General features: G+C 46.8%; 1 protein-coding gene and 2 non-coding genes across 3 annotated transcripts; 1 reads left to right on the top strand and 2 right to left on the bottom strand.

Moving 5' to 3' along the window:
* Positions 1-27053: 27053 nt before the first annotated feature.
* PSMA3 (proteasome 20S subunit alpha 3) lies at positions 27054-48239 on the bottom strand. The gene is made up of 11 exons (XM_060263162.1): positions 48044-48239; positions 43532-43614; positions 40900-41023; positions 40499-40600; positions 39022-39095; positions 36031-36103; positions 33905-33970; positions 32043-32089; positions 30107-30174; positions 28531-28595; positions 27054-27233 (listed from the first exon to the last, which is right to left on the bottom strand). The coding sequence occupies exons 1-11, from the start codon at positions 48062-48064 to the stop codon at positions 27189-27191; spliced, it is 768 nt and encodes a 255-aa protein (XP_060119145.1). The 5' UTR covers positions 48065-48239; the 3' UTR covers positions 27054-27188.
* Positions 40137-40208, bottom strand: TRNAA-GGC (transfer RNA alanine (anticodon GGC)). Its single transcript has one exon. It is a non-coding gene; the product is annotated as a tRNA-Ala (tRNA).
* Positions 48240-48363: 124 nt separating the features above from the next.
* TRNAK-CUU (transfer RNA lysine (anticodon CUU)) lies at positions 48364-48436 on the top strand. Its single transcript has one exon. It is a non-coding gene; the product is annotated as a tRNA-Lys (tRNA).
* Positions 48437-71400: the final 22964 nt, after the last annotated feature.

Genomic DNA, 71400 nt, shown 5'->3' with positions numbered 1-71400 from the left:
CCGATTACTGATGAACAAAAGCTCGCTTCTAAATCTAAAAGCTCGATTCTAAAATGTAGAATCCTAGAATTGGAAGGGGCCATATAGGCCATCTCTAGTCCAACCCCCTGCTCCCTGCAGGATCAGCCTGAAGCATCTCCAACGGATAATCATCCAGCCACGTTTTATTTATTATTTTGTCGCATTTATATCCCGCCTTCCCCTGACGAGCTCAGGGCAGCTAACGACAGGTAAAAATAACATAGATTTAAAAAAATATATACAACAAAACCATAAATGCGTAATTTGTAATCTGCAAAGGTCCAAGATGTATTTCGGTTTTGCTACTTATTATTTAGCGCTGCATCCATTGGTGTTTTCAGTTATTATTTAGCGCTCTGATGATCCATATACTGGTTTCAGTTTGGCTGTCGATGCCGTGGGATGGTAGGCACCTCCCCTTAGTTTTTAAAAGCGAATCTGAACAATTCAAGACTGCCAGTGAAGGGGAGTAAGAGCCCCGTGGCGCAGAGTGGTAAAGCTGCAGTACTGTAGTCTGAACTCTCTGCTCATGGCCTGAGTTCAATCCTGGTGGAAGCTGGGTTCAGGTAGCCGGCTCGAGGTTGACTGAGCCTTCCATCCTTCCGAGGTTGGTCAAAGGAGTCCCCAGCTGGCTGGGGGGAAAGCGTAGATGACTGGGGAAGGCAATGGCAAACCATAAAAAGTCTGCTGTGAAAACGTTGTGAAAGCAACGTTACCCCAGAGTTGGAAATGACTGGTGCTTGCACAGGGGACTACCTTTACCTTTTTAATGAAGGGGCGCTCACTAGAAGCTGGTAGCCCAGCCAAATTTAAAAGTGGCCCTTGCTGCCACATTTGTGGACCCTTGCAAATACCTACTGAATGAGACGCTCTGACTGTCATTCCCTTACTGGGGGGCTCAGTCTTTCTTGTGGAGGAAGAATACTCGAAAGAGCATAAGTTTCCAGGGAGGGAGAGGATCCTATTGCAGGTGGAACTTTTACCAGCCAAGATCCAAGTGGGTTTTGTTTCCTGTAGCAAAAGATACATGTATTTTTCTATGGGTGACTGACAGCTCTCCCACTTTCCCTGTTATAGTTCTGTGACTTTCATATCTCTGCTACTCTGTTGTAAAGGTGGCTCTCTCTGTGGTTTTCAGAAAGAATCAGAGTTGCTGAATTGGAAGGGGCCATGCAGGCCATCTAGTCCAGCCCCCTGCTCAATGCAGGATCAGACTACAACATTCCTTACAGGTGTTTGTTCACAGCCAGTTTGCCCTCTTATCAACAAACTGCATGTATTTCAGCCCATAATACCTGATCCCCTCGTCTGATGAAGTGTGCTTAGAGAGCACACAAAAACTTACGTTCTGAATAAAACTTGGTTGGTCTTAAAGGTGCAGCTTGACTTCGGGTTTGTCCAGACGTTGCTTAAAGACTGTCAGTGAGGAGCTCTTCACCTTCCTAGGTAGCCAATTCCACTGCTGAACAATATTTTTCCTAATATCCAGCCGGTACCTTCCCATCCTTAATTTAAACCCATTGTTGCAAGTCCTCTCCTCTGCTGCCAACAGGAACAGCTCCCTGCCCTCCTCCAAGTGACAGACCTCCAAATACTTCCAGAGAGCAATCCTGTCCCCCCCCCCAAACCTTCTCTTTTCCAGACTGAACCTTCCCAGAGGGCTTTCCTCAGAGGGCTTGGTCTCCAGGCCCCTGCTCATCCCCGTGGCCCTCCTCTGCACCTGCTCCACTCTGTCCACATCCTTCTTGAAGTGAGGTCTCCAGAACTGCACCCAGTGCTTCAGGAGCATCACACTGATGTGGTGGTAGAAAGTGCCATCAAGTCACAGCTGACTCAGGGTGACCCCCTGGGGTTTTCAAAACAGGTAGTTCACAGATGTTCACAGGTAGTTTGCTTTTGCCTGCCTCCACAACACAACCCTGATATTCCTTGGAGGTCTACTATCTAACCCTAGTTTGGTAGGGAAATGTTTTATTCTCTTCCCTTTTCTGGTGCCAGCGTTGTATTTAGCACATCCCAGTCAACAGATCTTTGTACATGGCAGCAAGCTGCATGGAAATGTCTTCACACAGGGATGTATGCGTGTTCTGCTGTTGGATTGGGCATTGTTGGAGGGGTAGAAAAGCTAGATTGAAGTCCAGTAGAACCTGAGAGACCCACAAGATTTTTTGAGGTATAAGCTTTCAAGAGTCAAAGCTCCTGTCTGATACAAGTTGGAATGCAGACATCTTGAGTTCTTCTTTCCCAGTCAGAATCATAGAGTTGGAAGGGGACCTCCAGGGTCATCTAGTCCAACCCCCTACACAATGCAGAAAACTCACAAATACCTCCCCCTAAATTCACAGGATCCGCATTGCTGTCAGATGGCCATCCAGCCTCTGTTTAAAAACCTCCCAAGGAAGGAGAGCCCACCACCTCCCGAGGAAGCCTGTTCCACTGAGGAACTGCTCTAACAGTCAAGAAGTTCTTCCTAATGTTGAGTCGGAAACTTTTGATTTAATTTCAACCCCTTGGTTCTGGTCCTACCTTCTGGGGCCACAGAAAACAATTCCACACCATCCTCTAGATAACAGCGCTTCAAGTACTTGAAGATGGTGATCCTATCACCTCTCAGCCTCCTCTTCAGGCTGTACATGCCCAGCTCCTTCAGCCTCTCCTCATAGGACTTGGTCTCCATATCCCTCACCATTGTTGCAAAGAAGGAATTCAGGAGGCAGAGGTACAGTGCAAAACATTATCAGTTTGATTGGAGCCAGGGAGAAATGCTTATCATGTGTACTGACATAAGACTCCTTTGTCCCTGTTCAGCCTGGGGTTGGGAGATCTATTGTTCTGAATTTGTGAATAAGTTCAAGTTGGAGGGAGTAGGGAAAGGAGGCTGAGTTAAAACAAAACAACAACAACAGAAACCTCCAAGATGATGTGCTGGGGCCTTAATTCATAACCCCACTCAACCGAGGTTTTGCTTGTTTCAGCAGCAAGTTTATAATCTGGCGTTGAGCGTCATGCAGCAACCAGTTGACCTGCCCTCCAAAGCACTGAGCAGTCTATGGAAGCAGCGATGCAGCACCTTGTGACGAAGTCTGTGACATCAGAAGAGGCTTATGGGAACAGTTGAGAAACTGGGCGATGGATCTTGGGAGAGAGAGAAAGAACCTGTATATGGAATGCACCGTGAGAGTCCAAGGGCCCCTGAGCTGATCCCCGTTGATGCAGCCTGTGCATTGGTTGCCAAACCCAAGCGAGGTGGTGAGAAAGGTACGTACGAGGCATGTCCTTCTTTGTTGAGCACTAGTCAGAAGGAATAGAGATGTGCAGACATTGATAAAAAAATGCCAAGAAGTCTTGTCCCTCATGGAGGAGCAGATATTGTAACACAAGGGTCCCCGATCCGTGGACCGGTACCAATCTGTGTCCTGTTAGCAACCGGGCCGTGAGTTGTATAATTATTTCATTATATATTACACTGTAGTAGTAGTAGCAGCAGCCCCGTGGCACAGAGTGGTAAAGCTGCAGTACTGCAGTCCTAAGCTCTGCTCACGACCTGAGTTCGATCCCAGCGGAAGCTGGTTCAGGTAGCCGGCTCATGGTTGACTCAGCCTTCCGTCCTTCCGAGGTCAGTCAAATGAGTACCCAGCTTGCTGGGGGGAAAGTGTAGATGACTAGGGAAGGCAATGGCAAACCACCCTGTAAAAAAGTCTGCTGTGAAAACGTCGTGATGCGACATCACCCCTGAGTTGAAAATGACTGGTGCTTGCACAGGGGACTCCCTTTACCTTTTAGTAGCAGTAATAATACATTGGATTTATATCCTGCCCTATACTCTCAGAGTGGCTCACAATCTCCTTTACCTTCCTCCCCCACAACAGACAACCCTGTGAGGTGGGAGGGGCTGAGAGAGCTCTCCCAGAAGCTGCCCTTTCAAGGACTATTCTGTGAGAGCAATGGCCAACCCAAGGCCCATTCCAGCCGCTGCAAGTGGAGGAGTGGGGAATCAAACCCGGTTCTCCCAGATAAGAGTCCATGCACTTAAACACCACACCAAACTAATAGAAATAAAATGCAAAATTCTATCATCCAGAAACCATTCCCTCTCTCCCCGCCGCCCCGGTCCTTGGAAAAATTGTCCTCTACAAAACTGGTGCCAAAAAGGTTGGGGACCGCTGCTGTAACATGTAAGAAATGTTGGTTTGCATGTAGCTGTTCCTTTTTGTCTTTATTAATTATTTATTTGTTCATTTCGTGCACTTGGACAATTAATATTTATAAAGTTCAGAAGAAAGAGAGACAAAAAAGGGAAAAGATGTCCCTTAAACAGTGGCATTTCTGGCTTCAGGAAACATCTGAACACTGTATAATGAGAGGCTGTCAGTTTGCCAAAATTTGATAGGTTGTAGAATCACAAGGTTGGAAGGGGCCATAGAGGCCATCTGGTCCAGCCCTCAGCTCTATGCAGAATCAGCCTAAAGCATCAGTGGGTCTGTTGATCAGCAAAAAAAAATCCTAATTCAGAGTAGGAGTAGCACATCGTTAATTTTATGGGAAGGGCGGGATATAAGTCATAGAATAAATAAATAATTTGTTACTGCAAATTAAAATGTCATAGTTTTCCCCACTCAAACCTGTTCTTTTTTTTGGGGGGGGGGAGAGAATAGCGATCATCCATTTTGATATCTTTGAATGCTGTAAGGATTATTTATTTATTTCGTTAGACTTCTATCCCGCCCATTCTACGAATACTCAAGGCAGCTAACAACATAAGATAATAACGTTAAAACAATAGAACAGTCAGATAAAATCGCAATGGTGCCACTTCCATCTATTCAGGCAAGATCAAATAGTGTTTTCCTTTCTCCAAAGCGGTCAGATCCTAGGCAGATGGCACTAATGCGAGATAGATCCAGGTGAGGTGGCAGCCCTCTCCCATTTAAATGTCACATGCCATCCTAAACAATTCAGTCTTGCAGGCCCTGCGGAACACTAGTTATAACTTCGGATTCCCCACTCCTCCACTCGCACCTGCTGAGATGGCCTTGGGTCAGCCATAGCTTTCATAGAAGCTGTCCTTGAAAGGGCAGCTGCTGTAAAAGCACTCTCAGCCCCGCCTACCTCACAGGGTGTTTGTTGTGGGGGTGGGGGGGAAGGTAGAGGAGATTCTGACCGCTCTGAGACTTTGAGATTCAGAGTATAGGGCAGGATATAAATCCAAATCTTCTAGCTATGCTGTGTTGTTTGATAGAGTATCTGTACAGGAGGTTTTACATGCTTTTAAGATGGAGGTGCAATGGAATTGTAAAGTTGTGGCAACAGTTCTAAGGGGCGGGGTGAAGCCACAGGGCAGGAAAACGAAAGTAGCATCCTAGTCAGCTTCTGTAACCATGAAAGCAATAAATACAAAACGGTCAAGAGATTTTTTTTTCTCTCTATGACTGCAAGCCTGTTGTGTTACGTTGTTGTAGTGTCAGGACTGGGTGGTGTTGAGTGACCTACCTGGCAACCGAACAGCGCAGTTGTCAGGTTTTTTCTGTAGCAGCCTGCCAGCGTTGTCGGGTGATTCCTTTGCATGACTGTGCTGGGAGAGTCTGTGGTGCTTTCAGGCGTGAGCAACATGCACAGCAAGCCTCTTCCCTTCAGGCCCTTGAGCAAGTCAGGCTTTTGAAGTATCGAGGCTCTGAGCAGCTCGTGTACGCGGGGGAAGAAGAGGGGAAGTAAACAGCAGCGCTCGGGAAAGAATAAAAACAAAGAAGAAACTAGCCTTAAACTGTAGTTCTGATCTCTTTATAGAAAAATATTTCTTTCCCACACATTCTGCAAGACAATGGGGGGGTGTCTTCCTGATAACCCTAGGCCATTCTGTCACATGGGGGCCACCACAGAGAAGGCACATCAACAAGCAGTTGCTGATTTTTACCTGTCCACAGCGGAGTAACAAAGCTTCGGTCAAATGAGTGCATTTCATTTCCTTACAAGCCTTATTTCTTGACCATGGGCTGAGAATTTGAATTGTGAGCTTGGAACCTGGATTGCGGCTTTCTACACGATAATCTTCCTTGCGAAGTACTGTTTGGAAAGTAACTTGTATTCTGTTTTCACTTTTTTTTTTTTAAATCACCTTGACATTTTTTTAATTAAACATACCACACTGTTTCCTGCTTCAGATTTTTTGTTTTGCCAGCAAGTTACAGCCAACTTGCAGTGATTCCTTAGAGCAGGGGTGGCCGACGGTAGCTCTTCAGATTTTTTTTTTTTTTTTTGCCTACAACTCCCATCAGCCCCAGCCATCGGCCATGCTGGCTGGGGCTGATGGGAGTTGTAGGCAAAAAAAAACCATCTGGAGAGCTACCATTGGCCACCCCTGCCTTAGAGCTTTCAAGGCAAGAGGCATTCAGGGGTGGGTTTGCCATTGCCTGCCCCTGCAAAATGACCCTGCTATTCCTTGGTGGTCTCCCATTCAAGTTTCCGAGATCTGACACAGTGGGGGCAAGCCTGGGCTATCCGGGTCAGGGTTCCAGTTTTACTACTGAAGCAATAATGCAGGGTGCATCTGTAGAGTAGTGCTGTGTTATTCACAGTTGGAAGGGCTGCGAAAAGCACGTGTACGGCATAGCCAAAAAGCAGCTTGGAGAAACGTCGGCTGAGGGGTGACATGATAGAGGTTTGCAAGATTATGCATGCGATGGAGAAGGTAAAGAGGGAAGTCCTTTTCTCCCTTTCTCACAATACGAGAAATCATGGGCATTCAATGAAATCGCTGAGCAGTCGGATTAAACCTGATAAAAGGAAGTACTTCTTCACCCAAAGGGTGATTAACACATGGAATTCCCTGCCACAGTATGTGGCGGCTACAAGCATAGCCATCTTCAAGAGGGAATTGGATAAGCATATGGAGCAGAGGTACATCAGTGGCGTATTGCTGGAACTCTGTCTGGGGGAAGTGATGCTCTGTATTCTTGGTGCTTTGGAGGGGCAAAAGTGTGAGAACTTCTAGTGTCCTGGTCCCACTGATGGACCTCCTGATGGCACCTGGGTTTTGGCCACTGTGTGACACAGAGTGTTGGACTGGAGGGGCCATTGGCCTGATCCAACATGGCTTCTATTATGTTTTTATAATCCCAGAGATGATGGATCAACCCTGATTGCCTGTGGATAGTGATAGCTGCAGCTGAGGTCTAGGACTTGCTGCCCAGTTTTAATTAGCGTCTTGTTGGTTTTGGGCCTAGTAAGAGAGCAGCTGGGAACAGTTACTGTAAGGATACTTAAATCTGCTTCACCAGTTAGACTGTTTGCCATGTCAGGCTAGAGGTGCAGAACCAAATGTTGAAAATGACTATTACTGGTCTAGAAAAACAGGGGGAGACATGCGCATTGTTAATTGCCATCAAGTTGCTTCCCCAACTTATGTTGCTCCTATGAATTAACGTCCTCCCAAAAGTCCTGTTCTTTAACAGCTATTCTGACTTGCAAACTGAGTCCGCCCATCTCCTGTTGAGTCATCTTCTTTTCTCGTTACTGTCAACTTTTTCTAGCTAGATTGTCTTCTCCAGAGACCAGGGCTTTTTTTTGTAGCAGGAACTCCTTTGCATATTAGACCACACCCCTCATGTAGCCAATCCTGGAGCTTACAGGGCTCTTAGTGCAGGGCCTGCTGTAAGCTCCGAGAGGATTGGCTACATCAGGGGGTGTGGCCTAATGTGCAAAGGATTTCTTGCTACAAAAAAAGCCCTGCCATAGACCCTTCTCATGATAAAACAAGTGTGATAGTCTCAGCTGAGTCATTTTAGTTTCTAGGGAGAGTTCAGGCTTGATTTTTGTCTCAAGCATACTATTTGTGTTTTTGGTGGTCCATGGTATTCATAAAATTCTCCTACAACACTACATTTCAAATCAATCCCATTTTCTTCCTGCCACCTTTCTTCACTGACCAACTTTCATACCTATACAAAGTAATGGGGGGATATTATGGCACAAATGAACTTGATTTTGGTCACCGGCAACTCATCCTTACCCTTAAAATTCTTTTCTAGTTCCTTCATGTGACTGCCCTTCCCAATCTCCATCTGATTTCTTGGGTGCACTCGCCTTTTTGGTTGATGATGAAACCAAGGAGTAGAAATTCTTGAGCAATTTCAATTTCTTCATCTTCAGATACGTTGAAATGGATGTTAACAGTCGGTGCATATAGCTAGAGGGTGAGCAGATTAGCATACAGCATAATGAAGGTGGTGGTTTAACAGATGCAAGGAATAAGCTAAGTTTATACAGTCACCATTTGTTAGGATTTAATTCATCCAAATCCATCTTCATTATGTTGTATGCTAATTGACTTTCTTTCTCCTTCTCCCTCTCTCCCCCTCCCCTCTTTCTTTGTTTTGAGTTCTGGCAGTCACATTTGTTTTATTTTATTTCCATTTCAATGTATCTGAAGAAGTGTGTGTGCACATGAAAGCTGATACCTTCAAAAAAACACTTCGTCTTGTTGATATTCAGATGTGATCCTGCTTTGGCACTTCCTGCTTTATCCTTCATTGGAAGTTGTTTTATCTTTACCGTTTTCTGTACGGTAGTGTGGTGTCGTTGCGTGTCTCAAACGGTCGATGTTCTTTCCACGAGTTTTCACTCCCAAGATTTATTTTTTAAAAATTAAATATTTGCTATTTGCGGGGTGTCATTTCCTTAAGCCAGTTTGGTGTAGTGGTTTAAGTGCACGGACTCTTATGTGGGAGAACCTGGTTTGATTCCCCACCTGCTGATGTGATCTTGGGTCAACCACAGGTTCTCTCAAGGCTGTTCTGCTCAGGAGCGGATTCTTTCAGAGCTCTCTCAGCCCCACCTACCTCACAGGGTGTCTGTTGTGGGGAGAGGAAGGGAAAGGATTGTAAGCTGCTTTGAAGACTCCTTTGGTTAGCGAAGGGTGCGGTTATAAATCCAGTCTCTCCTCTCACCTCCTTTTACTCTGAAGCATTCCCATGCAGCATTTTGAAACCAGCACTTTCTTTCATCATGAGAAGGAAAGAAGGCTGATAGATCTCTCAGTACACAACGCAGCACAAACGTGGCCACCCCATACGGAGAGGAAAGGAAGGAAAACCGAAGGCGCTGGGTCAAGTAAATCGAAGGCTCAGAGGTTATAAGCTCAGAGATAAAGTATGTTTTGTGGCCATGTTTCTTCATTGGGGTGTGTAGGTGGAATAAAAAGAACTCTGCGAACACTGAGATTTATGGAGACGGAACTTCCTCCTACATGCACCTCTCCATATGCAAGACGTACTGTGCAATCCTTATGGAGAGTTGAAGCCTATTTCAGAAGGCTTAGATAGGAGTAACTCAGCATAGTGGGTGAAGGACGCTAGATTCTGAGTCTAGGCTGAACTGTCAGGCTAACATGTTCTTAGCCATGGTCATATAGCCAGAAAATGAGTTGATGTCGCTGCTGGTTTTCTTTCTCAGTGGCTGAAACAGGTCTACCTTCTTGTGCCCTTTGTTGATCCTGCTTTTTTCAATGTCTCGTGTGTCAAGAAGCAGCTCTCTGTGTTCGGAACTCGTGAAGTCCATCAGTGTTAAATGTAGCTGTAAGTAATGGTGAACCTAGTGGATCTCATTCAGAATAATGCGGATCTGGTGCGGGCAAAATTTTCAGAACTTTGCGCTGGATGTTGAAAAGAAATTCTCAACCAGCCTGGTGTGGCAGCTAGAGTGGTGGGCTTGGCTCAGAGAGACCTGGGCTCACATCCCCATTCTGCCACATAAGCTTTCTGGGTCACTTTGGGTCATGCGCACGCTACCTCACAGGGTTGTTGTAAGGATAATGTGAAGGAGAGGTGAATCATGTAAGTCAGAGGTGTCAAACATGCTGCCCAGGGGCCAAATCAGGCTCCCAGAGGGCTCCTATCAGGTCCCTGAGCAACTGGCTGTCATCTGCTTCCTTCTCCCTCTCGCTTCCTTCTGCATCACAGCTTGTTTTGCAAGGCTCACTCAATCACTCAGGAGCTGTAGAGCAAAGCTTCTATTTTCTCCATTGGCTGAGACTCCTCCCTTGGGGAGGAAAGAGGAACAGATAGCTTGCTTTGCCAGGCTCAATCGCACAGCAGAGCTACTGAGGCAAGCCTCTCTTCCTTCTATTGGCTGCAGCTCCTCCCCTCCTGGTCCCCTGGGGAAGGAAGGAAATAGCCAGAGCTTCCTTCGCCCAGTTCCCTTGATTGCACGGGAGAGATACAAAGAAAGCAGGGAGGGACGGTGGCTCAGTGGTAGAGCATCTGCTTGGGAAGCAGAAGGTCCCAGGTTCAATCCCCGGCATCTCCAAAAAAGGGTCCAGGCAAAGAGGTGTGAAAAACCTCAGCTGGAGAGCCGCTGTCAGTCTGAGAAGACAATACTGACTTCGATGGACCGAGGATCTGATTCAGTAGAAGGCAGCTTCATATGTTCAAAGCACCTTTAAGACCAATGAGTGCTAATGTTTTAATCATGTTTTATTTTATGATTTTTTGAAAATCATTGTTTGTGTCCTTTATAGAGTTTATCTCTCTGCTGCCTGGTGTTACATTTTATGACACACCTGACCCAGGCCCGCAACGTCACATTTATGTCAGATCCGGCCCTCATAACAAATGAATTTGACACCCCTGATGTAAGCTGCTTCGGCATCCCTATCGGGGAGAAAAGCAGAGCATAAAGGAAGTTAAAGGGGGGGGGAAACCCGAAGAAATCCAAGCAGCACTTCCCGGTGCTGTGAGACGTTCCCACAGTAAGGAAGACGTCAGCAAACTTTCTCTTCCGAGCAAGTTGCCTCCGCCCCAAATCCATAACCACTCTCGCCAGGTTTCCTAAGTTCCTGGAATGGTACAGTTGCTTGGGGCAGTGCTGTTCGAGTGGTATTTGGACTGGCAAAATCGGCAGAGAATATTACCCACATCGGCATCCTCTCGTCTCCCTCCCCACCCCTTTCACAATAAGACGCTGGAGGAGTGGGTAGCATTGGCACAAGATGGATCCGTGACCTACGCTGGCGTGGGAACCGTGCTGTTCCCTGACATACAGACCCACCCTTAGTCATTCCACCGAAGGCTTTTATAGAACTCCTTGTTCCCTGCGGATCAGTCGGGGGCTCTTGTAACCAGCATTTCGTCTTTCAGCACTGCAGCAACCCTCCGAATGGCCCTTAACGACAAGTGATACCCTGCTGTAAGCGAGGCTTATTTACAATAAGAAACGTCACCAGTTGTTGTGCTCTGAGAGGTTAAGAGCTTGCTCTGCTGGCAGTTCCTCCACGGTTGTGAAGTCTTCGGGATGCGTTCGCGTTTCCAGCTCTGCTCAGCGAGTTCTGCTGCGCAGGCAAACCAGCCTTCCGGGCGGCTCGCGTGATTTACTCACCCCCTCTTGCAAGCAGATGGTTGCGCAAGAAGCGTCTTGAGCTGAAGTTTCTTTCATCGAGCTTTGCTGCACCAAACATGCAATTTGGGCTTTTGCTTTCTCTTTGGCATTTCAGGAGGAAACCTTAACTTTGCCGTGTTGTTGGAAGTCAAGGCAGGCTTCGGTTTTTATCTTGTTTTTATAGCCGATTTGTGTTGGAACAAAAATGGATTGGAAAGGCCAGGAGAAGCAAATTATTGTTTGGGGTTTTCCATCCCAGCTGCTTTCCAGAGTCCGCTTGCCATGGCCAGTTGTATGCAGGGTTACTTGGTTTGCAGTGTTCTTGTGCATGTGTAAGCTCAGCTTGTGGGTTCTGTGGGGCAGAACTTCGAATGAATCTTGCAATAATCCAGAGACTAAAACCAGGGCTTTTTTTGAGCAGGAATGCACAGAAACGCAGTTCCCGCTGGCTTGGCACCAGGAGTGTGGCCTAATATACAAACGAGTTCCTGCTGGGCTTTTCCTGCAAAGAAGCCCTGTGCAAAACAATGGTCGTGTCAGGGGTGTGGCCTGATAGGCAAATGAGTTCCTGCTGGGCTTTCCCTGCAAAGAACCCCTGTGCCAAACAATGGTGGTGTCAGGGGTGTGGCCTGATAGGCAAATGAGTTCCTGCTGGGCTTTTCCTGCAAAGAACCCCTGTGCCAAACAATGGTGGTGTCAGGGGTGTGGCCTGATAGGCAAATGAGTTCCTGCTGGGCTTTTCCTGCAAAGAAGCCCTGTGCCAAACAATGGTGATGTCGGGGTGTTGCCTAATATGCAAATGAGTTCCTGCTGGGCTTTTTCCTGCAGAAAAAACATTTTCATTTGTCCACTTAGCATCATGTAATGTAACAAAAATCAATGAACTTGGTGGCGCAACAGAACAGTGAACTTTTAAAGCCCAAACAGTTAGCTTGCCACCCCCAAATTCCCTCTCCTTCCTCTTGTTGGTAGCCCAGGAAGTATCCAGCTGAACAATCTGTGCACCAGCTTTGAAGACAAGAGTCCCAAATGAGCACAGTCAGGGTTTTTTTTTTAAACAGGAACACAGTTCCGGCTGGCTTGGTGTCAGGGTGTGTGGCCAAACATGCAAATGAATCCCTGCTGGTTTTTTCCCTACAAAAAGTCCTATGTGAAACAATGGTGACACCAGGGGGTGTGGCCTAATATGCAAACGAGTTCCTGCGGGGCTCTTTCTACCAAAAAAGCCCTGAGCAGAGCTCTTAATTCTGAAGCTTTCAATTTAGCACAGAAGCCTCCCTCCTTTAACAGTTTCCATCCACAAATCATTGTTACCTTCAGGGCTTTTTTTGTACCAGGAACTCCTTTGCATATTAGGCCACACAACCCCTGAGCTCACAGTAGGCCCTGTTAGAAGAGCTCCTGAAAGCTCTGGGAGGACTGGCTACATCAGGGGTATGTGGCAATGCTCCCTCTAAACTTGAGTCCTGTGAGCAAAAGTTCTACTTCATGAGCTATCGATATTAAAGTTGTGGGCAGATGATTTGGCTGCTTCATCAATGAGTTTGCTCTGGGGCTGTCCTTCCTGAGCTGAGACAAAAAGGTGTGAGCTGGAGGCTAAAAAAGGTGATGATGATATTGGATTTATATCCTGCCCTTCACTCCGAATCTCAGAGTCTCAGAGCGGCTTTATCTTCCTCCCCCACAACAGACACCCTGTGAGGTGGGTGGGGCTGAGAGAGCTCTCACAGCAGCCGCCCTTCCAAGGACAGAGTCTCAGAGTGGCCTACAATCGCCTTTCCCTTCCTCCCCCCACAACAGACACCCTGTGAGGTGGGTGGGGCTGGAGAGGGCTCTCTCAGCAGCTGACCTTTCAAGGACAGAGTCTCAGAGCGGCCTACAATCTCCTTTCCCTTCCTCCCCCACAACAGACACCCTGTGAGGTGGGTGGGGCTGAGAGGGCTCTCACAGCAGCTGCCCTTTGAAGGACAGAGTCTCAGAGCGGCCTACAATCTCCTTTCCCTTCCTCCCCCACAACAGACACCCTGTGAGGTGGGTGGGGCTGAGAGAGCTCTCACAGCACCTGCCCTTTCAAGGACAACTCCTGGGAGAGCTATGGATGATTCAAGGCCATTCCAGCAGGTGCAAGTGGAGGAGTGGGGAATCAAACCCAGTTCTCCCAGATAAGAGTCCGCGCACTTCACCACTACACCAAACTGGCTCACTAGCTAGCTCACACTAACTCAGCATAAAGGGAACACTGGTCTGTGGCCTGATATGCAAAGGAGTTCCTACTACACCTTAAAACAAGGCGTTACGAGCCCATGGCTAAGGTTTCAGCTTTCCTGTAGAGCAGTCTTGCCTTCCCTCCTCTGCTTCCCATGCATTCTGCATCTCGAGGCTCCACCCCTTCCTGGCTCGTTCCATTCCTAGCTAGGGGTTTTTACATGCTAATACATTGTTTATGGGAGATTTCAGAAGTGAAGGAGATGTAGCCCTGGTTAGCAATTGAATGGGAGACTGCCGAGGAAGTCCAGAATCGCTGTGCAGAGGCAGACAATGGCAAACCACCTCTGTTCGGCTCTCGCCTCGAAAACCCTACTGGCTTGCCTTAAGTCACTTGCAGCTTGGTGGCCCTTTATGCCACGGCCAGTTGTATGCAGACTTACCTCGCTCTATGCCCTAATAAATGTGCAGACTTAATATCTCGGCATGCTTTAACTCTGTGATGTTTAGGAAGTAAAACAGTTAATTTTTCATGTAGTACAATGTCAGGCTCTTATGGTTCTGTCACCTCCCTACGTCTTTGCAGGAGTTGGATGCTTAGTCTGTACCTTGCAGTGCAAAAGCGAAGCTTGCGATTTCCTCTATATCTGTGTGAGCTGATGTACTTGCATCTTTTCACCAACAGACATGACCAATGGCAATAATGTGTAGATTCTAGGGGAAGAAACCAGCATTTCTCCAAGACTGGAATCTTCATGAGCCTCTGCTTGCGGCAGTGAATAAGAACGAAGCACCATCTAAATCCTGCGTGTCGTGAGCCAGGATCATTTCCCTTGAGTCGTCATCGCAAAACCTGTCTGACAGGAGGCTTCCATTGCGTCTTGGTACTGGATGTAATCAAGATGAAGAGCGATGAGCCAGGTTAATACCTTGGATGCTGGATGCTTGGGGGAATGAAGTCCTATCGGTCTGTTTACCTACATTATATACCATACGGCATTTGGTTTAGTCTGCATTTTTAGTTTTATGTCGGGGGTGGTCTCGGGACTGCAAGATTCCAGTTCTAAGAGCCAGGGGTGCCTAATGTAATGCTAGGATTCCTTTTTAAAAGGGAATGGAACGCTTTCCACGTGAAGAAAAGTTAAAGAGGTTAGGGGGTCCTTAGCTTGGAGAAATGATGATTGAGGGTTTACAAAATTATGCATGGAGTGGAAAAGGTAGAGGAAGAAGTACTAGAACTTGTGGCCGTCCATGAAATGAATGAGCAGTACGTTTAGACCAGATAAAAGAATTGGGCCAGGAAGTCCTAATTCTGTGAGTCCCCAAAGAAAGTGCCCCTATCTTTAGCTTGGAGAAACGTCGACTGCAGGGTGACATGATAGAGGTTTACAAGATAATTCATGGGATGGAGAAAGTAGAGAAAGAAGTCCTTTTCTCCCTTTCTCACAATACAAGAACTCGTGGGCATTCAATGAAATTGCTGAGCAGACAGGTTAAAATGGATAAAAGGAAGTACTTCTTCACCCAAAGGGTGATTAACATGTGGAATTCACTGCCACAGGAGGTGGTGGCGGCCACAAGCATAGCCACCTTCAAGAGGGGTTTAGATAAAAATATGGAACACAGGTCCATCAGTGGCTATTAGCCACAGTGTATATGTGTATATAACATTTTTTGCCACTGTGTGACACAGAGTGTTGGACTTGATGGGCCGTTGGCCTGATCCAACATGGCTTCTCTTACGTTCTTATCCTTGATTATTTCCGATGGAGGGAAGGCATTGAAAAGTTGTACAGTCCCTTTAAATGTGCTGGCCAGGACTCCCTTCGGAGTTCAGTCGCACTTGTTGCAACCTTGCTCCTGGCTCCACCCCCAAGGTCCCCAGATATTTCCTGAGTCAGACTTTGCAACCCCACTTTTCACAGCAAAAATGTAACAAACGTATACACAGCTGCAAGTGACTCATGGCGACATCCGCCATGCTGGTTTTGAAATCATGCTGGGGACTTTTAAGGAAAGTGATATGAAATAGGCTTAAATAAGCAGGACTGGGTCAGTAGGCACTGGCTTGTGTGAGTTTTCATGCATTCGTTCACTCTTTGGATGTGCTGCAGACAGTGCTGTTTCCTTGCATCCTCGTACAACTTTATTTTATTTTTTATTTTCATTAGGTTTATATGCCGCCCACTCTACAGTAGGTAGCAGACTGTGCACTTTATCAGACTTTAGAATAATTTAATTGTACATAGTGTGCAAGGATTGAAACCCCCCAATTCACATTTTATCTAGAATAAAGTTCCAGTACAACAACAAGGCTGTGGAGGTCTGCTTTGTGCCTTTTTCCAGGCACAAAACTTGCAGTGAAATAGGCTTCCTAAAGAGGGTGGTGAGCTCCCCCTCCCTGGCAGTCTTCAAGCAGCTGCTGGACAAACCCTTGTCGGAGATGCTCCAGGCGAGGGGTGTCAAATTCATTTGTTATGAAGGCAGGATCTGACATAAGAGAAGCCATGTTGGATCAGGCCAATGGCCCATCCAGTCCAACACTCTGTGTCACACAGTGGCCAAAAACCCCTAGGTGCCATCAAGTCCATCAGTGGGGCCAGGACACTAGAAGTCCTCCCACTGTTGCTCCTCCCAAGCACCAAGAATACAGAGCGTCACTTGCCTCAGACAGAGAGTCCCAACAATACATTGGAACATAAATGAGATGTTGTTGGGCCAGGCCATGTGTGTCATAAAATATAATGCCAGGTAGTGGAGATATAAACTTTATAAAGGACAGAAACAAAGATTTTTTTAAAAAAAACAACTTTAAAATATGTTTAAAAGATTAGCACGCTTGAAATATTTTATTTAACAGACGTTTTACTCTGAATTGTTCCTTCAAAATCTGGAGATTGCTGTAGCAATCTTGAGTATGCTGTTCAGGTGTGGATCTGTAAGTTACAAACCTACTTTTGGTTTATTGACAGAGTGTTAAAGCTGCAGTGCTGCAGTCCTCAGCTCTGCTCACGACCTGAGTTCGATCCCCAGCAAAAGCTGGATTCTCAGGTAGCCGGCTCAAGGTTGACTCAGCCTTCCATCCTTCTGAGGTTGGTAAAATGAGTACCCGGCTTGCTGGGGGGGGGGGGAAGCGTAGATGACTGGGGAAGGCAATGGCAAGCCACCCCGTAAAAAGTCTGCCGTGAAAGCGTTGTGAAAGCAACGTCACCCCAGAGTCGGAAACGACTGGTGCTTGCACAGGGGACCTTTCCCTTTCCATTAATATTTAGATTTTTTTTAAAAAATGCTTTTAATAAAATGTACAATGGAAGAGGGAGTCTGTCAATACATCAATTATGAGGTTGGTTGTCTAGCTGGCTGCTACAGTAACAGAGACACCATACAAATATCTTAGGCAGGCAGTTCTGTTGCAGAGACATTGTGGAAACTTTGGGGAGTTGTTTAAGTCTTTGTTTGTTCATCTGTACAATGGGGAGAGTGTTTCTTTCTGGCCATAAAGTGGGGCTCTGTGTTAGGTTTACCTGGTAATCTCGTTCAGCCGAGTAACTCAGGCATGCCTGCTTTTCCTTACAAGTCATAGCAAGCAAGTGCTATATGGCTACTGAGTGGGATCCATATTGTTTACAGGTTGACAGGTACTTGAAACATCCCAGGACTTCTGAGAGTTGTCCCAGCACACCGAGCAAAGGGATCATTGTCTCCGAAACTGAAATCTGCCAGTGGAAAATTTTAAAAGTCTGCAGAGATTTTAAAAGGTAAATTGGGAGTGGGGGGGGGAGTTGCTGGAGAGAACTTTGCAAAGGAAAACGTGAGACATTTATTGTTCAGCTCTGATGGCAATCCTGATCCGGAGTTCAGAAGATAGCTTATAGGAACAATGATTAGGTTCATGGTATCTTTTAGAAGAATGGATTTTAATGCAGCGTGCTGCAAGATTACAACATAGTTATTCTCTGGAAAAGGATTTGTTAGGTCTGCAAGATCCTTGTTTTTGGAAGGAAACTATGATTTGAATTTATATATGTGTGTTCCTGTAATTGTTGATAAGTTGCGGCAGAGAAGGGGTGAAAGAGGGGGAATGAGGTGATTGGTTGCTTGACAGAGTGGGTGGAGCAAAGAAGTATATGTGGAGAGTAAAAGGACAGGTCCTCTTGTAGATCAAAAACTGGCTAATTAATAGGAAGCAGAGAGTGAGTATAAATGGGCAGTCTTCGCAGTGGAGGACGGTAAGCAGTGGGGTGCCGCAGGGCTCGGTACTGGGTCCCATGCTCTTTAACGTGTTCATAAATGATTTGGAGTTGAGAGTAAGCAGTGAAGTGGCCAAGTTTGCGGATGACACTAAATTGTTCAGGGTGGTAAGAACCAGAGAGGATTGTGAGGAACTCCAAAGGGATCTGTTGAGGCTGGGTGAGTGGGCATCATCATGGCAGATGAGGTTCAGTGTGGCCAAGTGCAAAGTAATGCACATTGGGGCCAAGAATCCCAGCTAAAAATACAAGTTGATGGCAGAGACTGACCAAGAGAGAGAGCTTGGGGTTATGGGATATAACTCACTGAAAATGTCAAGACAGTGTGCGATTGCAATAAAAAAGGCCAACGCCATGCTGGGAATTATTAGGAAGGGAATTGAAAACAAATCAGCCAGTATCATAATGCCCCTGTATAAATCGATGGTGCGGTCTCATTTGGAATACTGTGTGCAATTCCGGTCACCGCATCTCAAAAAGGATATTATAGCACTGGAAAAAGTGCAGAAAAGGGCAACTAGAATGATTACAGGTTTGGAACACTTTCCCTATGAAGAAAGCTTAAAACGCTTCGGGCTCTTTAGCTTGGAGAAACATCGACTGCGGGGTGACATGATAGAGGTTTACAAGATTATGCATAAGATGGAGAAGGTAGAGAAAGAAGTCCTTTTCTCCCTTTCTCACAATACAAGAACTTGTGGGCATTCAATGAAATTGTTGAGCAGTCGGGTTAGAACGGATAAAAGGAGGTACTTCTTCACCCAAAGGGTGATTAACATGTGGAATTCACTGCCACAGGAGGTGGTGGCGGCTACAAGCATAGGCAGCTTCAAGAGGGGGTTAGATAAAAATATGGAGCAGAGGTCCATCAGTGGCTATTAGCCACAGTGTGTGTGTATATGTGTGTGTGTGTGTGTGTGTTTGTATATATATATTCTTGGCCGCTATATATATATATATATTTTTCCCTTGGCCGCTGTGTGACACAGAGTGTTGGACTGGATGGGCCATTGGCCTGATCCAACATGGCTTTTCTTATGTTCTTATGAGAGGGGGGGGGGGTCAGCAGTGAACTCTCACCAGAGTGGCAGCAGTTAACTGTCAGTTGTGGTCAGTCAGCAGTCTGCCGTGTCTGAGAAGCTGTCTTCTGATTAGAATCCCATACTGGTGCTGTGAAAGGCATTAAGATTCTAGAGAAGAAGAGTAGCATACTTTAGAGGACACATTAGATGTTAGATAAGAGAGCCAAAACCTAATATTGTCAGAGTACTACAGGGGTGTGAGAGAGAGAAGCTGCCGGAAAGTTAAGAAGAGAAAGGAGGATTTGAGATTGAGGAGTGTGAAAGAGCGACACCTCAATCAGAAGTTGCTGTTATTCATTGAAGAATTAAGCTGTAAACATCTTGAAATCAATATGCTTATTATACTAATAAAGTTTTGTTTTATATTGTCCTGGAGTCCTATGATTTTAAATTATAAGAGTCTCATTCTCAAGGCCACATATTATCCCCCCCCTCCCCCCCGCTCCATGCCCAGATCTCCAGGAGTTTCTCCACTTGGATGTGGCAACCGTACATTGCTCCAACCCCCGCTGGTAGCCAGGTGTCTCGTTTCTGAAAGATCCCTGTCCAAGAATCATGGAGTTGGAAGGGACTTGCAGGGTCATCTAGTCCAACCCCTTGTACAAGAGGGAATTCACAAATATCACTCCTCCCCCCCCTCCCCCCCCCCCCCCCCCCCCCCCCAGTGAGCCTTGCTCCATGACTAGAAGATGGCAAAAACCTCTGAGATCCCTGGCCAAACTGGCCTGGAGAAAAATTGCTGACTGACCCCAAAGTGGCAATCAGCATTTCCCTTGCCGTGTGGGAAAGGGCCACGAGAACTAAGCACTAATGCAGGCCTTCCTGCCCTCCTTCTCATGATCTTCCTCATTTACAGAATCAGCATTGCTGTCAGCCGGCCCTCTAGCCTCTTTCAAAACCTCCAAGGAAGGAGAGCCCACCACCTCCTGAGGAGAAAGCCTGTTCCACTGAGGAACCGCTCTAACAGTCAAGAAGTTCTTCCTAATGTTGAGCCGGAAACTTTTAATTTCAACCCATTGGTTCTGGTCTGACCTGGGGCAACAGAAAACAATCCTGCACCATCCTGTATGACAGCTTTTCAAAGGATTGAAGATGGTGATCACATCACCTGTCAGTCATCTTGTCTGCAGGCTGAACATACCCAGCTGCTTCAGCAGTGTTCTCAAAGGACTTCTATCTCCAAACCCCTCACCATCTTCATTGCCTTCATCTGGACATGTTCCAGCTTGTCTATATCCTTCTTAAATACTTTAAGTAAGGTCTAACCAGAGCAGACTAAAGCGATACCATCACTTCACATGATCTGGACACTATACTTGTTGATACAGCTCAAAATTGCATTTGCCTTTTTAGCCACTGCATCACACTGCTGAATCCTGTTTAGTGTATGGTCCGCTAAGATCCCTAGACCCTTTTTGGATATATTGCATTCAATTTTCCCTACTTAGATGCAGAACTTTACATTTTTTCATTTTAAAATTCATTTTATTTCTTTTAGCCCAGTTTTCCAGCCTGTCAAGATCACTCTGGCTCCTACTGAACTTGTGACCCCTCCCAATTTAGCTTCATATTTTTATATGATGTTGTCTGTCTTTCTTTTTGAGTGTTGAGCACAGTCACGCCAGACACCCTGTGAAGATGGGAAATACACAGTCTGGTTTTCTGAAACCTCATGGTCAGCCACCCACAAAGGAATAATTAAATTAACGTACTATAACTGAAGGAGAAAAGGAACAGCTTGAAATAATTGAAGAAGACTGTAAAAACAATACAGACTTTAAGAAGTGCAAATGGGGGCATCACACATGTAGAAACCACTTATACCAAGCCATCGTTTTCAGCAACTGGGGGTTGGGAAGGCGACACCGATTTTAAGGAAACTGGATCCATCAATCATGAAAGCCACTTTGGGAATTATTTTTGGGAGGATTTAAACTCCCCCCAATATATTAAGTTTTCAAATTTTTCTGCAAACTTCGCAGGTCCCCTAAGCTTTTAGATCTATACACAGTCAACACAGATTTATACACTATACACAGATCTATACATCTGGAGATTGGGCAACACTGTGAGGACTTCTAGTGTCCTGGCCCCACTGGTGGACCTCCTGGTGGTACCTGGTTTTTTGGCCACTGTGTGACATGAGTGTTGGACTGGATGGGCCACTGGCCTGATCCAACACGGCTTCTCTTATGTTCTTATGACTGAAGATATGGAGCACCCATCACTCTCACCCATTCAGTAACATTACATTATAGCTTGTTTTGAACTGTCTGTTGCATCTCAGTGGGGTTCGTAAATTGCATTTATGCCATAATTGTAAACTATGTTTAACATAAGAGACATACTGATTACAAGTTTAAATTAAGCTTTCTTTCGTAATAATTGCAATAGCCTTTAGCTTTGGAACTTTTGGAATCTCTGCCAGCAGGAGATCAGTTTTAAAAGGGGGAGTTGGAAGAGTGACCAAGGAATACCAGAGGGTGATGCAGAGGCAAGAAATGGCAAACCATCTCTGAAACATCTAGCCCGCCACCTACTGGTGCATAACACTAAAGGAGCTAGAACTTGGCTGCCAGACAATCTTAAGGTCTCCTGGCTATTCTACACACAATTTCTTACAATAATTTTTATCCTTCCAAGTAAATGCAGCAGAAAAGTTGTCCAAATATGAATGATTAGCCTATTAAACTGGCAATAGTTCACCTTGCAGTGATGTCATAACTATTTATATAACTAGATCCCAGTAGGCAGCCATGTTTATTCCAAATAAAACTTAACTTGGTCTTAAAGGTGCACTTGTCAACTGCTTTGTTCTATTTATATAACTAAAATTATCCTGAACCTTCATCTGGGTAGTAAGTATTAAAGCCAGCGAGACTTAGCCTTTGAGCCCCTATGAGGGGACTGGGCAGAATATAAACTAATAATAATGTTGTAGAAAAATATGATTTAAATCGAGTCTCACTGACTAGTCATCAGTGTTCCCTCTAAGCTGCGGAGTGTTGTGAGCAAAAATTCTACTTTGTGAGCTACTGGCATTGAAGTTGTGAGCTACTGCTTAAACTATTGTGCTGAGGCCATCCTTCCTGAGCGAAGACAAAAATGTGTGAGTTGGAGGCTAAAAATCTGTGAGCTAACTCAGCTTAGAGAGAACACTGCTAGTCATTTAAATCAAATCCACCCTGCTCAGATATAGCTATTATCAGGGGTGGAATTCTAGCAGGGGCTCCTTTGCATATTAGGCCACACCCCCTGATATAGCCAGTCCTCCAAGAGCTTACAAAAAAGAGCCCCATAAGCTCTCAAGAGGAGTGGCTACATCAGGGAGTGTGGCCTAATACGCAAAAGCGCTCCTGCTAGAATTCCACCCCTGGCTAGAATGAAGTGAAGTAGTGGGCAGCGTCTCACAAAAAGCTCATACCCTGCCAAATATGTTGTTAAATCTTTTAAGGTGCTACGAGGCTCTTGTTCTTTTCTGCTGCTCAATTTGAGTTAAGGTAGCAGCACCTGAGGGGGAGAGAACTATAGTAAATTAGCAAGACTAGGATCCTTCAGGGCTTTCTGTCACAGCGAGTATGAAACTATAATTAAACTCCCACATGCCTTACAGTTTGGCCTTCCTCTAGAGTAGGCACACTCTCGTGTGGGGATGACTGGCCTCGGACTACAGATGAAGTCACAAAACGCAGGCATGCCCTTCTGTACAGCTGGAGAGCATGTGATGATGAAATGGAAGCAGCAGCATGAACTAAACTGGTTTGAGCCATAGTATGTGTCACCGGCCAGCTTCCAATGGAAGTTCTTTCCTGTTACAGGATGTTTGACCAGCACAAAACCCCACAGCGAAGAGACTTTTAGCTTCAACTGTAAAGTTTGCACAAAATGGGAGTAATAGAAAGCTACAATTGGGGCCCCATGAGACTTGTGGGAGGAATCCCATGTTCCCCTCTTAACACAGCTCTGGGCATAGTTGGCCATATAATATTGAGAGCCAGTGTGGTGTAGTGGTTAAGTGTCCAGACTCTTTATCTGGGAGAATCGGGTTTGATTCCCCACTCCTCCACTTGCACCTGCTGGAATGGCCTTGGGTCAGCCATAGCTCTGGCAGAGGTTGTCCTTGAAAGGGCAGCTGCTGTGAGAGCCCTCTCCAGCCTCACTCACCTCATAGGGTGTCTGTTGTGGGGGAGGGAAAGGTAAAGGAGATTGTGAGCCGCTCTGAGACTCTTCGGAGTGGAGGGCGGGATATAAATCCAATATCATTGTCTGAGAGCTACAGAATTACTCTTGTCTGTGTGTGCTTTTATTTTGGGGAGGATTTAAACTCCCCCCCCCCCAATATATTTTCAGATTTTTCCGCAAACTTGGCAGGTCCCCTAAGTTTTTAGATCTATATGCAATTAAGCGTGGTTCCAGTCTACAGATTTATACATCCTCAGCCTTTCTGCTCCGTAGTTGGCCCTCTAGAGCACGGGTCCCCAAACCGGGTCATGGACCAGTACAGGTCCGTGGCCTGTTAGTAACCGGGCTATGAGTTGTATAATTAATTTTATATAACAGTATAATAAGACGCTGGATTTATATTCTGCCCTCCACTCTTGAATCTCAGAGTGGTCACAATCTCCTTTCCCTTCCTCCCCCACAACAGACACCCTGTGAGGTGTGTGGGGCTGGAGAGGGCTCTCACAGCAGCTGCCCTTTCAAGGACAACCTCTGCCAGAGCTATGGCTGACCCAAAGCCATTCCAGCAGCTGCAAGTGGAGGAGTGGGGAATCAAACCCGGTTCTCCCAGATAAGAGTCTGCACACTTCACCACTACACCAAACTGGCTCAGTATCAGGGGGGAAAGCATGCATTCTGCTTTGTCCTTCGTGATTCCATTTCTAAAGACCACCGTGAACGGATGCCACTGCCAACGGATTGTCAAGCCCGCACGGCTGTTTCAGTTGTCGTGGCTTCAGCTTGCAGCACAAGAGCCTGGCAGGTTGCGAAGTTCCTGGCTTGACACGGCCTCTTCATAATGCCCAACCGCAGGTGTCTGCTCGACACAATCGGGACTTGGGCATTCCCCGTTTTCCTTGAAAGGCTCAGAAACGGCTTAACCTGCACACTTCTTAAAAATAACTAGATGCTAAGTTTAGCCTTTAGCGGAGAACATTTCAGAGGCTACAAGGGAAACACGATTTGATCTGTCTCGCCGTGGGATGGGATCAGACACAGCAGTACAGGGAACCCTGCTCCAAGCACTAGCGAAGTTCAGCTCAGGTTCTCTTTTCTGCTAACAAACGAATTGGAGGCTTTTTTTACAGCAAATGCTTCAGCCGTTACAAGAACTAGTTAAGGCGTAGCACTCGCTTCCCGCCCCCCGAGTGCCTTAGGATTAGTGCCAGAAAGCCACACCTCCAGTTTTGTGTAAGGTTTCCAGGAGGTCTCCAATGAGGTCACATCCATGCCTTAATTTTACTGCTGACAAGAACTAGATTCTCCTCAAACGACACACACAATATGGTCGGCAGGAGTTTTCCTTTGCAGATTTATATTGAAGTAAGCATTGGACTGCGAGAAGATCAAATCAGTCCTAAGGGAACCCAGACTGTTCCCTGGAAGGTCCAATGCTGAAGCTGAAGCTCACATACTTTAGCCACCAAAGGAGAAGGGAGCACTCCCTGGAGAAGCCCCTGATGCTGGGAAAGACAGAAGGCAAAAGAAGAAGGGGACGGCAAAAGGTGAGATGGCTGGACAGCGTTACTGATGCCGCTAACACGAATTTGAGCAGACTTTGGAGGATGGTGGAAGACAGGAGGGCCTGGCGTGACTTGTCCATGGGGTCACAAAGAATCAGACTCGATTGTGCAACTGAACAACAAAAAATGTGCAGCTGCAGGATTACTTCAGCTATTACAAGAACTGAAGTTAAGGTGTAACACTTACTTCCCCCCCCCTCCAATGAGTTCCTTTAGGATTAGTTCCAGAACGCCACACATACAATCTTGAATGAGGCCGAATAGGTTCCAGGAGGTCTCCAATGAGGTCACATCCATGCCTTAATTTTACTGCTGACAAGAACTAGATTCTCCTCTAAGCGCACACCCAATATGGTCGGCAGGGGTTTTCCTTTACAGATTTCCTGCTGACCCTGGGAGATCATATTGAAGCAAGCATTGCTATCTATACTAATTTCTTTTAAACTATTATCTCCTCTCTCATATATGTAACATAAAAGCTCATTTTACACTCCTGTTTATTCACACAAACAATAGGCAGCCAGTTTAAATAACTTATCATGCGGCTGCCCTAGATAAGAGAAGAGTCTTGAGTATCTAGGCCAGGGGCGTCAAACATGCAGCCCGAGGGCTGAGTCATATTCCCGGAGGGCTCCTATCAGGGCCCCAAGCAACTGGCTGTCATCTGCTTCCTTCTGCATCACAGAACAAAACCTCTTTTCTCCATTGGCTGAGAAAGGGAAGAGGCAGAGCTTGTTTTCCCAGGCTCTCTCAATTGCACAGCAGAGCTACTGAGCCAAGCCTCTTTTCCTTCTACTGGCTGAGGCTCCTCCCCCTCCTAGTCCCTGGGGAAGGAAGGAAAGAGCCAGAGCTTCCTTTGCCCAGTTCCCTGGATCCCATTGGAGAAATGCGAAGAAAGCACCTTTAAGACCAACGAGTGCTAATGTTTTAAGTTTTGTTTTTTAAATCTTTAATTATGTTTCTGTCCTTTATAAAGTTTATATCTCTGCTACCTAATCTTAAATAGGTACACACATGGCCTGGCCTGACATGGTCTCATTTAGATCAGATTGGCCCTCATGAGTTTGACACCCCCAATCTAGCCTTGTAGCTCTCAGTGGCATGTACAATCTACACCCACAATAAAGCTCTTCAGCAAGAGATGCAAAAAGTATGCTGCTTCCAATTAATTCCTGCCACAGATGAATGTGTTAGGTGCAAATTTCTCACTAACAGAAGGGGAGGAGTAATTCCCACTTCCTCTTGCAGAGCCTACATTTGCCCTGATGCCATTCCTGATGATCTCATCACCTACGACCAACATTAGAGAACATCAGAGGCTCATGTTGGATCAAGCCAACGGTCCATCCAGTCCAACACTGTCACACAGTGGCCAAAACCCAGGGGCCATCAGGAGGTCCACCAGCAGGGCCAGAACTCCAAAAGCCCTCACCTCACACTGTTCCTCTCCCCCCCCCCCAAAGCACCAAGAATACAGACCATCACTGCCCCAGACACAAGAACATAAGAGGAGCCATACTGGATCAGGCCAGTGGCCCATCCAGTCCAACAATCTGTGTCACACAGTGGCCAAAAAACCCAGGTGCCATTGGGAGGTCCATCAGTGTGGCCAGGACACCAGAAGCCCTCCCATTGTTCTCCCCCCACACAAACACCAAAAATGCAGAACATCACTGCCCCAGACAGAGCGTTCCAACTACACCTTGTTGGTAATACCCACTGATAGACCTTTGCTTCATATACTTATCATCAGGGATGGAATTCTAGCAGGAGCTCCTTTGCATATTAGGTCACACACCCCTGACGTAGCCAATCCTCCTGGAGCTTACAAGGCGCTTTTGAAAGTTCTAGGAAGATTGGCTACATTGGGGGGGGGGGTGGCCTAATATGCAAAGGAGCTCCTGCTAGAACGCCACCCCTGCTTATCATCTGTATCAAGCTGAGGTGCTCCACTTAGCTTATGAGAATCAGGTGATGAGAAAAGCTGTTCTGGGGGCCCCCATTTTGGGGGGTGAGGGTGGAGGTTACATATCTAAAAAGCTATATACAGGGATCAGTGAAAAAAAGACTTTCAGGGGTTATTCAAGGCAGGTGGTCTCTACAAAGTGCTCTCCATCTTGCTTAGCCTTCTGAGACTTGCTGCCTTCCTTCTTTTTTACAGCACTATTTACTTCTATCGAAACATTCACTCTGTAGGCGCGTACTGTAGCTGTATGTAGAGGTATATACGTTCCCCTTGTGGTCATCATAGCAAAAAGGTTGGGAACCGTGATCATATTGTGTGCAGATGGCTTTGGATCCCAGCTGAAATATTCTGGCTTCATTCCCACGCCGAGCCCTTTGGACCCAAACAGAGCTTTTAAGAAATCAAATACAGGCTTTGATAAACCACAATTGGAAAATTTTTTAGTGCAAGTTGGTCACTCAAAATAAGTCTTCCAGCACATACATAATGGCAAGTAATATATAAACAGCCTGCAGTATAGATTAAAACATTTGCTTCTTAAAGTAACAATGTGTTACATGTTTTCATCGTCTGATTCATCCTCTTCCTTCAGAGATTCCTGTAAAAAAAAAAAGAAATTTTAAAAAATCAGGTCCTCCTACATGGTAAGAACTCATACCCAATACTCCCTCTAGCTGCGGAGTCTTGCGAGCAAAAATTTTACTTCGTGAGCGACTGCATACGTTATTGTGCTCTGGGGCCATTTTTCCTGAGCGAAGACAAAAATGTGCGAGCCGGAGGCTAAAAAACTGTGAGCTAGCTCACACTAAGCTTAGAGGATACACTGGGCACACCCATCCAAATCTCGACCATTTGTGGGGTGAAAATTTGTGGCCGGAGATCAGGCATGACTACAAGAACCCTCTTCACAAAGGACACGTTCAAATTCCTCAAGCAGCTTGAAGTTATTTTATTTATTTGACTTGGGTTTTTATCTCGCCCTTCCCGCAAGTAGGCTGAGGGCAGGTTACAACAACAGCATTGGTTATCAAACATCAAAACAGCTTTAAAACATATTTGAGCTTCAAAGACGGTGTACCAACTATACTACACTATCTCCCAGATGTCCTAAAGTAAATTCCATTGCATTCGTGTGGGTTATCAACTCTCCAAAATTATGGTCCCCCTCATAACTAGTAACAGCAGGGGAGGGACAGTGGCTCAGTGGTAGAGCATCTGCTTGGTGAGCAAAAGGTCCCAGGTTCAATCCCCGGCATCTTTAACTAAAAAGGATCCAGGCAAGTAGGCATGAAAAACCTCCGCTTGAGACCGTGGAGAGCAGGGGAGGGAAGGTGGCTCAGTGGCAGAGCATCTGCTTAGCAAGCAGAAGGTCCCAGGTTCAATCCCCAGCATCTCCAACTAAAAAGGGTCCAGAAAGAGGTGTGAAAAACCTCAGCTTGAGACCCTGGAGAGCCGCTGCCAGTCTGAGTAGACAATACCGACTTTCATGGACCGAGGGTCTAATTCAGCAGAAGGCAGCTTCATATGTTCAGTGGTGACCGATGACAGTAAAATAATACCAAGGCTGGGCTGGAGAGGGGCAAGATGATATTTTGATGTCCGTGGCCTCATTCAAAAGCCTGGTGGGAAGAGCTCTGTCTTACAGGCTCTCCAGAGCTGTAAAAGGTCCCACAGGGCCCTGATCTCTAGTGGAAGCTCCTTCCACCAGGCAGGTCTAACCGGCATTTTAACATAAAGGGATTTGATCCAGATCCTTCACATTTTGCCAACCAAAGTTATTCTGGGAGGAATCAAAAGGAGATCCATTCCCCTCCCCACCCTGTAAGAAACCAGGACAGTATTTGAGGACTTGCCTTGGCGGGGTATGGTGAAATGGCAACTACTTCAGTGCTTACCTTGGCATATTTCTCTGCTTCTTCCTTAATGTCTTTTGGGACAATTTCATGTTTTCCCTTTGTTACTGTGAATTTATAGAATTTTCATTATTTGAAACAGTTTTACCCCCAGAGCTTTAGCTATAGTTTTGAAGACAGCATTCAACATTAATAGTAATAATAATAAAGTAACATAAAGGTAAAGGTAGTCCCCTGTGCAAGCAACAGTCGTTTCCGACTCTGGGGTGACATTGCTTTCACGATGTTTTCACGGCAGACTTTTTACAGGGTGGTTAGCCGTTGCCTCCCCCAGTCATCTACGCTTTCCCCCCGGCAAGCTGGAGACTCATTTTACCGACCTCCAGAAGATGGAAGGCTGAGTCAACCTGCAGCCGGCTACCTGAACCCAGCTTCCACTGGGATCGAACTCAGGTCATGAGCAGAGAGCTCCGACTGCAGCTTTACCACTGCACCATGGGGGCTGCTTATGTATGTAGTCTATGTAATACCAGCAATAAAACATTAAAATGTTAATCAAAATGCCTAAACACCCACCCACCAGCCAAATGCCTGAACTGTTCACCTGATGCGCAGGGCAGCCTAAGGATATGGCAAAATCAGGGCACTATCAGCAAGAAGGCTCAACATTTTGAATTTTATAAAAATGTGTCTGTTTCTGAAGGGCCTCTTCCGTTTCAATCCGTCCCATTGCGGCAGGCACCCCCAACGTTTTTTTAACTTGTGGGCACTGTTGGAATTCTGGCATGCTGTGGTAAGTGCAGCCACCCACGTGGAGGAAGCCCCAGCCCAGGAGAGAAGAGAGGCGATTAAAAATACTCTGGGAAAGAAGGCTGAGAGAGAATATAACAAACACGGCGGTGGCAACTGAACGATTCTATTTTAATCGGCGCCGCCAATCATTGCTGCTGGGGCAAGAGCCCTACCTAGATCCACTGACTTTCTAAAAACACTTAAGGGGTGCCACGAAAGGTATCGGTAAGCAGCATGATGTCCATGGGGGGGACCCCTGTAATATAGATTACAAATGTTTTGGTAATAAGCTCTTTGTATTGAGGTGCACTACGAGGAGCCCTGTGGCGCAGAGTAGCAAAGCTGCAGTACGGCAGTCCTAAGCTTTGCTCACGGCCTGAGTTCAATCCTGGCGGAAGCTGGGTTCAGGTAGCTGGCTCTAGGTTGACTCAGCCTTCCATCCTTCCGAGGTCGGTAAATGAGTCCCCAGCTTGCTGGGGGGGTGTAGATGATTGGGGAGACAATGGCAGACCACCCCATTAAAAAGTCTGCCACGAAAATGTTGTGAAAGCAACGTCACTCCAGAGTCGGAAACGACTGGTGCTTGCACAAAGGACTACCTTTAGGTTTTCAATGAGGTGCGCTAGCTTTTTTCTCCGAACACTTTTGTGCAGCAGCACTTTGGAGGTTTTAGGTATTTTTAAAAATGCCAATTGCGTTTCAATCACCCTTTTGCTTTAAATGTAAAGGGTAAACTAACTTTTAACTGGTTATTTCTACACAGGCACACAAAAAGAACCAGCCAACATTAGCAGCAATTGGGACAAGCATTACGAATGGTACCTACTTTCTCCAACCCAGCTGAGTTCAAGTTCAAAAGCTTTATCTTTTACTTCATCGTGGACTATGTAGATTCTAGAAACATGAAAAGGAGAAGAGCGATCAGCCAAAGATGTACCAACAGGCAACGCAGGATTAGCCACTCAGCTCCAGCTTTCAGAAGAAATTAAACCAGTAACGTTTCACACATACTGAAAGTGAATTGCAACATTTTAGACAAAGTGCCTTTTAGACAACTGAATCACAGAAATTCTTGACTCAATCTGCTTCACTGTAGTTCATGATATCAACCTAGAGATACTGAATTGTTGGTGCTATTTTATTGGTACAAGGCTCTGAATCTAGAGACACTTAATTGCATCCAGGTTATACAGACGCAGGACTTCATGGTTCAAATATTCACTACCTCAAGGGCCGAATGTGCCTATGTTTTAAATCATCATCATCATCGACAACATTTTCAGACCACCCTTTCCCTGAAGGGCTCAGGGCCGTGCGCAACAGGTTAAAATAAAAAGAATAGTTTGATTTCAATTTGCAATAAAATCAACCGGACTTGACGATGGCATACAATTGTACTTTGTCCCCTTCCTTGGGCAGATCAGGAACTGGTATGGAGCAGATCCTCTCGAGAGCCACAGTGTGGGCTGCCACTGTCCTCATCCATAGGCCTTGTGGAACATCTGTTTTGTATACATAGAAGCCGTCCTCCCCTCTTGCTGACTCGCAGCACTGGTATGCGGGGGCCAGGACTCCACAAGCCTTCCTACTCTTACCCTCCCGCAGAGCATTACTGCCCCAGGCAGAGTATTCCGCCTATGCCTTGTGGATAGTAGCCACTGATGGACCTCACAAAAAGCTGACGCCCTACCACAAATATTGTTCCTTAAGGTGATACAGGAATCTTGCTCTTTTCTACTATCTATTGAGAGAGAGAGAGCACACGCACGCATGCACACACGAGAGAGAGCGCCCCACTTGGCTGAAATTCAACTCTCTTCGCTAACACCCCCAACCGAAGCTGAATCTATCCTCAAAATAGGAAACGATGCTTATTTAGTACATTCTGAAATATGGCTTTTGAACTCAGTTCATAGAATCAAAGAGTTGGAAGGTACCTCCAGGGTCATCTAGTCCCAACCTCCTGCACAATGCAGGAAACTCACAAATACCTCCCCCTAAATTCACAGGATCTTCATTGCTGTCAGATGGCCATCTAGCCTCTGTTTCAAAAACTCCAAGGAAGGAGAGCCCACCGCCTCCCGAGGAAGCCTGTTCCACTGAGGAACTGCTCTAACAGTCAGGAAGTTCTTCCTAATGTTGAGCCGGAAACTTTTTGATTTAATTTCAACTCACTGGTTCTTAGTCTACAAAAATAATTAAGTGCACAAACCTAAAATGTGAAACTATGGGGTAAGAATTGGGATCTCAGATCGGTTTCTGTTCCAACAGAGCTCTAGGATCTGGGTTTAAACAGACTTATCTAGTTTATTTCCTCCGCAGCCTCAGACAGGGCTTCCTCCCCCACTCAGACAAAAGGAGGAGAAACTTAACATTCATTTATTCGTATTCTTTATGTGTACCCCCACCCTGTTCTCCCTCAGGGAGGACCCAAAGTTGCTTTGATTGTTCTCCTCTCCTCCGTTTTATCCTCACAACAACCCTGTAGGTCGGGCTGAGAGCGTGTGACTGGCCCAAGGTCACCCAGCTGGCTTCCGAGGCATGAGTGAAGATTCGAACCCAGGTCTCTCCGATTATTACTCCAACACTCCTAAGCACTACACCGCACCAATTCTCCATTACATTGCAAGCTGACCAGACGAAAGTCCCTTTCTTTCAGGATGGAGCAGACGGGTTTTCTTCCAAGCGAGAGCCAGCCCTCTAACAGAACTTGAAGATGAGGAGTGAACAACTCCCCTCCCTCCCCCTCCCCATGCACTTACATTTTTGCGACTTCTTTAACAACATCACGGCAGGTCATTTCTTTCATCTGTGGGCAAATTGGTGAGGTTAGCGTTTGGTCATGTAACAGAGAGATTTCAATACAGGTGGCTATCGCTCGCATGGTGATTGCTAAGAACTGGAAAGCCCCGCACATTCATACGATCGATATGTGGTATGACAAGCTCTGGGATCAGTATGCAATGGGGAAAACAATGGCTAACCCCTCGTTTTTTGATAATGATACTGATTTGGCTATAGATTATAAACTACTTTGGGCTCTGGTTTTGGATTTTTTTTTTTGGGGGGGGGGGGAGTCTTTTTTTTGGCCTAATGGATTATAAACTATTTTTGAATTCTTAAAATCTAGCACAATCTGTATTGTTTTCCCAGCTTCCGCCGGGATCGAACTCTGGTTGCGAGCAGAGAGCTTCTAAAGCAATTACCACTAGAAAACTCCCAGTGAACCACACTTTAATTGTGAATCTGTGTAGCTTTCTCACTGCCTGTTCCTCCATTGAGGAGATCGGGGTCTCTAGAGAGACTGATAGAATCCATGTGTGCCGTCTGTGGTTAACACCGATTCACTTGCATTGGTTGTGCACATGCACAAGTCGCAATTTAAAAAAAGACTTCAATTGATACTGCACAGTTAAATTATACTTTCTATATTTTACATCTCAGTTCTGAACAAATGGAGTCACTGCAGAAAGGAAACAAAACATGTTTCCAGGCAATCCAATGTCTGCTTCATGCATAAGTTTCATAAACTTAATGTGTTTGCATCATTTATTCTGATAGAGAAGGGCAAAAGAAATGCAGGCCTTGAATCCCTGGCAGTCTCACCCAGCCATCCTAACTCACTTCTGAGATGTTAGCAGGCACTGATTTTACAGTTAGATTTTTTTTATTATTCATACATACTAGAACAGGGGTGTCAAACATTCATTTTGGGGGCCAAATCAGGCCCTTGGAAGGCTCCTATCAGGTCCCTGGGCAACTGGCTGTCTCCTGTTTCCTTCTCCATAACAGCTTGCTTTCCAAGGCTTGCTCAATCACACAGGAGATACAGAGCAAAACCTCTATTTTCCCAACTGGCTGAGGCTTCTCCCTTGGGGAGGAAGGAAGGAGGAAGAGCTTGCTTTGCCAGGCTCTCTCAGTTGCACAACAGAGCTACTGAGCCAAGCCTCTCTTCCTTCTATTGGCTGAGGCTCCTCACCCCCAGTCTGCTGGGGAAGGAAGGAAAGAGGCAGAGCTTCCTTTGCCCAGTTCCCTGGATCCCATGGGAGAAATTCAAAGAAAGCATCTTTAAGACCAATGAGTACTAACGTTTTAAGCATGTTTTAAGTTTAAAAAAAATATATTTGTGTTTGTCTGTGTCCTTTATAAAGTTTGTATCTTTGCTACCTAATCTTAAATAGGTACACACATGGCCCAGCCCGACATGGTCCGGCCCAGCAAGGTCTCATTTATGTCAGATCCGGCCCTCATAACAAATGATTTCGACACCCCTGTCTAGAAACTTGCTTCTTAAAAAACACCCCACGGAAAATGTCAGGATTTCTCAGGAAGCTGAATGGTGAGCCCAATCCCTCTCTCTCCCCTACGGAGCCACAGCATATAGAGCTCTAGTTATGCACAAGAAAACAGCAGAGGAATGAACATTGCCTGAACTTGCAAGGAGCAAGAGAAGGGAGGGGGTGAACGGCGTTCCAAACTGCAGTCAGCATTCTTCCCACAAAGGGTTATAATAAATACCTGAGATTGGAAAGCCCTGGAAACAGCCGCCCTGCCTTTTGCAGGCACCTATTTAGCACCGCCTCAGAAGTGAGATTACAGCCAACCGGCTTGACCGTGCACCTACCTGAAGCTTTTCGATCTCTGTCTTTGCCGCCTGCCTCGCTTTACCGATGGCGCATCCCCAGTAACCCTGTGCGAGACACAAGCAATGAGACCTCTAATAAAGTTCATTTAGATGCATGTGCTTCAGAAAGAATCGCAAAAGGTCATACACAAACACAGGGATATGCCAAAGCAAAGCAGGAGCACAAAACACCCTGGGCAGCGAAGCCTTAAAACTCCTCAGTGTGAAAGATCTGGTTCAAGCTAGGAGTAGATCATATCAAAAGATAAAGGTCGTCCCCTGTGCAAGCACCAGTCATTTCCCACTCTGGGGTGACGTCGCATCACGATGTTTTCACAGCAGACTTTTTACGGGGTGGCTTGCCATCGCCTTCCCCAGTCATCTACACTTCCCCCCCCCCCAGCAAGCTGGGGACTCCTTTTACCGATCTCGGAAGGATGGAAGGCTGAGCCAGCTGCCGGAACCCAGCTTCCGCCGGGATCGAACTCAGGTCGTGAGCAGAGAGCTCGGACTGCAGTACTGCAGCTTTACCACTCTGCACCACGGGGCAGCTGAGTAGATCATATAGACACCTCCAAAGGAAGTGTAGAATACTGAGCCCAAAGATTAAAAACATCAATAGTTAGACCAAAGTACATGTGCTTATTATAAAACCATAAAAACCTTGTAGGGGCCCAAATGAAGCCTCATAAAATCAAAGGGACAAGTGCACATGAAAGATGCATGTTGACCTGACGTGTTTCGGTCATCTATGTCTTTTGACCTGCACAGGCTTTCTTCAGAGAGCAAAATACAACAAAGTCCCAGAACAAAGTTGGAATCCAGTAGCGCCTTTAAGATCAACCAAATTTTATTCAGAAAGTAAGTTTTCGTATGCATGCATACTTCTTCAGATGAAGGGATGGGGTACGGTGAGCAGAGCTACATATAGCTGGTGGGCAGTGGTTAAGCATGGTGCAGCTGCCCACCACCACTGCCCACAAAATGGTAACCACTGCCCATTTCCTTTCCATTGTCTGATGAAGTCTGCATGCATATGAAAGCTTACATTAAAGGGTTGGAGCACTTTCCCTATGAAGAAAGCTTAAAACGCTTGGGGCTCTTTAGCTTGGAGAAACGTGTCACACAGCGGCCAAAAAACCTCCCAAGTGCCATCTGGAGGTTCACAAGTGGGGCTAGAAGCCCTTCCACCAAGCACTAAGAATACAGGGCATCACCTCCTGTGGCAGTGAATTCCACATGTTAATCACCCTTTGGGTGAAGAAGGACTTCCTTTTATCTATTCTAACCTGACTTCTCAGCAATTTCATCGAATGCCCACGAGTTCTTGTATTGTGAGAAAGGGAGAAAAGTACTTCTTTCTCTACTTTCTCCATCCCATGCAAAATCTTGTCAACCTCTATCATGTCACCCCGCAGTCGACGTTTCTCCAAGCTAAAGAGCCCCAAGCGTTTTAACCTTTCTTCATAGGGAAAGTGTTCCAACCCTTTAATCATTCTAGTTGCCCTTTTCTGGACTTTTTCCAATGCTATAATATCCTTTTTGAGGTGCGGCAACCAGAACTGCACACAGTACTCCAAATGAGACCGCACCATCGATTTATACAGGGGCATTATGATACTGGCTGATTTGTTTTAAATTCCCTTCCTAATAATTCCCAGCATGGCGTTGGCCTTTTCTATTGCAAACGCACACTGTCTTAACATTTTCAGTGAGTTATCTACCATGACCCCAAGATCTCTCTCTTGGTCAGTCTCTGCCAGTTCACACTCCATCACACACACTTGTATTTGCAGCTGGGATTCTTGGCCCCAATGTGCATTACTTTGCACTTGGCCACATTGAACCGCATCTGCCACGTTGACGCCCACTCACCCAGCCTCGACAGATCCTACTTTGTTCTACTGCTTCAGACCAACACGGCTGCCCACTTGGATCTATCTACAGGAATCTGACACTGTTTAAAGAAACATTGTGCTCCGCAGTACAAAACATTCCCTCTCCGTCAGCTGGAAGCTAGAGCGAATGATCACTGTATTATCAGCTTCCATGTAAGACAAGAGTTCTTGAAGAAGAAGTGAAAAATTAGCCAAAGGAAGCAAAGTCGTTAAAAAAAAACCACTCACGTATGAAACTCCCGATGGATCGATCATATAGAGCTGTGCACCCTCGTCCTCATCATACGAACCCAACATGAAGCTGGAAAGGAAAAAGAAAAAGATCTTGCTGGCCGCAGACAACTAAAGCACAACCCACACGGAGGGCTGAACCCAGATCTTCTGTTCTGCCAGCTGAAGTACCTTCTGCCAACCAGACAACAATTCCCACCTCTGCCATCTAATAGGTGAGAAGGGGGAGGGAAGGACCCTGGGGAATGGCAGCGGGTGAAGTGGGGAGCATATAGTGGAGGGAGGCAATCTGCAAAAACTTCCCCCCCACCACCACCACAATGGGGAAAAACCTTGGAATTAAGTCTAAAGTGCAAGACATCCCGTATCGCTTGCGTTTGTCGTGCCGACAACCGTCGCCACGAACTGCAATTAGTCTAAAAATGAAAACTGATCAAGGCATGATAAATGCGGCTGCCAGGCTCCAAGCAGCGAAAGGTGGCGCACCCTCAGCATACAGAGAGGTTTCAGACCCTACTCAGATGACTGAACACTGTCCGTCTAAAGAAAGCTGTGCGTTGAGGCCAGAGAAACCCAAGAAGTAGCCTTCTCCATTCTGAACTGTTTGCGCCTACAGCTGTTACTGAAACTGCACCAAAATGCTTCTGGTGTGCTTCAGCACCACTCCGCAGGGAGCTAAAGGCCAGAGGAAGCAACTGTCTTTCTGTTTTAAAATATAAGAACTATTGCCCTTGGGGAAAGTGCTTTTGTTGAAACAAGTCAGGCAGCACATTTCCCAATGGAAGTGTCTCGCTTTCCCCTTCCCTAGTACTTTTAAGGCTGTTTTTAGCGCTTCCCTTTTCTTTTTGCGTATTGTTGGCACTCTCTGTCTGGCCAGTGATGGCTCTGTATTCTGGGTGCTTGGGGGGCACAGTGAGAGGATTTCTTATGTCCTGGCCCCACTGATGGACCTCCTGATGGCGCCTGTTTTTTTGGCCACTGTGTGACACAGAGTGTTGGACTGGATGGGCCATTGGCCTCTCTTATGGCTTCTCTTATGTTCTTAAGTGTGGCTTCTCTTATGTTCTTAAGTGTGACACAGAGTGTTGGACTGGATGGGCCATTGGCCTGATCCAACATGGCTTCTCTTATGTTCTTAAGTACGACACAGAGTGTTGGACTGGATGGGCCACTGGCCTGATCCCACATGGCTTCTTTTTCACACTGAGGTAGCAGAACATTCTCCAGATGTGGAATGACTCTCCCCTCAAAGCACCTGAAAACCAGCACAGCCTCTTCAGTAGGGGCACCAAGGCTATGACATTTTAACTGCACACATTGTGAGTGCCTGCTTGCCCAGGGGAAGAAAAAAATAGATAATGGATTTATATCCCACCCTCCACTCCGAATCTCAGAGCAGCTCACCATCTCCTTTAGCTTCCTCCCCCACAACAGACACCCTCTGAGGTGAGTGGAGCTGTGAGTTCTCTCAGAACCCGCCCTTTCAAGGACAACTATGGAGAGCTATCATCTGACCCAAGGCCATGCCAGCAGCTGCAAGTGGAGGAGTGGAGAATCAAACCCGGTTCTCCCAGATAAGAGTTCACAGACTTCACCACTACACCAAACTGGCTCTCAGGGAGGGAGGGCGGAGAGACAGTTGCTCACAAGGGCAGAGCAGCTACAACCTGCTCTTGAGCCACACCTGAAGCTGCCTGACGCTGATCAGACCAATACTCCATCAAGGTTACTTGTGTCTGCCCAGAGTGGCAGTGGGTCTCCAGCATCTCAGGTAGAGATCTTTCGAAGCCCATCCTACCTGATCTATGGGAATTGAACCTGGGGCCTTCTGCACGCCAAGCAGATGCTCCACCACAAAGCCATGGCCCCTCCCCATCTCTGCCAGTGTTAAAATTTGTTGTTCGTTCGGGTTTAAACATTTTTTGGGTTTCAGTTTTGTTTGGCCGCGAAGCATATAAGCCGCTTTGAGTCCACAACCGGATGGAGAAAAGCAGGTTAAAAAGTATCCTAAGTCAATAAATGGGGATAAAGAAAAGCTTTTAAATAGCGTTTTACAGACGTCTGTTGTGGCTTTTGAAGCTCAGCACCCTGCCTGAAGCCTGGATGGCAAAAGGTGTGTTATGAATGGCAGCCGAAGGAGTGAAACCTCACATCTCCTGACCATCCCACCAATCAAAGCTCATCCAGTGAGCAACATGGAAAGGAAAAGGAAAGGTCCCCTGTGCAAGCACCAGTCGTTTCTGACTCTGGGGTGACGTTGCTTTCACAACGTTTTCACGGCAGACTTTTAACGGGGTGGTTTGCCAGTGCCTTCCCCGGTCCTCTACACTTTTCCCCCAGCAAGCTGGGTACTCATTTGACCGACCTCGGAAGGATGGAAGGCTGAGTCAAGCTGGAGTCGGCTACCTGAAAACCCAGCTTTTGCCGGGGATCGAACAGGTCATGAGCAGAGCTTAGGAATGCAGTACTGCAGCTTTATCACTCTGCGCCACATGAGAGATGGTCTTTTTGGCAGCCCCAGGATTATGGAACAGCCTCCATAGGCAGATGCACCTCTTTCCCCCCCTCGCCTTCATTCTACAAGAGGCAGTTGAAGACAATTTTATTTTGAACTGCATTTGACCAATTTTGCTTTTATTCATTGGCAGCCTTAATCAAAGTTTTTTTCAGTTGCGGTCTTTAGGTTATTTCATTTCTATTGTAAGCCAACTTGAGTTCCACAAGGCACAAAAATAGTAAAGAGCCCAGTAGCACTTTTAAGACTACCAAATCTTGTTGCAGCATAAGCTTTCGAGAAACACAACTCTCTTTGTCAGATGCATCTGACAAAGAGAGCTGTGTTTCTCGAAAGCTTACGCTACAATAGAATTTGTTAGGCTTAAAGGTGCTCCTGGACTCTTTACTATTTTGCAGCAACACAACTAACCCCTCTGGGTCCATGGACAAGGTACAAAGGCAGCTAACCAATGTTTTATAAAAATAACATACCTGCAACCAAAAGGTCGGACAGCGCTATACAACGTGTAGGCGTGCACATACATAGCCACTCGGTCTGCAAGATGCTACAGGAGATGGGGAGGGAGGGAGAGAGACAAGGCTTTTAGAGGGCTAAAAATAAATGGTAATCTATTCTCAATTTATTGAAGAAGAAGAAGATATTGGATTTATATCCCGCCCTCCACTCTGAAGAGTCTCAGAGCGGCTCACAATCTCCTTTCCCTTCCTCCCCCACAACAAACACCCTGTCAGGTGGGTGGGGCTGGAGAGGGCTCTCACAGCAGCTGCCCTTTCAAAGACTACCTCTGCCAAAGCTACGGCTGACCCAAGGCCATGCCAGAGGTGCAAGTGGTGGAGTGGGGAATCAGACCCGGTTCTCCCAGATAAGAGTCCACACACTTAACCACTACACCAAACTGGCTCGGGGGTGACCATACTGCAGCGGGGTGACCATACTGCATAAATCAGGGGTGACCATACTGCAGCTCTCTAAGCCCCTACTGCCCCACTGGCCAGCTTAGAAAAGACATTTGTCTCTTTAAACCACTTCTCCAAGCCAAGCCAGCTGCCAGATTGGAAAATGCATTTAAAGTTAAAGTTGCTTTCTTTCCACCTCTCTCCTCCCCATCTATTTCTTTCCTTCCCTCCCTCCCTCCAACATCTGACATTCATGTCTTGTGGCTCTCAAGCATCTGAAGACATAGACATATGAAGCTGCCTTACATTGAATCAGACCCTCAGTCCATCAAAGCCAGTCGTCCACTCAAGAAGACGACGACTGCAGATTTATACCCTGCCCTTCTCTCTGAAACAGAGACTCAGAGCGGCTTCCAATCTCCTATATCTTCTCCCCCCACAACAGGCACCCTGTGAGGTGGGTGGGGCTGAGAGGGCTCTCACAGCAGCTGCCCTTTCAAGGACAACCTCTGCCAGAGCTATGGCTGACGCAAGGCCATTCCAGCAGCTGCAAGTGGAGGAGTGGGGAATCATACCCGGTTCTCCCAGATAAGAGTCCGCACACTTAACCACTCTACTCAGACTGGCAGTGGCTCTCCAGGGTCTAAAGCTGAGGGTTTTCATGCCTATTTGCCTGGACCCTTTTTTAATGGAGATGCCAGGGATTGAACCTGGGACCTTCTGCATGCCAAGCAGATGCTCTGCCACTGAGCTACAGCCCCACTAAATGATTCTCCAGGGTCTCAGGCTGAGGTCTTTCCCATCACCTCCTTCCAGGTTCTTTTCAACTGGAGATGCCGGGGATTGAACCTGGGACCTTCTGCTTACCAAGCAGATGCTCTGCCACTGAGCCACCATCCCTCCCCTGACGTTTATTCTATGTGCCTCTTATGTTAAGCAAGCCTGGCCACCCCTGTATCAAATCATTTCTACCCTGCCTTTCTATGCAGCTGAAGGCAGAAGGTGCTGTGAAACAGTAACAAGGAAGCTCTCGGCAGGAGCAGAAACCTACTTTGAGTGGAATATTATAACCGTAGTTGGATCTAAAGTTCGACGCTTCTTCCCTTGCTATGTCAGCCAGGGACCGGGCATCTGCCAGGAGTCCTGCTACTGCCTGAAACAAAGAGCATCACGTCAAAACAGGGAGGGAGGGAGTCAAAACAGGACTCGCAAGAAACCAAACATCCCAGTTGTCTCCAAGCTTTGTTCCATTTGGTATCCTTTAGACATCAGCCATGTGATTACCAAGCACATGTCTCCAGAACTGGAAAAACTAGTATTGCCACCCCCACAGGCTGAGGCCTCAGCCTCTTCCTGGCTGCTCTCTGAAACCGACAAAGCTGCATTAGCCGAGCCTGGCCGCATGTTTCTAATAACCACCGGCGAGGGCTAGGAGAGGAAGCACCGACTCACCATTCCGACATGCCTGTCGACATTGAAGAGACGTTTATTGGAGCCTTCTTCGTACAGCTTGGACAGCACTAGTTTTTCTACTCCGAAGACGACACCGTCCTTACACCTGATCCCGATTGCTGTGCTGGAAAAAAACCCCATCGACACCAGTCAGTTCACAGGATTTATGGCACTTTCCAATTACCTTTCTAGTCGGGACGTGCTTGAGGAAATGGACAAAAGAGAGATGTAAAAGCCAAAGGAAAGTGAGCGAGTTAACAATAAAGAAGCTAGCGCTTATACTGAGTCTCTATCGGTAAAAAGGACTAACCTAGTAGTCAAACAAATGCCTTCATAAATGGAATAGTCTAGTCACAAAAAAGGGTATGACCAGGGGTCATTTTGTAGAAAAATAGGTGGCGGAGCTCTAATTAGCATAACTCATTAGCATATGCCCCCCCCAGCCAAAAGCAACCTGATGCAAGAAAGGAGAGCCCTGGGCAAGCGAGGCCTGCTTGGGCTGGCTAGAAATCCAGCCAGCCCAAGCAGGCTTCGCTCGCCTGGGGCCCTCCTGGGTCACCCCCACCCCCACCCCCGTCAAAAGGCCAACAAGACACCTGCCACCCAAAATCACATAAGAAGTGGAGAAAGGGTGGTGCAGGTTTCTCCAGGAGCTAATGAGGGCTGCTGGGGGCATGGCAAAGCCCCTGGTAGCTGGCTGGCTGCCCGCTCTCCTAATCCAGGGACTGTTATGCAGCTGCACCTACTATTCAGTGGACAAGGTAGGTGGAGAGGAAGAGGGGGAACCCTCAGAAAGGTTTTGTGAGCTCCTGCTGATTCTGAGGCCTGCATATGACAAGTGGGACACCATGGCTCTAGCAGAACGCAGCAATAACAAAATCTCAGGAAAAGCATGCAGGAATGGATACACCCACTGGAAAAATAATAATAATAAAAATCATCATCATCACTTTTTGGACAGCTTCACAGCCTTCGTGTTTAGTTGGAGGAATACCATCAGTCCCACCCCCCTGGAGAAGAAGAAGACTGCAGATTTATACCCCACCTCTCTGAATCAGAGACTCAGAGCGGCTTACGATCTCCTATATCTTCTTCCCCCACAACAGGCACCCTGTGAGATGGGTGGGGCTGAGAGGGCTCTCACAGCAGCTGCCCTTTCAAGGACAGAGTCTAAAAGCGGCCTGCAGTCTCTTTTCCCTTCCTCCCCCACAACAGACACCCTGTGAGGTGGGTGGGGCTGAGAGGGCTCTCCCAGCAGCTGCCCTTTCAAGGACAACCTCTGCCAGAGCTATGGCTGACCCAAGGCCATTCCAGCAGGTACAAGTGGAGGAGTGGGGAATCAAACCCGGTTCTCCCAGATAAGAGTCCACGCACTTAACCACTACACCAAACTGGCTCTCCAGTTTGGTGTAGTGGTTAAGTGATGGGCCCGAAGACACTGCAGTCAAGCTACCCAAGTAGAAGCTCATGTATAGTTTTAATGGTGTGTTTAAAATTTACCATATATACAAAGATTGCAATATATCTTCCCCTTGGTATATTACTTATATTTTAAACTGCTACAAGACTACCTTGAAGAAAAGTTTGTGGGTCTTAAAGGTGCCACTACCAAACAAGTGTATGTTCACTAACATACATGCAGCTTCACTGAATTGCCATATGAATAGATGCCACAACTGAAGTCAATTCTATAGCCTTGGCAGAAAATTTGAAACACTTATAAGCAATGCTCCCTTTAAGCTCTGGAGTCTTGGGAGCAAAGATTCTACTTTGTGAACTACTGGCATTAAAGCTCTGAGCAAGCGATTTGGCTATGCATAAATTAGTTTGCTCTGGGGCCATCCTTCCTGAGTTAAAACAAAAATGTGTGAGCCAGAGGCTAAAAAATGGTGAGCTAACTCACACTAACTCATCTTAGAGGGAAACTGCATATAACCCCTCTCCATTCCCGAGATTATTCACTCTCAAAGTTGACCATGAAGCTAAAAACACAATCAAGTCAAAAGGAATTCATTCCTTCAAATGAAGACAGATGAAGATGGGTGTTAGTCTGTAGCAGTAGAAAAGACCAAGAGTCCAGTAGCGTTTTAACAAGACTAACAAAAACTATGGAAGGGTAGGAGCTTTCATGAATCACTGCTAGCTGTTTCTGAAGGAGTGCAGACTCACAGAAACTCATACAGCACAACAGATTTTGTTGGTTTTTAAGGTGCTACTGGACTCTTAACTCTTTTCTATTCCTTCAAATGGTCCCTTTACATCAGGGATGTCAAACGTGTGGCCTGAGGGCTGAATCAGACCCCCAGAGGGCTCCTATTAGGCCCCTGAGCAACTGGCTGTCGTCTGCTTCCTTCTCCCCCTCTCTTGCTTCCTTCTGCATCACAGCTCAAAAATAAGGTATGGGCTGTATATGCTGAAAACCCCAGATTCAATAACCAGCCCAAATTTCAGACAAAGCACTGCCAGTCAGAAGAACACAAGGCTCTGGACGAGATGGAATGACAACAGTCTCACTTGTTACGAGGCAGCTTCACGTACTTTTTTTGGGGGGGGAAGCAATAATTCTCTCCAACTACTTGCTTCTCTCATTATTTTGAAGTGGTAGGATAACAGAACCAGTCATTGTTCTTACCTGCTGTTCTCCACAGCTTTCATCGCATACTCGACTTGAAACACTCTGCCATCTGGAGAAAACGTAGAGGCCGACAAGTCATACTGTAAAAGACGAGTAAATACTTTGAATAATTTAAAAGAAAAACAACCGGAGCCTGAAGATACCAAACACGGAGCTCATTAACTGGCTCTGTTACATGGCTTGCTGTTCAGATTTGGGGAGGGGCTATGTCCCAGTGATGGAACATCTGTTTGGCACGCAGCAAGATCCCAGGTTCAATCTCTGGCATCTCCAGTTAAAAAGAACTTAGACCCCTGGAGAACCGTTGCCAATCAGAGTAGACAAATACTGACTTTGATGGGCCAAGGGCCTGTTTCAGTATAAGGCAGTTTCATGCGTGTTCACAGATGTTGTGCATAGTTCTTTCCCAACGGTAACACAGAAAGACTCAGAAATACCGTGTGTTTTCTGTAGCTAAATTCTAAAGGGGTGGAATTCTTGCAGGAGCTCTAGCAGGCCACACACCCCCTGATGTAGCCAATCCTCCAAGAGCTTACAAGGCTCTTTTTTGTAAGCTCTTGGAGCATTGGCTACATCAGGGGTGCATGGCCTAATATGCAAAGGAGCTCCTGCTAGAATTCTACCCCTGAATATCTGTATTTACCCTACTTCAGTTGGCTGCTGTATATGTGGATGGGGTTACTAGTAGTTTGGTGTCACATCATGTGGTGATTTTTGGTAAAAATTACCAGTGGGAGAATGAGTTGTCAGCTGGGTGTCACGTGTTTTATATACCACTAGAAGTCATGGTGGGATGGAGGATTGTGGCTACTCACTGGCAGCATCATGTTTTAAGGGCTACTTACTAGTTACGCTTTTGTGAGCCACAGAATCAGACATTGACATTTCAAAGCACCTTTGCTTGATTTTCGTGGGCAAATTTTAATGTTGTATTGGCTTACGAGTTCTATCCGTTATTGGCAATGAACAAACATCCAGTTTAACACTCTACCATTCTTAAGGGTGCATGAAAACAGATTTCAGGTAACCAAACCATAAAACGCATATGGTCATTTTCAGTGCTCCCTCTAAGCTGAGTTAGCGTGAGCTAGCTCAGATTTTTAGCCTTCAGCTCACACATTTTTGTCTTAGCTCAGGAAGCAGGACCCCAGAGCACAAGAATTTATGCAGCAGCTCACAACTTTAACACCAGTAGCTCACAAAGTAGAATCTTTGGTCGCAAGACTCTCCAGCTTAGAGGGAACACTGGTCGCTTTCCAGTGATCAAGGATGCAATACTGGGCTCTTATTTAGAAATAAATAGAATTTATTCTATGTAACGATGCTTATAAAGAAGACATGTAATACCATCACTCTTGCAAAATTCGTTCAGGAAAATCCCTGGGGATCTTTGATTTACACTGCCCAACAGCAGCCTCTGCTGGCCAATCGAGAATGACAGAAAGTGGCCTCAGCTCTTAATTTTTTAAAGCTCTCTCTCAGTTTTAAGACCATTTAAATCATGTTTGCATTGGCAAAAACCTAGGGTTTGTGTATGGATTTGTAACCATTTATCACACTTTCATATTAAAATAGATATTAAAGGCCTACTTCAGGTGGGTCGCTGTGCTGGCCTGAAGCAGCAAAACAAAGTTGAAGTCCAGTGGCACTTTTAAGACCAACAAAGTCTTCATTCAACAACCAACAGACCAACAAAACCCTTCATTCAAAGTATTAGCTTTCATGTGCATGCAGATACTTCAGATACTGGTGCCTAAAGACGCACCTGAAAGCATATACCTAGAATAAAACTTCGTTGACATTAAACTCCTGTGTTTTCTTCACTGGGTGGCCAAGTCCGGCCAAATGCAAGCTTGTTAGAACACCGCTAAAAGCTGGAGTTGGCCACTGCACAAAGTCAGTTTGAAACTAAACCAGAGACCAATATGCAGTCATTTATTTATATTCCACTTTTCTCCTCAGTTGGAACTCAAAGAGACTTAAGAGCATAGTTTTCCCATCCTCCATTTTCTCACAACTCTCTGAGGTAGGCCAGGGTGAGCTTTTGTGATGGCCCAAAGTCAACGAGCACGTGGTAGAAGTGGGAATTTGAACCCAGGTCTCCCAGGAGACCAGGCTTCTGTACACTACCCCATGGCAGGGAAGAAATTCAGCAAATCAATGGAATTTTTAAGATACATGCCCCAAAATCAATAAGGTATTTTGTTAGCACTATGGTCTCCTTCACCAATAACTGTATATCTCTTTTAGCATATCAAACAATGTAGTGTGTAAACCAGGTAAACCTACCATGTCTAGTTTCTAGGTGGATTAGAAGCCTGGAGTTATGGGATTTTTCCAACAGCATCATAAAAGTGGCCTTGGATGTACCATAAATCAGGACATGGATGTGAAAGTAAAATAAATGTCCAGATGGTTCTGACAACTAGTGGGTGGGAAAAGGCTATGAACTGAAGCTTAACAAAACAGTCAATGAGTGCATTCACACTACACTAAATAATGCATGTTGCAACTGGTTTTTTCCTATTACACAGTAATAATCCAGATGCAGGATGCACTGTTTAGTATGGTGTGAATGCACCCGTTGTCCCTACATTTGTTAAATGACAGACGCCACCTTCTCAAGACTGGTTCACATCTGATACCTCTTCTGGACTATAAACATAAAATAAATACTTGTGATTCACCCAGCTCCACTCCATTAAGGGCTACACAAAGCAGGAGAGCCAGTGGTGTAGTGGTGAAGTGTGCGGACTCTTATCTGGGAGAACCGGGTTTGATTCCCCACTCCTCCACTTGCACCTGCTGGAATGGCCTTGGGTCAGCCATAGCTCTGGCAGAGGTTGTCCTTGAAAGGGCAGCTGCTGTGAGAGCCCTCTCCAGCCCCACCCACCTCACAGGGTGTCTGTTGTGGGGGAGGAAGGGAAAGGAGATTGTAGGCCGCTCTGAGACTCTGTCCTTGAAAGGGCAGCTGCTGTGAGAGCCCTCTCCAGCCCCACCCACCTCACAGGGTGTCTGTTGTGGGGGAGGAAGGTAAAGGAGATTGTGAGCCGCTCTGTGACTCTTTGGAGTGGAGAGCGGGATATAAATCCAATATCTTCTTCATCTTCTTCAATTATTCTGCTTTTCCAGGAATGCTTTTAGATTCTTTTTTTTTTAAAGATCATACTTTGCCATACCCTTGGCCACCTGACTTAAAAGCTCTTGCAGTGTTTGTAGCCTGCCCTGAGTTCCAGTGAGAAAGTCAGACTACAAAAGAAACCAGCAACACAAAATCCATTCTCAGGCCACTTGGAGCAAGGATGGCCAAACTGCATCTCAGGAGCCACATGTGCCTGTTTCACACATATCGCCCGGCTCTTGAAGCTCCCACTGGCCCGTTGGCCAGCTTAGAGAAGACATTTCTCTCTTTAAATCACTTCTCCAAGCCAAGCCAGCGGCTTGGAGAATGCTTTTAAAGTTAAAGTTACCTTCTTTCCACCTCTCCCTCACCCCCATCTATTTGCCTTCCTTCCAGCTCCCAAACATCTGACGTTCCCGTCCTGCAGCCCTCAAACATCTGATGTTAATTCTATGTGGCTCTTACATTAAGATAGATCCAAGTGGGCAGCCGTGTTGGTCTGAAGCAATAGCACAAAGCAGTAGACAAGTGGCACCTTTAAGACCAACTAAGTTTTATTCAGAACTTAAGCTTTCGTATGCTCTAAGCAGACTTCATCGGACAAAATGGGAATGGCAAGCCATCCTTAAATATAGAGAAAGTGGGCAGTGAGTTGGTATGTAGAGTGATGGGAATGTTTTTAGCAGATCAAAAGAACCACAAATAGGGGTCTGTGTTTGTTAGTGTTGTTAACTGGACTGAAACAACTGTGGAGGGTGATAAAGAGCAGATTGATGTCATAGGTGCGAAGTGCCATAAAGGACACCTATGACATCAATCTGCTCTTTATCACCCTCCACTGTTGTTTCAGTCCAGTTAACAACGCTAACAAACACAGACCCCAATTTCTTTTCATCTGCTAAAAACCATTCCCATGACTCTACATACCAACCCACGGCCCGCTTTCTCTCTATTTAAGGACGGCTTGCCATTCCCATTTTGTCTGATGAAGCCTGCTTAGAGAATACGAAAGCTTACATTCTGAATAAAACTTAGTCGGTTTTAAAGCTGCCAGTTGTCTACTCCTTTGCTCGTACATTAAAGCAAGTTCGGCTACCCCTGTCTTGGAGCATCCTCGGGGCGGCCTCCCCCCCCTCCTCCTCCCCGCTTCTTCCGCTTTCGGTTTCCAGGGTGACTCAGCATCCAACCAGGTCTCCCTCCGTGAGCGCCGCGGGGTGACGTCAGGAGACGGCGAGCGACCCCCTCCTCAGCACCGCCGAAAGACCCGTATGTAGCCAATGGGCGGGGGGGAGAAAGAGGGGAGAAGGAGCCCCGCTTTTCCCTCCCCTCAGCGGCGGTTCAGCCCGCGGGCTCCGGCGGCCCTTCTTTTGCCTTCCCACCTGACTCACCCCGGTGCCGATGGAGCTCATGGCTGAGGAAAACGCCGCGAGCCGAACCAACCGCTCTCGCCCCTCGCCGGCCTGTCTTTCTTTTTCTCCCCCTCAGGATCTCACCCACTCGCGGTTCCCCGACGCCGGCCAACAACGCGAGCGCCCATTGGACGCCGTCTGTGACCGGCCGGCCAATTGGAAAAGCCTTGCTGGTGGGGGGGGTGCGCGCGCACCCGCAGGAGAGCGCCGAGTCACTGCTGCTGAAACGGTGCATGTGGGCGGAGTGCGCATGCGCGAAATGACCGTTAAGGAGGTTCCTATCCTAAATTGCGAACAGTGCCCGGCTAGCTCAGTCGGTAGAGCATGGGACTCTTAATCCCAGGGTCGTGGGTTCGAGCCCCACGTTGGGCGGTTGTTTTTTCTTCTATTCAGTTCATTGAATAAATTTTGCAGCTGAATAAGCGACAATCCCACTCAGCTGTCGTTGCCTACGTTGCTGGTACCTCGTGATGTCACAATTATATTAATTAAAGCCTGAGTGTCGAAGGCTGCAGAGGGCTTGTCATTTGTTGCTGTTCCTATGTCCCACCCCGCAGGGCTGTTGTGGGGATGACAAGATTGCACTTTAATCGTTCCAGGGCATTTCGCATCAAGGAAGTTTACGCTGGAATTACATTTTGTTAGTATTTAAAGTACCCCAGGACTTCTGTTGTGTTGTCCAATCCAATTTAAGAAATATCTGGGAACTTTGGGGGTGGAGCCAGGAGCAAGGTTGGGGGTGGAGCCAGGAGACAAGCAGAATTGAACTCCAAAGGGAGTTCTGGCCACCACATCTAAAGGGACTGCACACCTTTTCAATGCCTTCTCTCCATAGGAAATAATGAAGAATAGGGGCACCTTTTTAGGGGGGGGGCTCATAGAATTGGACCCCCCTGGTCCAATCTTTTTGAAACTTGTGGGGTGTTTTGAGAGAGTCACCAGATGCTATGCTGAAAATTTGGTGCCTCTACCTCAAAAAACAGGCCCCCTAGAGCCCCAGATACCTGTGGATGAATTCTCTATTATACCCTATGGGAATTGGTCTCCATAGGGAATAACGGAGTGCCCAGCAGATATTTCCTCCCTCCCATCCCCCCCCACTTTCTGATGACCCTGAAGAGGGGGGGAGGGCCTCCAAACCGGGGGATCTCCAGCTCCCACCTGGGGATTGGCAACCCTAATTCCTGGTGTAAGACAACCTGTTAAACAACCGGAAGCGCTCAATTAATTGGGGTTGATATTTAAGGTTGCCAACCTCCTGGTGGGGCCTGGAGATCTGGAATTACCACTGGGCTCCGAAGGACAACGATCAATCCCACAGGAGTAAGTGGCTTCTTTGGAAGGGGAACTCTGTGGCATTCTGCCCCTCTGAGGTTCCTCCCGTCCCCAAACCCTGCCCTCCCCAGGGTCCACCCCCCCCCCCAAATCTCCAGGATGGCCCCGACCAGGAGCTGGCAACCCTAAATAATGGTTTTTAAAATGGGATTTTATTATTTTAAATGTTATTTTTCTTATACGTGTGTTTTAATATGTTAGCTGCTTGGGTGGCCCTCTGGAGGGCAGAAAGGCGGGGTATATACACTTTGTGCACAATGTTCCCCCTAAGCTGTGGAGTCCTGTGAGCAGGAATTCTACTTTGTGAGCTACTAGAATTCAAGTTGTGAGCTACGGCTTAAATTAGTTTGCTCTGCGGCCATTTTTCGTGAGCTAAGACAAAAATGTTTGAACCACAAAAATGTGTAGTGGTTAAGTGTGCGGTCTCTTATCTGGGAGAACCGGGTTTGATTCCCCACTCCTCCACTTGCACCTGCTGGAATGGCCTTGGGTCAGCCATAGCTCTGGCAGAGGTTGTCCTTGAAAGGGCAGCTGCTGTGAGAGCCCTCTCCAGCCCCACCCACCTCACAGGGTGTCTGTTGTGGGGGAGGAAGGGAAAGGAGATTGTGAGCCGCTCTGAGACTCTTCGGAGTGGAGAGCGGGATATAAATCCAATATTTTCTTCTTCTTCTTCTTCTTCGAGAACACTGTATGTGCATAAATAAAATGAATGAATCATAGAATCATAGAGTTGGAAGGGACCTCCAGGGTCATCTAGTCCAACCGCCAGCACAATGCAGGAAACCCACAAATTTGTTGTTCAGCGCACAGTCAAGTCCGACTCTTTGCGACCCCATGGACCAAGTCACGCCAGGTCCTCCTGTCTTCCACCATCCTCCAAAGTCTGCTCAAATTTGTGTTAGTTACATCAGTAACGCTGTCCAGCCATCTCATCTTTTGCCGTCCCCTTCTTCTTTTGCCTTCTGTCTTTCCCAGCATCAGGATCTTCTCCAGGGAGTGCTCCCTTCTCATTTGGGGGCTAAAGTATTTGAGCTTCAGCTTTAGCATCTGACCTTCCAGGGAACAGTCAGGGTTGATTTCCCTCAGGACTGACAGATTTGATCTTCTTGCGGTCCAAGGGACTCTCAAGATTCTTCTCCAGCACCACAGCTCAAAAGCATCTATTCTTCTGCGCTCGGCCTTCTTTACGGTCCAGCTCTCACAGCCATACATTACTACTGGGAATACCATCGCTTTGACTATACAGACTTTTGTTGGCAGGCTGATGTCTCTACTTCTTATTATACTGCTCAGGTTCGCCATAGCTGTCCTCCCAAGGAGCAAACGTCTTTTAATTTCATGGCTACAGTCACCATGTGCAGTGATCTTATGAACATATGAACATATGAAGCTGCCTTATACTGAATCAGACCCTCGGTCCATCAAAGTCAGTATTGTCTACTCAGACTGGCAGCGGCTCTCCAGGGTCTCAGGCTGAGGTTTTTCACACCTATTTGCCTGGACTCTTTTTGGGAGATGCCAGGGATTGAACCTGGGACCTTCTGCTTACCAAGCAGATGCTCTACCACTGAGCCACCGTCCCTCCCAGAAATGTGAAGTCTGTCACTACTTCAATGTCTTCCCCTTCTATTTGCCAAGGTGTGATGGGGCCGGATGCCATGATCTTAGTTGATGTTGAGTGTCAAGCCTACTTTTGTGCTCTCCTCTTTCACCCTCAACAAGAGGTTCTTTAGGTCCTCCTCACTTTCTGCCATTATAAATACCTCACAAATACCTTACACAAATGCCTTACAAAAAAACTCACAAATACCTCCCCCTGAATTCACAGGATCTTCATTGTTGTCAGATGGCCATCTAGCCTCTGTTTAAAGACCTCCAAGGAAGGAGAGCCCACCACCTCCTGAGGAAGCCTGTTCCACTGAGGAACCACTCTAAACTCACAAACGCCACCCCCTAAATTCATAGGATCTTCATTGTTGTCCGATGGCCATCTAGCCTCTCTTTAAAGACCTCCAAGGAAGGAGAGCCCACCACCTCCCGAGGAAGCCTGTTCCACTGAGGAAATGTTTTTTTTTTTTTTTTTATAAATCATGAAGCAGCGGGATAAATAGGATTGATTAAAGAAGTAGCAAGTGTAAAGCTTAACACAAATTAACTTACAGTAGTAAAGGGCTGCAGTATGATACAATATACTGAGAAGAATCCTCGCGAGCTATAAGTCTCCGGAAGCAATTCCTAAGGGAAATAGCCAATTGAATGCTTCGGCTCTGGAATTTAACTAGTGCTTGGAGGGGGGGGGGGTGGAAATTATATTTCATACTGTGTATGCTTTATTCTGATTACAGTTTTATCTCATTGTACTTTATTAAGTTGTCTGTATTTAATTGATTGGTCTCTGACCGTATTAAACTTATTCATTCATTCATACTGAGAAGAATCAATTACTAAGGTCGCCACCTCTGGGTTGGGAAATTCCTGGAGGTTTGGGGTGGGGAGGGTGAAATTTGGGGAAGGGAGGAACGCCAGTGGGGTATAATGCCCTCCCCCTTCCCTTCAAGGCACACAGATCCCCCAGGGGAACTGATAGCTGTCGCCTGGAGATCAGTTATAATTCCAGGAGATCTCCAGGCCCCACCTGGATGCTGGCAACCCCTTTTAAAACCTCTGAAATTGGGCCCTGCCCGGACTGAGATCTTTCTTTTGGTGGGGCTACCATTTTCTGTTCCTACCAGTAGGTGCCGCTGCTGAGTTAGCAAAGCCATCTGCCTTCCATACCTCAACAGAGAGATGCTCATGGCTCTGGGAGAGGGCGTGGGCAGTGGGGTTGTTGAAACACCCTTTCTGTCTGCGGAAATGCTAATTGATTTGGGTGTTTTTAGCCCCCCCTCAGGACTTTTTTTTTTTAGCAGGATCACAGGATATGTTACCAACTTATTACAGCACTGAATGTGGACTTTTTTGGAACTATTGAGATATTTTCTATATATTGAGCTCGCTTAAGTCACTGGATTTTGTTTAAGAGTTTGGAAAGTTCCAATGAATTGAGCATTTCAAAGGACTGTTGCATTTCTTCAAAGCTTGTTAATTTCACAGTGTTCTTCCTTTACTTATCAATCCCCACGTGGGGGCAGGGGATTCCCCGGTTTGGAGGCCCTCCCCCCACTTCGGGTCATCAGAAAGGTGGGGAGGGGCAGCGGTAAGAAGGAAATATCTGCTGGGCACTTCGTTATTCCCTATGAAGACCGATCCCCATAGGGTATAATGGAGAATCGTTTTGCAGGTATCTGGGGTGGGGTCTGTTTTTTGAGGTAGAGACACCATAGCAACTGGTGTCTCTCCTCCAAACACCCTCCAGATTTCAAAAAGATTGGACCAGGGGGTCCAATTCTATGAGCCCCCAAAGAAGGTGCCCCTATCCTTCATTATTTCCAGTGGAGGGAAAGCATTTAAAAGTTGTGTGGTCCCTTTAAAAGTGATGACCAGAACTCCCAATTATGCTTGTCATAACCCCAGGATTCTGCATTCTGGCTCCACCCCTATGTTTCCTGGCTCCACCCCCAAAGTCCCCAGATATTTCTTGAATTGGACTTGGCAGCCCTAGTCTCCCACCTGAATCTCATTGTAAGACAAGACATTTGGAAAGTATTTCATTCATAATAAGCCACTTGACGGCACTTAACAAGCCGATGCCAGTTAGTGTATTAGCCCAATAGGGAAACGACTCCTGTTTCTCCATCCATTCACGTTTGTTTTGTTTCGACCAAGGCTTCCTGCCAAAATCTGGATAGGAAAAAGAAGAAGATATTGGATTTATATCCCGCCCTCCACTCCGAAGAGTCTCAGAGCGGCTCACAATCTCCTTTCCCTTCCTCCCCCACAACAGACACCCTGTGAGGTGGGTGAGGCTGAGAGGGCTCTCACAGCAGCTGCCCTATCAAGGACAACCTCTGCCAGAACTATGGCTAACCCAAGGACATCTCAGCAGTTGCAAGTGGAGGAGTGGGGAAATCAAACCTGGTTCTCCCAGATAAGAGTCCGCACACTTAACCACTACACCAAACTGGCTCTCATTCAGAAATGAATTCTGAACTACAATTTTGCACTATAATAAAGGATTGTTGTTTTTTTGCTAGAGAAGCTGGCCTCCAGGCCCAAAGAATTTGCTTTAAAAGGGCAAACACACACCAGAGCACTTCCCTTTTTTCGCCTGGCAGTCTTGGCTTCCATTTCTAAAATAAGAGGAGCCTTGGGTTATGTCAGCTCAACACTCACAGCTGGGGTGTGATCAAACAGCACCCCACACTTTCTCCAGAAGCAGAGGTGTTGATTGCTAGTATTCAGGAAGGAAGGAAAGGCATTTTGCATGTACATTTCCTAAGATCTGGGGCCTGAAAGTTTCTATATAACAGGGGTGACCAAACTGTGACTCGGGAGCCACATGTCACGTTCTCCGGGTGCAGGCAGGCAGGCAGGAGTCCAAAGGCAGTCCAAGGTCAAAGCAGGAGCCAAGTCGCCAATGCAGAATCACAAACTGGAATCAGAAGTCCATGTCCAAAAGCCAAAAGGTCAGGTTGCCAAGGAAATTGTAATGTACTGGGAGACGAGACGTGGTAAAGGCATTGGTCTTTAATCGCTGATACATTACAGAACTGGGAAACACGCGGCCGGGTCCGCTAATATATACATGCACCCCGGATCAACCCCCCTGCTGGCCAGCCCAATCCTGGCCAGTTAAACTTCCCGCGCTTGGTCTTGATTGGCGGTGACTTTTCCCGCGCTGCGCCAGGTAACCTGAGGACGTCCCGGCTTGCGTGGCGCGGGTGCAGAGTCCGATACTCAACACTCCTCCCCCCTTAGTTTAAACCACATAGTCCCGGAGGTACGCCGGTGCTCTCCGTTCCCGTGTCGATCTCCTCGGGGTCGCTCTTGGTGCGGAGGCTGGTTCCGTTGTGGGCGATGCTGCTTCTGGCTGCGGGATGTTGGGGTCTGTTTCAGGCTCCGGCTCTGGTTCGGTGTCTCTGGGGGCGTCATAAGTGGGTAGTTCCTGTATTGGCGAGCGCCCTTCCGGACCTTCGGTTGCCCGCGGATCCCTATTCCCTACCTCCTCTGTTTCTTCGGGTAGGGTGCGGCGGCGCAGCTGATCTATGTGCCGCCTTAGTACCTGGCCCCCCTCGGTGGTCACCTCGTATGACCTGGAACCTGTCACCCTAAGGACTCTCCCCGCGACCCACTCGGGACCGCTTGCGAAGTTCTTCGCGTATACCGGGTCACCCGGAAAGAACCCCCGCACCGCCTCCCGGACCTCTGGGGACCCGCGGACCTCGGGGGCCCGGTCGGGGTGCAGCCTGTCTAGGCGTGTTGTCAGTTTCCTCCCCATAAGCAGTTCTGCGGGGCTGGATCCCGTTATAGGGTTTGGGGTGATCCTGTTGTGGAACAGGAAGGCTGAGAGGCGGTGGTCCCAATCCCCTTGTACTATTCTCCCCAGTGCTTCCTTGGTGGTCCGCACCATCCGCTCTGCCTGGCCGTTGGTGGCCGGATGGAAGGGTGCGGATCTTATGTGTCGTATGAGGTACCTCTCCGTGAACTCCCGGAATTCCCGGGAGGTGAATGCAGTACCGTTATCCGTCACCAGGGTGTCTGGGATCCCGTGCGTGCATAGGACCCTCCTGAGTGCCCGGACGGCTGCTGCTGTGGAGGTTGAGGCTACTGGAATCACCTCCAGCCATTTTGTGTAGGCATCCACAAGTATAAAAAAGATTTGGCCCTGATACGGGCCTGCAAAATCTAAGTGGAGGCGGGACCATGGTCGCCTGTTAGACTCCCATCTGTGGACCGGGGCTGATGGGGGATCGGGCCGGGATTCTTGGCAGGGTTGGCACCTCCTCACCCACCCCTCTATCTCCTCATCCATGCCCGGCCACCACACATAACTACGGGCCAGGGCTTTCATCCTCACGATGCCCGGGTGGGTCTCGTGGAGGTCTTCCAGCACCTGCTTGCGCAAGGGGGGGGGAACCACCACCCGACTGCCCCAAAGCACACACCCCTTGTGGGTTGATAGCTCGTCCTTCCTGGACGCGAATGGCCTGAACGCGTCTTCGACTTTGCCTGATGGCCACCCCCTCCCCACCCAGTCCCTGACCCGTGCCAGGATGCGGTCCCTCCCTGTTGCCCGAGCCACCTCCGCCGCGTGCAGGGGGCGCTCGGGGAGCGATTCAATGAGCATTACCCCATGTGCCGGGGCGGGATCCGGTTCTGTCATGGGGAGCGGCAGGCGGCTGAGGGCATCGGCGTGTCCCATGGCTTTACCCGGGCGGTGGATCAGTTCATACGTGTAGGAGTTCAGGAACTGGTTCCACCTCAGGACCCTCTGGGATAGGATTTGGGGGGTCTGACGGTCTGGAGCTAGGAGGCCCAGGAGCGGCTTGTGGTCCGTGGCGATGGTGAAACGCCTACCGTAGAGGTAGTCGTTGAACTTGTGCACCCCCGCCACGATCGCCAAGGCCTCCTTGTCAATTTGAGCGTAGTTCCGCTCCGCTGGAGATAGAGTCCGTGAATAGTACGCGACTGGCACTTCCCTCCCGTCCGGGAGTTGGTGCCCCAAAACCGCTCCTACTCCGTAGGGGGAGGCGTCGCAAGCTAGGATCAGGGGTAGGTTTTCGTCGTAGTGGTGAAGTACCGCGTTAGAGACCAAGAGGTCCTTCACCGCTTGGAACGCCGCGGCTTGGCGTTGGCCCCAGACCCACGGGGCCTGTTTATCCAGCAAACGGTGCAACGGTTCCGCTACGGCGGCTTTGTGCGGTAGGAACGTGTGATAAAAGTTCAACAATCCTAAAAAACTCTGTAGTTCTGCCTTGCATTTGGGCGCCGGAGCCTGGACTATGGCCCTGGTCTTGTCCGCCGTCGGGTGTATCCCCGCCGCGTCCACGGCGAACCCCAGGAACTCCACTCGCGGGACCCCTAACAAACATTTCTCCTTTTTGACTCTCAGCCCCGCCGCTTGGAACCGCCTGAGGACCTCGCGCAGGCGGCAGCAGAACTCTCCTTCATTGGGGGCGGCGATTAAAACGTCGTCAAAGAAGGGTTGAACTCCGGGGATCCCTTTAAGGAGAGAGTCCATTATGCTCTGGAATATCCCCGGAGCCACACTGACCCCGAACTGCAGCCGTTTAACCCTGAACGCGCCCCTGTGGGTCACGATCGTCTGCGCCTCCGCTGTCTTAGCGTCGACCGGCAGTTGCTGGTATGCTTGTGCTAAGTCCAGCTTCCCAAAAACCTTCGCCCCGGCTAGCGCTGCTAGGACGTGGCTGACCACCGGGACTGGGTAGGGGTTGTCTTGTAGCGCCTTATTGATCGTGCACTTGTAGTCAGCGCAGATCCTCACCTCCCCATTGGGTTTGACGGGCGTTACTATGGGGGTTTCCCATTCCGCGTATGTCACCGGTTCTAGGACGCCCTGGGCCGTTAGGCGGTCCAGTTCTGCCTCTATTTTAGGCTTAAGGGCGAACGGGACGCGCCTCGCTTTAAGCCTTATGGGCCTGACCATTGGGTCAATCGGTAGGGTGATGGGCGGACCCTTATAGCTCCCCAAAGACCCATCAAAGACCTCGGGGAACTCACGGCAGACCCCGTCGAAATTGCTTGCCTGCAAGTGGTCCACCCCCACCAGCTGGATCCCCAGGGGATTGAACCAAGCCAACCCTAGAAGTGTGGTCAGTTGGCGCTTGACCACTAGGATGTCCAGGGGCCCTCTGAAACCCCTTCTTTCCACATGCACCCGGGCCCACCCCACGATGTGTACTGGGTTCTTCTGAAAGTCCCTCAGTACGAAGTCCGCTGGCCTCGTTTGAAGGCGGCGGTGGGGGCATAGTTTCTTGAGGGTTTCCTCCGAAATGATGGAGATGGAGGAACCCGAGTCCACTTCCATGGTGCAGGGGGCGCCCTCGATTAGGACCGACATTTTGACCTTGTCTGGGGCCGATAGGGGCAAGTTCAATACCTGCAGAGTGGTGGATGCCGTCGTGTGGGTGTCCAGGGAGTCGTGATGCGCTGATGGTTGTCGGCGGCTGTTCTTGGCCCGGCAAGCCCGAGCGATGTGGCCCGTCTTTCCGCAGCTGCGGCAGTCCAGGTTGCGGTACGGGCAGTCCCGGCGCTCGTGGGGGTCGCCGCAGCTGGCGCATCTGGGACCGGTGGTGGCGGTGGCCCTCTCCGTCGCTCGCTGTCTAGTGGGGGCCCTTGTGTCCGTTCTTTGGGGCCGCCGGAGTTGAAACGCTTCTTCCTCTGTTCGGTCTTCTGGCTCCGTTTCCCCTTGGTGGACTGCTTCACCTCGTGGCTGGCCGAACGCCTTGGTGGCCCTCTCGAAGGCCGTTGCCTCGTTGAAGGCTTGTTGTAGCGTTAGCTCCTCCTTCGCGAAGAGCTTCTGCTGCAATCGCTCGTCGCGGAGGCCCCAGACGAAACGGTCCCGCAGGGCTTCGTCCCTTTTGTCAAAGTTGCAATTTCCGGCGATCTGCCGAAGGGCCGCCAGGTAGACCGCCGCTGTCTCCCCCGACTTTTGGTCCCTCTTGTGGAAGAGGAATCGGCGGGCGACGATGGACGGTTGGGGTGAAAAGTGGCCCGTGAGGAGCCTCACGACTTCCCGGTAGGTCCTCTCCGTCAGCTTAGCTGGAGCGGAGAGACCTCGTGCGATCTCGAAGGTCTCTTCGCCACAGACGCTCAGCAGGACGTCTCTCTTTCTCTCGTCATCGTCGATCAGGTTCGCCCGCAGGTAGCACTCGACCCTTTCGGTGTAGGTCTCCCATCTCTCGGGGTGCTCCGGGTTGAATTCCGCGAGATGGCCCGTCGTTACGCTCGAGTTCGCCATGGTGGCGGCGGGCTGCCCGATCCTGCGGTCTCTCGCCTTCCTCGTCTCCGGCCGGACCTATCTAGATCCCATCCTCGTCGCCAGTGTAATGTACTGGGAGACGAGACGTGGTAAAGGCATTGGTCTTTAATCGCTGATACATTACAGAACTGGGAAACACGCGGCCGGGTCCGCTAATATATACATGCACCCCGGATCAACCCCCCTGCTGGCCAGCCCAATCCTGGCCAGTTAAACTTCCCGCGCTTGGTCTTGATTGGCGGTGACTTTTCCCGCGCTGCGCCAGGTAACCCGAGGACGTCCCGGCTTGCGTGGCGCGGGTGCAGAGTCCGATACTCAACAGAAATCAAGCAGGTCAGGATCAGGAATCAGGAACGAGCGTGGATGCAAGCCAGAGAACAGACTTGTTGCTTCCACAAGGTTACCAGATCCTGGGCGGGAGCTATATGGGAGTCCCAATCAGTCTGCTCCCTAGGTGGCAGTGACTCTGCTAGAACTTAGGGCTGAAAGATCTGAAGCCTCGGCGTGCCTCATGTCTTCACTCTGAAAGTTCTTTCCGGAGCCTGCTTCAAACTCTAGAGATGGGAGGAGGAGAGCTTGGAGGAGATTAATCGTCTGGAAGGAAAACTTTCTCCAGTAGAACACGGCACTTGATCCCGAAAGATTCTACAAACCCTATCTATCTATCCTTTCTATTTATTAATCCTTCGTTCTTTTAATTCATGATCTATCTATACTTTCTGCCAGGCCTTTTTTTTGTAGAAAAAGCCCAGCAGGGACTCATTTGCATATTAGGCCACACCCCATGACATCACCATTGTTTCACATGGGGCTTTTTTGTAAGGCAAATCCCAGCAGGAACTCATTTGCATATTAGGCCACACCGTGTGACATCACCATCCCCTGATATGTAAATGACCCCCTGCTGGGTTCTGTCTACGGAAAAAACCTCCGGTGTGAAACAATGGTGACAGCAGAGGGTGTGGCTTAATATGCAAATTAGTTCCTGCTGGGTTTTTCCCTGCAAAAAAAGCCCTGGTTGTAATGCTGGGAGAACTGCAGGTTGCACCTTAAGGCTACGCAAAACTTACTATCTATCCCCAGACCAAGGGAGGCCAGACTGTGTTCCACACAGGCTAGGGCCTTCTCAGTGGCAGCACCAGAAATGTGGAATGCCCTTCTGGAGGCCATAAGGGCTCTGCGGGATCTTTCTCAATTTTGCAGGGCCTGCAAAACTGAATTATTTTGACAGGCCTTTAACACCAAACCGGATGAGGACTGCCACCCTACACTGCTGAGGAACTACAATCATTATAGGACCACTGCCAGAAGAGAGACGATCCCGCCTAGACTGAAGTTGAACAGCACCTTAAAATGTATTTTAAATTTTTACTTTATCGTTTTTAAATTACAGTTGTAACTGTTTTTTTGAATTAACTGTCAGCTGCCCTGAGTCCGCTTGCGGAGAGGGCGGGATATAAGACTGAGGTAACAAATAAATAAATAACGTAGCCCAGTATTCTGTCTCCAGCAGTAGTTGGCAGGTGCCAGAGCTCACTGTAGGGTTGCCAAGTCCAATTCAAGAAATATCTTGGGACTTTGGGGATGGAGACAGGAGACATTGGGGTGGAACCAGGAGGAGAAGAAGAAGATATTGGATTTATATCCCACCCTCCACTCCAAAGAGTCTCAGAGCGGCTCACAATCTCCTTTCCCTTCCTCCCCCACAACAGACACCCTGTGAGGTAGATGAAGATACTGGATTGATATCCTGCCCTCCACTCCAAAGAGTCTCAGAGCGGCTCACAATCTCCTTTAGCTTCCTCCCCCACAACAGACACCCTTTGAGGTGGGTGGGGCTGAGAGGGCTCTCACAGCAGCTGCCCTTTCAAGGACAACCTCTGCCAGGGCTATGGCTGACCCAAGGCCATTCCAGCAGGTGCAAGTGGAGGAGTGGGGAATCAAACCCGGTTCTCCCAGATAAGAGAGTAGTGGCACACTTCACCACTACACCAAACTGGCTCTCCTAGGGGCAAAGGTGTGACAAGCATAATTGAACTCCAAAGGGAGTTCTGGCCATCACATTTAAAGGGACCACACACCTTTTTAAATGCATTCCTTCCGTAGGAAATTATGAAGGATAGGGGCACCTTCTTTTGGGGCTCATAGAATTGGACCCCCTGGTCCAATCTTTTTGAAACTTTGGGGGTATTTTGGGGAGAGGCACTGAATGCTATGCTGAAAATTTGGTGCCTCTGCCTCAAAAAACAGTCCCCCCAGATACCTGTGGATCAATTCTCCATTATTTCCTATGGGAATAATTCTCCATAGAGAATAATGGAGCACCCAGCAGACATTTCCCTCCCCTACCCTGCTTTCTGATGACCCTGAAGCGGAGGGAGGGCCTAAAAACCAGGGGATCCCCTGCCCCCACCTGGGGATTGGCAACCCTAGCTCATTGGCACAACGCATTTGTATATGCCGCACACCCCTGACATCACCGGAAGTTGTGCTAAATTATATCAGCTCAGCATCTACCTTCAAATGCTTCTTGAATTATACTTGTGGTAATCATCAAATTTACTCCCGTCACACTTTTTAAATTACTCTCTCCTATGTGGCCACCGTGGCATGAGGAAGATTTTCATCTGTCTCTTTTAGATCTTTTGGTTATTTTCCCAATTTTGTGAGGGGACATATTAGAAAGTTTGTCAGATCTTCGAGTTCAGCAAAATTCTCACTGGGGCGGGGGGGGGCGGGGTTTGTATAAATAGGGAGTTGTCCAAAAAGACCACCACAACCACGTTTAACTTTAAAAGGGGTAAATACACTGAGATGAGGAGGCATGTGAGGAAGAAACTGAAAGGAAAGGTACATACGGTCAAAACCCTTGAGAAAGCTTGGACGCTATTTAAAACTATAATCCTAGAAGCTCAGATAAAATACATACCACAAGTTAGGAAAGGCACAAACAGGCATAAGAAAAGGCCTGCGTGGTTAACAAACAAAGTAATGGAAGCTGTAAAAGGTAAGAAGGACTCCTTTAAGCGGTGGAAAACCAGTCCAAGTGAGATTAGTAAAAGGGAACACAGGCTGTGGCAAATCAAATGCAAGACTGTGATCAGGCAGGCAAAAAGGGACTATGAGGAGCATATTGCAAAAAACATAAAGACCAACAATAAAACTTTCTTCAAATATATTAGAAGTAGGAAACCAGCCAGGGAGGCAGTGGGGCCCTTGGATGACCATGGGGTAAAAGGATTACTGAAGGAGGATAGGGAAATGGCTGAAAAGCTAAATGAATTTTTTGCCTCCGTCTTCACTGTAGAAGACGAGAACTTTTTGCCCGCCCCAGAACCACTAATTTTGGAAGGGGTGTTGAAAGACCTGAGTCAGATTGAGGTGACAAATGAGGAGGTCCTACAACTGATAGACAAATTAAAAACTAATAAGTCACCGGGTCCGGATGGCATACATCCGAGAGTTCTGAAGGAACTCAAAGTTGAACTTGTGGATCTTCTAACAAAAATCTGTAATCTTTCATTGAAATCTGCCTCCATTCCTGAGGACTGGAAGGTAGCAAATGTCACCCCCATCTTTAAAAAAGGTTCCAGAGGAGATCCGGGAAACTACAGGCCAGTCAGTCTGACTTCAATACCGGGAAAGTTGGTAGAAACCATTATCAAGGACAGAATGAGTAGGCACATTGATGAACACGGGTTATTGAGGAAGACTCAGCATGGGTTCTGCAAGGGAAGATCTTGCCTCACTAACCTGTTGCATTTCTTTGAGGGGGTGAACAAACATGTGGACAAAGGAGACCCGATAGATGTTGTTTACCTTGACTTCCAGAAAGCTTTTGATAAAGTTCCTCATCAAAGGCTCCTTAGAAAGCTTGAGAATCATGGAGTAAAAGGACAGGTCCTCTTGTGGATCAAAAACTGGCTGAGTAATAGGAAGCAGAGAGTGAGTATAAATGGGCAGTGGAGGACGGTAAGCAGTGGGGTGCCGCAGGGCTCGGTACTGGGTCCCATGCTTTTTAACTTGTTCATAAATGATTTAGAGTTCGGAGTGAGCAGTGAAGTGGCCAAGTTTGCGGATGACACTAAATTGTTCAGGGTGGTGAGAACCAGAGAGGATTGTGAGGAACTCCAAAGGGATCTGTTGAGGCTGGGTGAGTGGGCGTCAACGTGGCAGATGCGGTTCAATGTGGCCAAGTGCAAAGTAATGCACATTGGGGCTAAGAATCCCAGCTACAAATACAAGTTGATGGGGTGTGAACTGGCAGAGACTGATCAAGAGAGAGATCTTGGGGTCATGATAGATAACTCACTGAAAGTGTCAAGACAGTGTGCGTTTGCAATAAAAAAGGCCAATGCCATGCTGGGAATTATTAGGAAGGGAACTGAAAACAAATCAGCCAGTATCATAATGCCCCTGTATAAATCGATGGTGCGGTCTCATTTGGAGTACTGTGTGCAGTTCTGGTCTCCGCACCTCAAAAAGGATATTATAGCTTTAGAGAAGGTGCAGAGAAGGGCAACTAGAATGATTAAAGGGCTGGAGCACTTTCCCTATGAAGAAAGGTTGAAACGCTTGGGACTCTTTAGCTTGGAGAAACGTCGACTGCGGGGTGACATGATAGAGGTTTACAAGATAATGCATGGAATGGAGAAAGTAGAGAAAGAAGTACTTTTCTCCCTTTCTCACAATACAAGAACTCGTGGGCATTCGATGAAATTGCTGAGCAGACAGGTTAAGACGGATAAAAGGAAGTACGTCTTCACCCAAAGGGTGATTAACATGTGGAATTCACTGCCACAGGAGGTGGTGGCGGCCACAAGTATAGCCACCTTCAAGAGGGGTTTAGATAAAAATATGGAGCACAGGTCCATCAGTGGCTATTAGCCACAGTGTATGGAGCACAGGTCCATCAGTGGCTATTAGCCACAGTGTATGTGTGTATATAACATTTTTTGCCACTGTGTGACACAGAGTGTTGGACTTGATGGGCCGTTGGCCTGATCCAACATGGCTTCTCTTATGTTCTTATGTTTGAACAATGGAGCCCAGCAGCAAGTATTGGAGGGAGGGTGGGAGCGGTTTTTAAGAAAGAAAGAGAGAACAGTACAATGTAGAGGTTCTGGAGCTCCACTCCTGCGGACTCATGCCCCAAATGAAGCCTGGGAGGTGTATACTGAATGCACAGAAGGCAGGGGTGTCAAACTAATTTTGTTATGAGGGCCAAATCTGACATAAATGAGACCTTGTTGGGCCAGGCCATGTGTGTATTTATTTAAGATTAGATAGCAGGGATATAAAGTTTATAAAGGACACAGACATACAAAAGTAAAGATTAAAAAAAAAAAAACTTATAACATGCTTACAACATTAGCTCTTGTTCGTCTTAAAGGTGCTTTCTTTGTATTTCTCCCATGGGATCCAGGGAACTGAGCAAAGGAAGCTCTGGTTCTTTCTTTCCTTCCTTCCTCAGGGGACCAGAAGGGGGAGGAGCCTCAGCCAACAGAAGGAAGTGAGGCTGGGCTCAGTAGCTCTGCTATGCAATTGAGAGATAGGAATGAACTGGAGAGAGGTCACCTCAGGACAATATTGAAAAACACAACCAAAAGGTTATAGTGACCAAATTAACGATGTAATAGTAACACAAACACAGAGAAAAGCATTGACAGCACATATACAAAGTATTGAAAGAAGGAGTCCCGATGTACAGGAAGTCTACTTGACCAATCCTGCTTCAATTATTCTTCTGGCATGGGGTGCTCCATAATACACTGTTGATGAAGACGTAGTCGTTCAGTGTTAATTACATATAACCATTACTTGCGTTCCCGAGAACTGCAGGAAAGTATTTAACCAATCTCAACGGGACCGATAAATCTCCAACTGGATTTTGATCAGGCACTACACTCAAAAAATGGAAGGGCCTCCCCCTCTTATTTCCCGAGGAGCCTCAGCCAACGGAGAAATTAGAGGCTTTGCTCTGTAGCTCCTATGCAGTTGAGCAAGCCTGGCAAAGCAAGCTGTGATGCAGAAGGCAGCAAGAGGAAAGGAGAAGGAAGCAGATGACAGCCAGTTGCGGGGGGAGGGGGCTGATAGGAGCCCTCCGGGGTTTGACACCCCTGTGTTAAGGGAATGGCCTGGAGGTCATTTGAAGAGCTGTGATAACAGCAGCCAGGCAGGCGGTATTTTGAGCTCCCAGATCCTTTACCTTACAGACATTGAGATACTAGTGGTTCAACCATAATCGGCACATGCTTCATCACACTCTCCTTGTGACCTGTGCTCTGAAGCTTTATTGGCACATTAAGTGAAAGGATCCTCTGAGCTGCCAGTAATTATTAATCATTGGAAGAGCAATTGTAACGTGATGCGATTAATAGCTGGATGTAATGTCATTTAGGATGGTAGATCAGAATGTATTTCTCTGGTCTGGTCTGGGAACAGGGAAAATACACACAGCGCAACCCATCGCCCCACCTCAAAGAAAAGGATGCTGTGAGCCTGGGAAAGTACCTGTATGTTTGAGAGGACTCAGAGACAGGTGGAGTGTGACAGGGTTTCAGAGAGGCAGTTTGGTGTAGTGGTTAATTGCACAGACTCTTATCTGGGAGAACCGGGTTTGATTCCCCACTCCTCCGCTTGCAGCTGCTGGAATGGCCTTGGGTCAGCCACAGCTCTGGTAGGAGTTGTTCTACAAGCTGGCTACAAGCATAGCCAGCTTCAAGAGGGGGTTAGATAAAAATATGGAGTAGAGGTCCATCTGTGGCTATTAACCACAATGTGTGTGTGTGTGTTTGTGTGTGTGTGTGTATGTGTGTGTGTGTATATATATATAAGTATGTATGTATGTATGTATGTATAATTTTTTTGGTCACTGTGTGACACAGAGTGTTGGACTGGATGGGCCATTGGCCTGATCCAACATGGCTTCTCTTATGTTCTTATGTCCTTGAAAGGGAACCTCCCCCACAACAGACACCCTGTGAGGTGGATGGGGCTGAGAGAGCTCTAACAGAAGCTACCCTTTCAAGGACAACTCCTGCGAGAGCTATGGCTGACCCCAGGCCATCCCAGCAGCTGCAAGTGGAGGAGTGGGGAATCAAGCCCGGTTCTCCCAGATATGAGTCCACCTGATTAAGTGGACAGAGTTTCAACTGGCCCGGCCCAGCAAGGTCTCATTTTTGTCAGATTGGTCCCTCATAACAAATGAATTCGACACCCCTGGGCTAGATGGCCACCTGACGGCAATGCTGATCCTGTGAACTTAGGGGGGGAGGCAGTTTGTTTGTTTAGCAAGAACGCGCAGGAGCAGAGTTCCGGCTGGCTTGGCATCTAGGGGTGTGGCTTAATATGCAAATGAATTCCTGCTGGGCTTTCCCCCACAAAAACGCTCTGTGTGAAGCTATGGTGATGTCAGGGGGTGTGGCCTAATGGGCAAATTAGTTCCTGATGGGCTTTTTCTACACGAAAAGCCCTGGGCTTTGTATTTGTGAAGTTCCTGCCTTGTGCAGGGGGTTGGACTACATGTCCCTGGGGGTCCTTTCCGACTCTATGATTCTATGAAAGACTGTGGAATGCACAACTGAATGCACCAGCATGCGTCTGACGAACCAGGTTCCCCAAACGATACAGCACTCTAAATGCCTTTGTCTTTGAGGTGCCACAAGATGCTCTGATTATTGGCATGTGGGGCTGAGCCTCAGTTCCACTCAGTTCAGACCAAAGCATTGTGAATACATGCGAAACCAACCGCCTGCCTGCCGGCTTCTCATGTTCTCAACCTGTCACTCGCTGTTCCTGGCCGCAATGCATTTTTAATGTGTATTTTAGAAGAACAATCAGGTGTGTCTGCTTGGTAAATATGGGAATGGAATTTTTTTTATTTCTTTTCGCCAAGTGTGGGAAGGAAGGCATGAGTCAGCGCGCTCAAGGAGGTTGCAACATCCGAACAAGGCAAAGACACATGCTGCCCCTCTGTCACCCATTCAGTTGCACGGCATCAAAGGCTAGCTTGGAGGCTACGAACATAAGAGATAAGGCGGCTGAGAGGGGATAGGATCACCATCTTCGAGTACTTGAAGGGCTGTCATATAGAGGAGGGTGTGGAATTGTTTTCTGCGGCCTGGAAGGTAGGACCAGAACCAATGGGTTGAAATTAAATCAGAAGAGTTTCTGCTCAACATTAGGAAGAACTTCCTGACCGTTACAGCGGTTCCTCCGTGGAACAGGCTTCCTCAGGAGGTGGTGGGCTCTCCTTCCTTGGAGGTTCTTAAACAGAAGCTAGATGGCCATCTGACAGCAATGAAGATCCTGTGAATTTAGGGAGAGGTGTTTGTGAGTTTCCTGCATTGTGCAGGGGGTTGGACTAGATGACCCCGGAGGCCCCTTCCAACTCTATGATTCTATGATTGTCAAAGGATGACTGTGCAAGTGTGAACCAGTATACAATACTCATGCTCTAGGAGCAATGAAACAATGTGCTTGCATGTATGAACTGGCCCTTTCTTTCTTTTATTTTTGCAGATGATGCCCAGATTATGTGTATGAAGCTGGTCCAGGAAATCCTCAGCAGGAATGAGGCAAGGAGAAGATTGTAAACAGGACCGAACTTGAGTCCTGGGTTCGTTAAGGCAGAAGTTCAGCTCCAGAACCTGTTTTTCATGACAGGAACATGCTGGGAGAAGCAGCATGAGATAGTGGTTAAAATGTTGGACTAGAAACTTGGAGACTCCAAGTCTAAAAATCTTGGCCATGGAATCCAGTGACCTTGGGCCAGTCACGGGTTCTAACCTACCCCCTCAGCGCTGTTATGAGGGGGAAATGGAGGAGAATAATGTCAGACTCCTTGGGTTCCCATCAAAAAGAAAGGAGGAGTATAGAAGGCTTCCGGTGTGAGTTTCCAACAGAGCTGTTGTCTCCTGAATAAGGGGAAAACTTAATCCTTTGTTCAGGGTAGTAAAGAGCCTTATCGGGTTCTCTGCCTGCATTTCTCAGTTAGAGAATTGCCCAGGATGACATCAAAAACATTTGAGCCGTTGATCTCAGTTTATGATTTATTCCGGAGGGGATGTTTCTGAGGCTTTGATGATCCGGCAAGGAAAAGAAGCGTCGTCCAGCATCTACAAAGGATTAAGAGCCATTCAATTGGCTTAAGCATGTTTGGATCTCACTCTTTTTTGGGACTGATAAGCATCTGAAAGACCAGGAAGACCGAAGTTTAAAAAACATAGCCGCTAAGGTACTTTGATCATTATCTCTCACTCCAGGACATTTCGAAGCTAATCTAAATAACAGTAGAAGGTGGGAAAACTTGAACAAGAACGAAAGTGAGGGGAAGAGGAGAAACTTTGAAATTTGGACTTTGTTAAATTAAAGGCATTGCTAGGATTTGGGAAAGAAGAAAATTGTTTTGAATACCTGTGGTCAGTGACAAAGGCTTCTGTGTTATGGCTCTGTACTTGCAATCAACATAACAAGTATTCAAAGACTGCGATATTTGGGGAACGAGAGCTGAGCTCAGTGATCCAGAAAGTAAAAGCTGAAGGTGCACTGGCAGTCAGCATAACAACATAAGAAGGATTCCAAAGACTGCGATAGTTGGAGAACATGAACCAGGAAGTAAAAGTTGAAGGAGAGAAGAGCAAGAAGAAGGTCTTTGCTAGGGATTTTTAACCATAGAGAAAGTACAATCGCCATTTTGAAAGAAGGAAAATTGCCAAAAACTGTTAAAAATCAGTATCTCAGCCCAGGAAGGTAGGAGAAAGACGAAATTAGTCTAATTTTAAACAGCAAGTTCTAAGCTACTGGACTTGGTGCTGAATTGAGAATTGGAGCCCTCTGAGTTTTTGGGGGGCTTTTTTATGTCAGAAGGAAGATTAACTCGTGCAAGATCTCATTCTTTGGACAAAATGCAAAGCCAGTTTGATATCATGGAAGCCAGGATTATGAAGGGCGTGGAGAAGATGATAACAGCTAGCAAAAAAGAGCTTAAGAAGGATATTGGAGATCTTAAAAAAGAAGTTGAAGATTTTAAAGATGAACTGGGTATGGTCAAAAACAGGGTCAAGGAGGTTGAAGAGAAAGTTGATATACATGCTTCCACCTTATTAAAACTTCAAGAGAAGGTAACAATTCATGACTGCAGATTAATGGAAACTCAAGTACGTCTGAGAGGAATACCTGAAGGGGAGGGAATTGATTTATTGGATTATATGGTGAAAACAATTGCTGACTATTTAGAGGAAGATCCTGAAAAATTTAGAAACATGCTGGACAGTGTCTATAGAGTTAATTCATCATATGCAAACGATAAAGGCCTACCAAGAGATATAGTTATAAGACTAAGGTCCAAGGATATGGCAGGGAAAATTCTAAATAAAAGTTTTCAAAAAGCCCTGACAGTAGAAGGGAGTAGAGTCAAAATAATGAAAGAGCTGCCAAGACAAGTGATAAATGACAGGAAGAAATACAAGAGACTAACAGAGAAGCTGCGTGCAGAGGGCACGAGATACAGATGGATACTACCCGAGGGTTTGGGCTTTGAACAACGTGGAAGAAGGGTTACAATAAGGAATGAGCAAGAGATGTACAGTTTTTTTGAAGAGAATAAAGACTCTGCATCATAATGGAGTACAAGTTACTATCTTGGAATATAAATGGACTAAATTCACCACAAAAACGAAAAGCAACATTTCATTGGCTTAAAAAGCAAAAATGTAATATAATTTGTTTACAGGAAGTTCATATACAACAAAAGGATTACAAATTTTTGTGGAATAAACAATTGGGATTGGAATTTTTCTCATTGGCGGATCAAAAGAAAAGGGGTGTGGTCTTTTATATTAAAGAACAATTAGAACCAAAATTGATATTTAAAGATAAAGATGGAAGATATATAGCAGTGGAAGTGGTGATGGATGCAAAGAAAACATTGTTATTAGGATTATATGCGCCCAATGGAGCGAAAGATATTTTTTTAAAGACATTAATCGACAGTTGGATGAATTGTCATATGACCAGATTCTGATGATGGGTGATTTTAATGGAACAATACAAAATAATATAGATAGATCGGGCCAAAAGAGGAATGATAAAGAAGGAAGACTGCCAAAATCATTTTTTGAGTTGGTTAAACAAGAAAGCTTGGAAGATATTTGGAGAAAATTTAATTCTGAAGTAAGAGACTACACTTTCTTTTCAGCAAGACATAATTCTTTTTTCCAGAATAGATATGTTATGGGGCTCTAAAAGCTTGGGCCTCATAACTAGAAAAGTGGAGATTCTACCAAAGGTTTGTGCAGATCATAACCCAATATGTTGGATTACAAAATTGCAAAAGAAAACAAGAAGATGGAGAATAAATGAGGGCTTGCTACAAGATAAAGATATTATGACTTTTCTAGAAAAGGAAACTACAGCGTTCTTTCAAATAAATGACATTGATGATATAGAATTCCAGACGTTTGGGATACTTATAAAGCAGTAATGAGAGGACTATTAATCACATTGAATAATAAAGATAAGAGGGCCAAAGAAAAACAGATGTTAGATATACAAAATGAAATAAAGAAAAAAGGAGAATGAAGAAAAAGACCAGGGAAAAAGAAATTAATAAGGGAAATTACAATACTACAATCCCAAGTAAGACATTTGTTAAATAAAGAACTAGAATGGAACTTAAAAAGTTTGCAACAGAAATCGTTTGAAGGTGCGAACAAACCTGGGGAGTATTTAGCCTGGCAACTGAAGAAAAAGAAAGAAAATAAAATTATTAACAAAATTGTGGCAAATGGAAAAGAGATAGTCGATCAAGAAGGAATTAAAAGAGAATTTTTTAAATATTATGCAAATTTATTTAAAGGTGTGAAAATCAAAAAAGAAAAAATGGAAGAGTATCTACGAAATATTAAGATAGCACCCCTGACTGAGTATATGAAAAAGATTTTGAATGACCCAATAGAAAAAAATTGAAATTGAAGCAGCAATAAATGTAATGAAAATAGGCAAGGCTCCCGGGCCAGATGGATATACAAATAAATTTTATAAAACTCTTAAATTATTGTTGAAATGGTCTACAGAAGAAGAAGTAGTAAAATCTCAAATGATTAAATGGGCAATTAACATAAACAAGGAAATACAAATGGATACATGGGAATATCTTTGGAAGAACTCGATGAAAATATCAACATGTCAGAGTATTAAAGAGAACTGTTTCAAGATGATGTATAGGTGGTATATGACTCCGAAAAAACTGGCAAAGATGAGTAAAAAGATGTCGGATAGATGTTGGAAATGTAAGAAACATGAAGGTTCTTTTTACCATATGTGGTGGACTTGTGGAAAAGCGAAAAAGTTTTGGCAGATGATACAACAAGAAATATCGCTAATTTTGGGATATGATTTTAAGAAAGTAGCAGAGACTTTTTATTGGGACTACAAATGGAAAAATTTCCAAAAGAAGATAGAACTTTAATTTGGTACTTGCTCTCAGCTGCTAGGACATTATATGCGCAGTTATGGAAACAAGAAAAAATACCAGAGAAATGGGACTGGATTGAGAAAGTTTTATCATGGAGTGAGATGGATAAACTAACAAGAATTTTAAGAGACTATGATTTGGAAGTGTTTAAGAGGGAATGGAAGAAATTTAGAGGATATATAGAAAAAGAGTGGAATTTGAAAGGACATTGGGCAATCTTTTAACAATGAATTTAAGAAAAAGGGAAATTGAACTTTGATGGGTTAAGGGTACCTTTATAAGTGAACTTAAGTATATAACATCGGCGGAAGTCTAGAAAAGGAGGGAGGGGGGATTAGGAAAATATCATATGGGTTAGGGATTGTAACAATATAATTTGACATTGTTACCATATGTTAGTAATAAATTGTTTAAACCAAAAAGAAAGGAGGAGTATAAATGAAATTTAAAAAGTGAAATGAAAATTATCCCACCTTGATGTTCAGGACATGGGGTTGCCAATCCTCAGGTGGAGGCAGGGGATCCCCTCGGTTTGGAGGCCCTCCCCCCGCCTTAGGGTCATCGGAAAGCCTGCTGGGCACTCCATTATTCCCTATGGAGACCGATTCCCATAAGGTATAACGGAGAAGTGATCTGTGGGTA

Source organism: Heteronotia binoei, chromosome 21 (genome assembly GCF_032191835.1).
Source record: "Heteronotia binoei isolate CCM8104 ecotype False Entrance Well chromosome 21, APGP_CSIRO_Hbin_v1, whole genome shotgun sequence".
Taxonomy (NCBI): domain Eukaryota; kingdom Metazoa; phylum Chordata; class Lepidosauria; order Squamata; family Gekkonidae; genus Heteronotia; species Heteronotia binoei.
The sequence above is the reverse complement of the archived record's forward strand: the minus strand, read 5'-3'. Positions and strand labels throughout refer to the sequence as shown.

Coding starts and splice junctions, on each gene's coding strand:
- PSMA3 (XM_060263162.1), bottom strand. CDS start 48,064: ATGAGCTCCATCGGCACCGGG. Junction 43,615..48,043: donor TGAGCTCCATCGGCACCGGG/GTGAGTCAGGTG, acceptor CGTCTTTTACAG/TATGACTTGTCGGCCTCTAC. Junction 32,090..33,904: donor CAGAGATCGAAAAGCTTCAG/GTAGGTGCACGG, acceptor ATTTGCCCACAG/ATGAAAGAAATGACCTGCCG.